General features: G+C 45.3%; 1 protein-coding gene across 2 annotated transcripts; it reads left to right on the top strand.

Annotated features, from left to right (window-relative positions):
* Positions 1 to 40,373: 40,373 nt before the first annotated feature.
* LOC100274385 (uncharacterized) lies at positions 40,374 to 42,434 on the top strand. 2 transcript variants are annotated; one of them, XM_008670331.4, is made up of 2 exons: positions 40,374 to 40,785; positions 40,920 to 42,434. In XM_008670331.4, the coding sequence occupies exons 1-2, from the start codon at positions 40,507 to 40,509 to the stop codon at positions 42,192 to 42,194; spliced, it is 1,554 nt and encodes a 517-aa protein (XP_008668553.1). In that variant the 5' UTR covers positions 40,374 to 40,506; the 3' UTR covers positions 42,195 to 42,434. The 2 variants fall into 2 exon arrangements, with proteins under 2 accessions (XP_008668553.1, NP_001142217.1); NM_001148745.1 differs by having other exon boundaries at positions 40,478 to 40,792; positions 40,920 to 42,428.
* The last annotated feature ends 29,655 nt before the right edge of the window (positions 42,435 to 72,089 follow it).

The raw sequence follows: 72,089 nt of genomic DNA, 5'->3' as shown, positions 1-72,089 counted from the left end.
ACCGTGTAGTATAATTTGTATCAGTATACATCATAAACTAGTTCTAATGCGTTCAGCTGCATGGCTGTTGGAGGGATCATATATTTATGAAGGAAATAAAACAATAAATACGATTTTTTGTTTCTATGCATGCAATTCATTTCCTTTCATTGCATATTCTTTCCATCATAAATTCGTGCGCATGCAGCCGCCAACAGATTTTTACGCAGTATACCGAATTGCATAATTATCTACACAGTGTAGCATATTTAGTATCCGTATATGTCGGTACCCTGAAACAGGGGTACCCCTTACTACATTATGAAGACACGGTGCCCACGCGACTATCTCTAGTCGCATGGTAAACAGCGCCCGACCTCACCACGTGGACGGCTCCGGGGCCGCCACGTGACCGGAGAAGATGATATACTCCAAGGTATCAGCAGCGAGTCCGGACCCCCATGGGAAAGTACTGGACCCCTGTACGTACAGACTGGACCTCCAGGTAAGGTCTAGGACCTCCACGGGCGCGAACCGGACCCCTAGGACGGGTTCCGGACCCCTCTGTGTGGGGTCCGGGCCACTCGCAGCAGGGTCCCGGGATTCTGCGACAGAGAGTACCCAGGCCTTAATCAAGACCAGGCGGGGGTCCAGAGCCGACACGTGTCCGGACCATACCGTGTATGCTTGTGCTCCCCGCTCAGGCGGAGACCCGATGCTGCCACGTGGCCTACTGCCCGTGACGTAAGCCAGCGGGCGGAGCCTAACGTAAGGCCTCTGGGCCGCGCGACCGTTGCATTTATTGCGGATAAAGTGTGCCGCTTGCCTATTCCACTGGCAGGTGATGTGCCGCCTCGACATTTAATGTGCCCTGTCCATTCTACTGGCAGACGATGTGCCGCCTTGGCATTTAATGAGCCCTGTCCATTCCGCTGGCGGATGGCGACCAGACCATCCCACAGGCGGCGTGCATGTCCATTCCACTAGCAGGCAGTACGCCCATGTTGCCGCGTACACTGTGCTCATCATGACTCGCGCGTTACCGAGGAAACAGTCGCGAGATATCAATACTATATGGACTACAGACATTATGGCGCTCGGAGATCTTCTGGGCGATACTGGCATTGGATACTTCTATAACGTATTCCATCTGTTTTGCTCCTGGGCCCACATGTTGGGGCTCAGCATCCTTGTACGTGCCCCCCTTGAGCTATAAAAGGGAGGGCACACGACGTTACAAGGCAGACTCACTTAGACCCAACTTAGACGCTCTCAAGCTCACAAGTTCACTCAGACTCTCAAGCTCAATACAACACACAATGGAGTAGGGTATTACGCTCCGGCGGCCCAAACCACTCTAAGTCCTCGTGTCTCTCCATGTTCATCTAGCAGGCAAAACGCTTAGGCCCCTTCCTCATCTAAGGATTTAGGGCGGGTGCGTTCCACCACCCGGCCGAACAATTTCCTCTCCGACAGTATATATCATAAAATGGTCATTACTAGTCTAGTTGCATGGCTGTTGCAGCGATCCTAAATTTATGGAGGAAATAAAGCATTTAAAAATAGAAACTGCCACACATATCTTTCCTAAATTTACGCGCATGTAAGGGAACATGTTTGACCAATGCATGCATTTTGCCATAATTTTTGATATGTATAAAAATAGAAACCACATGCATGCGGCTGCCATGTTTTTCGGATCTGCCATAAAAATAGAATCGTAATAACCTACTAGAGCTATCAACCTCTCACATTGGCTCGGTATTTACGCTTATAATTGAGAGATTTTATGCTCAAAACTTAAGGTTATTACGCTCCAACCCCAAGATGCGTCCACCAGTGAACAACATGCCAGATTTTTTACGCAGTGTAACGAATTGCATAAATACCTACAGCGTGTAGTATAATTTGTATCAGTTATATCATAAACTAGATCTATGTGTTTAGCTGCATGACTGTTGGAGGGATCCTATATTTATGAAGGATATAAAACATTAAATACAATTTTTTGTTTCTATGCGTGCAATTCATTTCCTTTCATTCCACATTCTTTCCATCATAAATTCATGCGCATGCAGCTGGTAACATATTTTTACGCAGTATACCGAATTGCATAATTATCTACATAGTGTAGCATATTTAGTAGCAGTATATAACATAAAATGATCCTTATGAGTCTAGCTGTATGGCTGTTGCAGCGATCTTAAATTTATGGAGGAAATAAAGCATTTAAAAATAGAAACCGCCACACATATCTTTCCTAAATTTACGCGCATGAAGGGAACATGTTTGACTCATGCATGCATTTCTTTTTTGCGCGCACAGACGTGGGGCGGGTGACGCAACCGACAGCCGGGTTCAGTCGGCGCGCTGGGTTGAACCAGGTTGCAGGGGTGATCGGCCTGTGCTTCCTTTAACTATTGGAAGCCCAGAGCTCCCATTATACCTGCCCTATATATATATATATATATATATATATATATATATATATATATATATATATATATATATATATATATATATATATATATAGAGGTGTGTGCCCGTGCGTTGCCACAGAAGTTAAAAAATACTATAAAACATATATAATGGAACAAAAAATATCACTATGTTATACAAAATCTGTGTGATAAAATATCACTGTAACACTAATATTATATTGACAATATAAATATGTAATATTGTTATAAATATACCGACTCATAGAATGAACTGGTATTGAACAAACATTATAAAAAGTTGAACAACTATGTCAAAACATTTATTCATGATTACCGTCAAGTACAATTCAATACAATTCAAGGAACGAAAAACAATCCCTTCTCATGAAATGAAATAAGAGGTAACATATCAAGACACATGACCAGACTTAAACCAACAATGGAACTCCACCCTCATCATCAGCAATTGCCCTATCAAACACACGTCATTGAACCCTTTTGCTACGACCCTAGAAATTGAACTTGTACACTATATATTAGCCAATTGCCTCTACCTACAGTCTTCATATAGATAGCGCCACTCCTAGAGTAAGGTCGTGTTGAAATAATCATTTATGGTCACAGGCGCTGCAGCAGCATAAAAAGGTCTCATTCAGAATTACACAAATTAATGAACTTGATAGAATCTATGTAGAAAGAGCTATGCATATTACATTACAATTGCATATTAGGAAAAAAATGAAGCAACTGAGAAATAGGTAATATCCATGTGGCAGACAGGTGATGTCATATGAATCCATGCTAGGGTGATTTCATGAAATGTACTAAGTGATGGAGCATATGATTTTCAGTTAAAAGATATGGTGCCTACTTTGACAATAATGTCCTCATATATTGATAGCAAGGATTGGATATTTTCATAATAAGTCTCCAGTTTTAAACTATAAAACAACAAAAACAAGATGTGTCAGAAGTGGATTCTCATAAAACCATACTCACTGATTTTCCTGGTCTGCATAAACAACAAGCAATTGATGAAAATACATGATCGAGTAGAGCTATGCAAACCATCATAATCCACAGTTGAAGAAGCATCATCCTATATCAGTTACGGCTCATATGAATGTGTTTCCTCTTATGCATCACCATACCAAGACAATCTCTATTTGCAAACAACAAAAAAGGGGAACCCCCATCCATTAGTAAGAATGGCAGCACAACAATGGAGTTGAGTAAAACCTAGAACGACATAACACACATCATGCATATTTGTTCACGTTGGTGTGAAACTGCACCTCGTCGACGTCGTGTCACTGGATAGTGTCGGTGGCCAGCGTCGCCACGTTGACGACGATAGAGCGTAGGTTGACTTTGATCAAATAATATCGATCGAAGATCCTAGTTCTAAAAAGTGCACACCAAATTAAAGTTTTGAAGAAACCATAGCCTTCCTTCACATGTAACTTGATTGACGCTACCGTAGTATTTTCTAAGTACCGATAGTTAGAGTTGGGCAGCAGGATGAAGATTTTCCTAGTTTAATATCTAGATTTGTTATAGAACAACATTACATGACATAAGTTAGAAAGAAAGGAACAAGAAACATTACCTGATCAGGATCTCTCCAAGGTTTCCAGAGAATTGCTCATCAATGTACTCCTCAGTGTAGGCAAGCTACACAGTAGAAAAAGAAGGCATTGATGAATTTTGTATGTCATTTAGTACCAATTGATGATTATCTATTCATCTAAAATGCATTCAATAGACGATCACTCTATTAGTACCACATGCAAACTGTCAAATTAGTACCTAGAGATTCATATAGGACTTCGCCGAAGCAAGATAACCTAGTAATGTACTTGTTAGAGTTTCAGTTTGATTAAGAGCAATAGTAGTTCTAGCAAATAAAATGTTCCAATTCAAACTGGATACAAAAAGAAACCATAAATTATAAAAAAAATTGGAACCATGAGGACAATATATATTGTCTACAGCTGCCTAATGTTCTATTGTTAATTAAAAAATCTTGCCAAAAGAAGTAGTGCCTGTTGGGGACCTTCGGCATCCGAAGGTCCTCAAAAACAGGATTTAACAGTATTTCTGGAGTATAATGTGTGAACAGGTATCTTCGGACTCAAGTCGGCACCACAGTAGACCAGAATAATACGAAGGTTGATACAGCGCCGAAGGTGTGAGCAGGAAAGCTTCGGCGTGACAGCAGAAAGTGAAACCGACTTAAAGATGAAAAGGCTATTTAGACCTCGACAGATTACTATAGAATTATTATCAACTGTAAAGGGCATGAATGTAATTTTGTATGGGTTGTGTCCCGCGCCTATAAGTAGGTGAACAGTACTCCCGTACTGTTCACGCTGACTTGGCATTCGCTTTTTGCGTCACGCTTGTACTATCATCTCCTTCCAGTTGAAGGTACACTTGTAATTCAATGATATTCCTGTTTATACCTAATAATAATAGATAATTGTTTATGCTGTCTTTTATATTCCTTACATTTCATCCTTCGTCACTGTATGATGAATTTATGGAAATACGTCATTTATAACCTTCGTCCAGGAACCATTATATCCTAAAGGAAATAATGCTTCGAAGGACGAAGGGCTTTAACGATTAACATTTTCTATGTTGCCTTGTTCTTAACTCATAGCATTTGAGAGCAAGTCTCCAACATTGGCGCCCACCTCCGGTGAACCCACTTCCACTTCGGCGATCATAAACCTTCGTTATGGCGCCGAAGAAAGCTTCAGCGACTGGGGCTGCAGCTTTGCAACCACTGGATCACAATCAGGAGACAATCTCCCTTCGGGAGGCCAGAAGCCAGAAAAGGAAGGCTGTCAGCCCGACACCACCAGAGGACGAGATAGATCAAGAAATCAGAGATATGGAAATGCTTCATCAACAAGTACAGAGGAAGAAAGAAAAGATGGCCAGGCTAGCTGAACTGCAGAGGCAGATAGATGAAGCCTCCGAAGAAGTTCGTCATCTTGCTCAGGATGAACAACACCGAAGGCCTCGGCACCAAGACCTTCATCAGGAGGGTTTTCCCAATGAAGATGACTGGTATGGCAATTTCCATCATGGGAATTTTGTTTTTGATGATGCTTCTCCTCTGTCCGCTGAGCTGCAGGCTACACCTTGGCCTCCGTCCTACAAGCCGCCTCAGCTTCCCGTATTTGATGGCCACTCAGACCCGAAGCAGTTTTTGATGAGCTATGAAGCAACAGTATCTTCGTATGGTGGCAATGCTGCAGTCATGGCCAAATCTTTCGTTATGGCTGTCAGGAGTGTGGCTCAAACCTGGTATTCCTCCCTTCGACCAGGAACGATCACTTCATGGCAGAAGCTGAAGGATTTGTTGTTAACTAGCTTCCAAGGATTTCAGACGAAGCCGGTCACTGCTCAGGCTCTGTTCCAGTGCACCCAAGATCACGAAGAATACCTTCAGGCGTATGTCCGAAGGTTCTTGCGTTTGAGGGCACAGGCACCAACGGTGCCCAATGAAATTGTCATTGAGGCCATGATCAAGGGGCTTCGGCCAGGACCGGCAGCTCAGTACTTCGCTCGGAAGCCTCCTCAAACTTTGGAGAATCTACTCCAGAAGATGGACGAGTACATTCGGGCCGATAATGATTTTCGCCAAAGAAGGGAGGAGGCTTTCAGGTTCTCTGAAATAACCAGGGGCTTCGGAGGGAGGTTCTACCCGAGGCACGTGAGATCAATTCATAACTCTACACAAAATGATGATAGAGGAAGCCAACAGCAAAGGCCACAATGTTCCTCACAGGCTTCGGGGCAACAGCAAAGCTCCTTCAGACCACCAGCTCCAAGAGGCAGAGGCGCCAGGGGCTTTGGAGGAAGATTTGGCGATCAACCGAGAAGAATCTTTTGCTTATTCTGCGGTGAGAACAAAGGCCATACTACCAGGATGTGCCATGTTACTATTCAGAAGCAAAAGGAAATAGCTGAAGCAGCAGCACAACAAGCTCAGCCGAAGCAGGTCATGCATACAGCTTCGTATCATTCGCCCTACATTCCAGAATATGTGGGTAATCATCCTGCAGTTTCTGTTGCTTCGGCGAGCCAGCCTCAAGCTTCTTGGCAACAGCCTCCGCCTCCACCTCCGTTGCAACAAGGCCAGCAGCCAGAAGGGAGCCAGTATGCTCCACACCAAAGGGACTTCAGGGAGCAGTCCGAAGCTCGTACAGTCAATAGCACTGTGCCAGAGTCAAAGCACATCTATTGACAAATATCCTACCTTAATAGCAATCTTTTTCATTTAGTTTTATTTTCTGTAATAAAGGACATTGTTTAGGTTTCATGTAATTAGTTTCGTTGATTTCTACAAGGAAAATATATTTTCTTCACAGGCTTATATTGATTAAAGATTAAAGACTTGTGATAACAAAGAGGACCTTCGAACTATCGCAAATTCTTCGAAGCAACAAAAGTCGTTCTAAGGAACGCAGAGTAAGTTTGCCGAAGTCACAAAAAAAGTCGTTCCAAAGGGAGCGCAGTGTAAGTTTTCTGCTCCAAAGTCGTTCCAAAGGGAATGCAGAGCATACAGCGAAAAGTCAACGCTGATACCGCCTAAGTAAAAGGCGAAGCGCGAAAAGTCAACGCGAATACCGCTGAAAGTAAAAGGCGAAGAAGCTCCTAAGGGAGGCTTACAGCGAAAAATAAACGCTGATTCCGCTGAAGTAAAAGGCGAAGAAGCTCCTAAGGGAGGCTTATAAAAGATTGTGTTTTATTGCAGGGATGCGTATGTATCTTCGGAATAAACATCATCGCTCATAACATAACATCATCGCATCATTTCGCATAGCATAAGCATCATACATCATTTCGCACATGGCACAAGAGGTGGACACATCATCAATCTACAGAAGAACGCTTCCAAAAAAGGGAGAAATCATAGTCACAAAAAGATACATTATTGATCTTCGGAAGTGTAGCTTCGGAAAAAAATTTCACGAAGCCTGGATATTATTCATCAGAACATTGGATATTGTTGTGACAAAGATAAATTTTTCTTCACGAAGCATGAAAAGAAGGGAAGGTGTTTTTTCGTCAAAGACTCAAAAGCGGTACGTGTAAAGTTTCATGCATCGTAAAGAATTGACTAACAAAAATAGGTATATTACATTTGGGGTTACAAAATGTTACAGTATATTACATTTCAGAAGTTTTCACAAAAATATTTAATCTTCTCTCAAAACGACTTCTGCAGCCTCGTTCAGGAGCCGATTGACGACTTCGTCCATAATATCTTCAGCCATCTTTTTAATTTCGTCGTCTCCTTTCGGCTGAGGGCCCGAAGATGTTTTAGCAGGATCTGAAGTAAGACAGGATACGGCTACATTGCTATTACAAATCGCAAACAAATCTTAAAGCCTAAAGATTACAACACAATAAAAACTATTAGTTAATACCTAATTGACCTTCGGCCTCTGCGCTCTTTTCAGCAGCCTCAGCTACTTCTCTAGCATCGTGAATGCCCTTTTCACTTCTTCGAATAATTTCTCCGGCCATTTCTCGGCCACCATTATCCCAGACATCGGTAAAAAACTTTCCACCAATTATACTAGCTTCGGCCGAAGGATCTCTTGCATCTTCAAAGGACAAAGCAGCTTCGGACTGTGCTAAAATTTTTACATGTTCGCAGCCCTTCTTCTCTAAGATGGTGGCAATCCCTCTGGCACCAGAGAAAGCACATATATCTCCTCGGCTATTTAAAATTTCTTCGAAGGCCTCAGCTTCGTGGTCGATCCATTCGATGGGACCTTCGGGATTGCCTCTCGTAAAGTTTTCTTCGCTTGAGAAGGCGCCAACCCTGGCGAAGCTAGCTTTTAACTTCTTAACACACTCTATAGATTTGTTATAGCATCTCTTTCTGGACGAACGAAGCTCTTCAACAGTTATTTCTAGGTGATCGGCCCATTGGTCGCTGAGTTCTCGCTTTGTTTCTTCAAGTATGCGTTCTTCCTTGGCTCTGGCCAGTTGTTTCCGAAGATCTTCAATTTCCCGCTTCTGAGTTTCAGCTTGACCTTTGAAAGCAGCTTCGTCCTCCTTTATTTTATTTATCAATGAGTGCAAAATTTTATCTTTTTCGAGACCTTCGTTCCTCAGTTCAATAACTTCGGAACGAAGGTTGCTCAGGGCTATAGAACACCCTTCGTCTTCATCATCTTTCTGTGCCCTGAGGGCATTGCTAAGTATCAGGCCCTGCAAAGAGAAATATGTCTACGTCAATAGGTTTAAACAAACGAAAAATTTTGGAATCAACAAAAAATACAAGGATTTCATTTGTCGCACCTTTAAGCTATTGTAAGCTAGGCTGTCGGCCAGATCATTCTTCGACAGCACCGAAAGCCCATCTTCTAAAGTTGGGAATCCGAAGCTCCTGCTCATCTCCCGACAGACAGAAATTTCCTTGCTGTCAGGGAGACAATACAAGAAGTCTTCTTCTCCACTGCCATTGAATATTAACGCCCCCTTTGGATATTTCAGTTTCTGGGCGTAGTGCTGCGCCTCTTGCTCTTCTTTTTCTGATAATTTTTTCCCCGAAGCATGACGAACAATATAATCACGAACTTTGGGGGATGCTTCGGGGGCAATGACACCGGTTTCTTCAACAAAGGTTGGCTTTGTTATTTTTTCTGCCTCACTTTCCAAGGATTTTATCTTTGCAGGCTCTGAGGGCCCAGCTTCGGTTTCAGTCTCTTGCCCTGGAGTTTTAGAATCAGAAATTTCAGTTGTTGTTTCAGGAATGACAGCAGCCCTCTTCGGAGGTGTGCTTGAAGATTTGATCGTTTCCAGTACATCTAGCACATTAGCCATTCTCTTTCTTTTTGGAGTCACTGTTGGCACTTTTTGATTTTTTATTGTCTCAATGTTTGCTGCAGGGCTCGAAACTTCTGATGTTTTGGATCCCTCAGTTGCTTCTTTTACCTCTTCCATTTTTTCTGTGGACGGCGCTTCGGCCTTCTCTTTCGTTTCTGATAATAAAATCTTTGATTGATCCAATTCTATCTTTGTTGGCACTTCGGCCGTTTCTGCGACTTCTGGCAGCAAGGTTGGCTCGGCTGGTTTTTCAGCTTCGGTGGCCGAAGAAGTTTCTCCGGTAAACTCAGGCACCGAAGCTGGTTCAATATAGCGCGGCCGATGTGTAAGGACCTTTATCTTCTTTCTTTTCGGTTCTGGCTCGCTAGGAGCAGTTGCAGCTTCTTCTTTTGCAGAGGTTGTGTTTTTTCTTTTCTGCCTTCGAATGGGATAGCAATAGTCAGGGTAGACAAACCCGATTGCATCAAATACCCGATTCAGCCTCTTCTTCTTTCGGCCTCCGAAGGCTGCTGACATTGCAGTGTCTTCGGCCTTCGAATAAGCCCCAAGCAGTTCGTCACTTAAATTTTCAATACTTTTTAACCAGTCATCATCTGGCTCAACGAATTTATCTCCAAATTTAAAAGTGTACTTCAACCTGATAAGTCCACCTTCGTCGGCCTCTTTTACGGTTTCTTGTGGCATTTCCCATTTCTCCGCGAGCGGCCATACCCTGAAGGCAATATGCTCTTGTACTAAGTCTCTCGTTCCAATGAAAGAGCAGACTGCGCCGAAGGCCCTCTGGCATTCTTCGGCAGCTTCATTCATTTCAACCTTCGGCCTCCGAAGGCCGAAGCTTTGCCAGATAGGGCGCATAATTATACCTTTGATATCTTCTCGTATTGTCAGATCATTCTTCACATAAAACCATTCTGTCATCCAGTCGCCGGGCCATCTCTTCCGAAAGGTTGGCACGGGGCAGCTTGACCCGGACCGAGAAACGAAACTATAGCAGCCAAAATTATTGTGATACTGTTCCTTACCCCAAGGTTTTGTTTCGTATGATAATTCGTGTATATTGCAGAAGCTTTTTGCATCAGGCTTCAGACCTTGGCTTCTCGCGGCCCACACAAAGATATTCAGCCTTATGATTGCTTCGGGGGTAAGTTGGTGAAGATAAACTTCGAAGATTTTCAGCACCTCCACGACGAAGCTGCTCAAGGGAAATCGCAGTCCAGCTTTCAAAAAGCTTCGGTACACTACGACTTCATTCTCTTCAGGGTGTGGGCACGTTTTTTCCCCTTCGTCGGCCCTCACAATAGATAAATCCCGGAAATACCTTCCTCTCATGTTGACAAGATGATTCTCTTTGATAGTTGATTTACCATAAACTGAATGGCTTGGTCGCCAGGGGCGATCTTCGGAGTCTTCACCACCACTGTCCACATCATAGCTGTCACTGTCACCAGTATCTTCAGACAAACCTTCCAGAATCTCCTTGGTGATTTTTTCTGTATTGGTCTTTGACATCGCTATAAGAAACCCCAAGTTTTTCTCTTCGTCCAGGCTCAGCTTCATCTCAGCAGCAGTCTTCTTATCCTCAGACATCTTCGGAGACACTAAAAACTATTTTCAAAGCTGAAGCTCCAAAACTAAAGGCTTAACAAATCTTAGTGCACAAGAGCTAAAAATTGAGTAAGCGGGAGCAGTTGGCCAGAGAGCGTGTCAAATGAGTTTGCGGTATGACCGTATTTATACGCCAAGTGCGTTGAAAATTGAAAGACCCCGCTTGTCAGTGAATGTTGCTATTCTAGCAAAGGGAAGGTGTTTTTTCGGACCTTCGGCGTAAAGCCTTCGTCCATGTCGCAATCTAAATTTATTATTTTTAACAAATTAATATTGCGAGGGGCTACTGTTGGGGACCTTCGGCATCCGAAGGTCCTCAAAAACAGGATTTAACAGTATTTCTGGAGTATAATGTGTGAACAGGTATCTTCGGACTCAAGTCGGCACCACAGTAGACCAGAATAATACGAAGGTTGATACAGCGCCGAAGGTGTGAGCAGGAAAGCTTCGGCGTGACAGCAGAAAGTGAAACCGACTTAAAGATGAAAAGGCTATTTAGACCTCGACAGATTACTATAGAATTATTATCAACTGTAAAGGGCATGAATGTAATTTTGTATGGGTTGTGTCCCGCGCCTATAAGTAGGTGAACAGTACTCCCGTACTGTTCACGCTGACTTGGCATTCGCTTTTTGCGTCACGCTTGTACTATCATCTCCTTCCAGTTGAAGGTACACTTGTAATTCAATGATATTCCTGTTTATACCTAATAATAATAGATAATTGTTTATGCTGTCTTTTATATTCCTTACATTTCATCCTTCGTCACTGTATGATGAATTTATGGAAATACGTCATTTATAACCTTCGTCCAGGAACCATTATATCCTAAAGGAAATAATGCTTCGAAGGACGAAGGGCTTTAACGATTAACATTTTCTATGTTGCCTTGTTCTTAACTCATAGCATTTGAGAGCAAGTCTCCAACAGTGCCATATAAAACTTGTGATGAAAGCTCAATGTACCTTTTCAATTCTTCATTAGTTGCAGATCAAGATCATTTACTCTGCTAGAAATCTTGCGCACTTCAGCATTCTTCTCATCCAAAATTATCTACGGAAGAAATAGTTAATACGACCATCGAGACTGGATTTACACATAATAAGGATAAATGTTAAATTGTGCAGATTCAGAGTTAAAAGAGATATGACCAATGATGACTTGAAGGATTTAGAAACTAAAAGAAACATTACCAGCTCGTGCACGGAAAACTTGTCAATGTGTCCAAAATCAATTATCTTGCAGACAATGGTACAGAGCATAAAGAATTTGATATGATTCAACACATATAGTTGGAAAGCTCGGAAAGTGCACTCATCTGTGTCATCGACTAAATTATCTACAGACAGATCAAAGCAGAACCTAGATCGATCTTTGTGGCAAGCAGTTAGTTCAGGCACGAAAACACCTCAGACACAGCCGACTGTAACCTGCCTTGAGCTAGAGAGGCGTCCTCTTGATGCTGCCGCCTTGGCCTCGCCTCCATCTATTTCCAACTTCCTTATGTGTAAGGTTAACTGATTGGAATTTTCCTTCATTTGAAACTCGATAGCTGAAACAGAGCAAAAAACATTGTGAACCAGATTAGCAATTTTCAATTCTCCTTTTTGCCTGTAGGAATAGAGATCAGTCTTCCTATTTAAAAAAGTACATATGGAATATGAAAGTATTCCAGCTGGACGAAAAGGTTATCTTTATTTTAATAACAATGTAAAAATTCACACTATAATTTCAAAAAATGAACAAAGCTTTACTTATCACAAGGATGAAATGAACTGTCAAAAGCCAGTGCAAATTCATCATCAAAGATGTGTGGTTCATTTGTTCTCGAAATAAGCTTGATAAGAAGGTTTAGAAGTAGTACAGTCAGGATTCACCTTGAGAAAAAACATGAAAGTTCATTCACAAACAAATAGTGATTTTCCGGTTCATAAAAATGAGCAGTTTTCATAAGGTAAACTTGACAATATGAAATTCAGCATGATAATACTTTAAAATATACTACCACTCCAAGTATCAAGGTGTACCCACCCCACCCCTGTAAAAAGTTTCAATGGCATGTAGGCTAAAGGTCCTTATTAAATAAAATGTGGGGTCAAGGTATGTTGTATGCCTCATAATTAGGATGTCAACCTTAAAAATTTGTAGACTGGTTCTATATCAATTACTGAACAGATAAGTAGACAGAAGCCTGATATTCACGTAGAACACAGTTCAGTACTACATTGAAAAAATGATTACTACTTGTTTAACCGGAATGTTCATATATTTTAGTTAATAAAAAGTTGTGTAAACAAAACTTCATCTGGATATGCATCAGGGCAAATGTTGAAATCTTCCATACCTCATATCGATGAATTGGTAAGGATCAACACTCACAAGAATAATTGTTGACAGCGGAAGCTCCAATTAAGCTACAATAATCATATTTTAGGCATAATAAACTGGGTAGACCTAAATATAAATCGGTTCAGAATCAATGCTACAAAGATGTGAAGTGTCCCTTTTCTTTTTCTTCAGTCATACAAATGAATGATTCCAGTAAGTAATAAAATTTGTTCAGGTTGGGCGCAAGGTATATTTTGTTCCCTTAAAAAATGTAGCATTCCGTTATCTCGAAAACAAGTACAAATTTGATTATTAGTAGACATAAAAAATCTAAAAAGTACTCATATTTGAACCATGTTTGCTACTCTACCCGCAAAGAAGAAAATAGACGCATCAACAGAGCAAGAAAAGTAATCCACTCACCATAGTCACCCCTAGATATGGTTGTCGGTAACATAAAATAATTAGGCATAATATAGTACTTTCACCAAAAATAAGAAGCATCCATATTGTATTGCAGACTGGTATCAAATAAGATCAAAAAATGGCACAAGAAAAGATTTGTATATGGCAGTGCCTTTAGCAAGTAATAACACTCTGCAAAAGATAAGAAAGAGTTAACAACATAACATTGTTCAAATTCGAATCCACATAGTTATGCTGTAACAGTGTATTTGTTTTTCAATCCCAAGTGTTCCCTGAAAATCCTAAAAAGGTTAGGAAGAAAATGGACTTCAAAGTGTATGTGTTCTTCCACCTTCTTTTGAAATAAATGCCCAACATCATGCTAGGGAATGGCTGCATGTATGTGGTATCTCCTCTCACCCAACCCCACCTTTCTTCCCCAATGCTCCAGCGGCAAGCACACAGGGGCATCCCACTCGCCACCAGGTGATGCCAAACACCGGCCAAGTCCACCAGATTCCATCCTAATGTACATCAGGCACCACCAACCCTTCCCAAACACATTCCCCACCCAAATTTAGACATCGGAGCCCCCACAACGCCATCCATAGGAGCCAGCCGATGATAAGAAACCTGAGCGCGAGTAGGGTGGTGGCTTGTATACCTGAAACTATGGCGAGGTCGTAGCCGAGATGAGGATGGAGAAGGGTGAAACCGCAGAGCTCTGATGCACAAAAACCTGTATGGGGCTTGACGACCACAAGCCGGGAAGCGACCACGTGGGGAGAGAACGCGAAGCGCGTGACACACGATTAAAAGGAGAGTAGAGGGCGGCAACCGTCTCATCTCATAGATCGCGAGCGGGGCAGGGGGAGGATGGCGGCAGCGCAGATTTGGGCAGCAGGAGGACGACAACACGAGCTCATGTTCAGGGGAGGGAGGGGCGCCTCGCGAGCGGGGCGGTTGCGCGATGGCTTCGGGGCTGGTGGGCAGGATCGGGGAGTGGGACTGTTGTGTGGGATCGTACGGCTTAGATCACAGAAGGATAGAACGGGCGGCTGAGATTGTCTAACGACAGAACGTAAGGGAGGCAGGCTACCTTTGCAGCCTTAATAAGTAGTATAGATTATTTTCTGTATTCTAGCAACCTATGAATAAAAGTGAGCAAAATGTAACAATCAATGGCATAGCTCATGAACTAAAGAAAGTAGGCATGCTGACAAAAATTTTAACTACATCACTGTATAGAAAGGCATACATACCATATTTTATTAGACAGTGGGCATGATATCTCCTTAACACAAGAAAGACAGTTGAATTCAAATTGAGGGTCATCATCCTTCCACTTATAAAAAGTTAGCTCATCTAGTAATTTTATGGCTGCACAATGCATATGAAGCCCTTGGTTTCTCCTCTCACAAAAAATTATAAAATCACTACTCGATATAGGAAATAATCAAACAAAACTCCCACCACATACTCTGAGAATCTGTAATGATAGCAGCAGAGTTTCAATGATTATAATTGTTTGTCTAAATGCAAGAACTACTAAAAGGGATAGGTATAAAACTAACTATGTGTGACATACCTTGCAAGCACTTCTTTGTGACAATGACCACAAAACATGGTGGATCTTTTTTTGCTTTGGAATAACCTATTCTACATATGAAATACGAAATACCTTTCATAAATAGTCTTTTCTAAGTCTACAAAAGCACCACCACATATAAAAAGAATATTTGTCATGTCTATCTGCAGTATGATGATTCATGACATTCTGCTACAGGTTTGTCACCCTGAACAGTGAAAGACCATGCAACATTTACAATGAACCAATGCCTATAATATATAAGCAAGTACAGAGTTGCAAACATACTCTATGCCCGGAAACACAAGGTATCCAAGCAATTTAGACAAAATAAGGAGCCTGGTTAAATACCACCTTGCCCCTACTTATTAGGACAGATGGAGTAGTTCAGATGTTATTTTCCTAAGTTATTGGCTGGCTGTTTTGGGTGACACCAAGTTCAAAAGGAATCTCAATATTTGCTACCAGAAAAAAGACAGAGGAAAGAGAGGGTTGAGTGAGGATCCAGAATACCTTGTATTTTGGTACAAATTTTGAACACTAAATAGAAAAGAGCATAGGTATTATATATGCCACTATGCCAATAACAAACAAGTTCCTCGAAGTCTAGAAGCAGTTGATCTGGTTTTGCCCTTTTTTGTTTCGGCAGTTGGTGCAGAGCACTCTTAAGATATTGTGAGAAAATTGACATGTGTATGGGAAGGAAATGCATAAAAGAATAGAAATGAACAAAAAAATATAATAATTAGAAAAGGAATCAACTTGCGTACCAGTGAGCTATAGAATTATTTAGTCATAAATATGAGAGCTTATAAAACAACACCATACTTTCGTTTTGAAGGATACCAGTGAGCTATAGAGACACCATCAGCTAGAAACCCAGCATCCTGTTTGAAGGATGATGCTACTCTCAAGCCCACTGATCTCACCCTAGTGCTGTTTGAATTTGTAGCGAAGAGTTGGCGGGTCGATGCCTTTGTCTTCTTGGACACATTCCCACCCTTTCAAGAACTGGACTCTGCATTATCACAAACAGGCGATCAGAAAGCAAAAATCATTCTAAAACACTAAAATGAGCATGGTCTTATGAATGAATATTAGAATTATTGCGAAAAAAACTCTAGTTCAGTTCATGGAGCCATAAGAAACTAAAACTCATAGCTGACAAGTCACATATTTTTTATTTGACTAAACAGATTTATGGATGAAGTAGTGGTTACCAAAGTTTTGGATCCTAACCTTTTTTTATCTCCTTCCAACAAAAATAATCCATTGATTATTTCATCCATGCACCTGCAGGCGCCTGGAGATATGTCCCGGATCCTCCTTAACTTGAAACCCAACACTCTTTAGCGAGCTGGTAACACCATGCTGAATAGTGAGCAGATGGCAGGCACCTCTAGCTGCAGGCCAAGAAAGCTTAAATGAGAAACTCGCCAATCACAACAACACAATATGTAGCAACCATCAATTTGGTGTAACATATTTGTTTCTTCTTCTCCTCCAATCCAGAATGAGATCCCCATCCTCATCCACGACGACTGCGTCAGGCGAATCACCTCCTCAACAGAGTAAATCATGTTACCCCAACGAGCAACTCAACACATACGCACCAAACTAACCTCTACATCATCAACACGAGATGAGAAGGCTAGAGACTTTGTCATCCCAGTTGTTACAGCCCTCCCTGCAAGATTTGGGTATTTGTATAAGAGGTATGAAACCATATTGACATTGCACTCCCACACCCTCAATGACTCTCCGAGAAGAGAATGCAAACACAATATGTAATGTATACTAAGTTACTAACTGCTTCCAGCAAATATAAAGCGCCCATAATAATTAAACTAAATTGATGAGTTGAAAGACACAAACGTACACGAACTTCCACTTTTGAGACCAGTGCCTAGGGGCAGGTACTATATTTCTGTATGCCTTGAGATATACAGGCAATTTTGGCTCTGTAGCAGTTGCATCCCAGACATAGAATTGAAAAAAAACATGAAACAGTTACCCCGAGAAACATTAGGCACTCATCAGCTCCTTCTTCATGTGCATCACAGTTAGTTGTCTCGTCCACATTTACCTCTTCAAGCTTTGATCAAAGTTTTAATGTCAATAATTAACTCTACTTTCTGCGGGTGATACCAGATATAAACAAGCATCAATTAATAATTAATAAAAAAGAATAAGGATGAAATGGTTCATTTGACAAAACTGATTTACTGTAACATAAAATTGTTATTGTGCCATGATACACAGGGTTGCTTTCAAGGAAAAAAAGGAAGATTTCTAGTACTACTTTGTTCCAGTGACTTCTAAATGATAGTTTCCTCATAATACCCAAGGTCATGTAGGAACCTGACTAAACTAAGCACCTTATGTTAACACAGTGAAAACAAAGCACTACTTCAAAAAATCCAGCGCTTACAAAATGCCTGAATTCATAGGGATATATAGCATAATACAATGTCTATCAAAACGTAGCACAACAACAAATGGTGAAATACTAAAATGCATCCTAGACAGGTACTGTAGTTATAGGTTTATTTCACAAAGTGGTGCAAACAATTGTGATAAATGCCCCAACCAGGCGCTCCTGCTGTGAGAGATGACTAAGGAGGTCATCGGACCTAGAGATATGCATCGTGTACTTCTTGATCTGCAACAGCCACGCCAGCAGGGCGATCAGATTGCCGCAACTGTCGTTTCTTTTTTGGGTCGCTAATTTTGGTTCAATCTAGAAAGGGTGGCACAAGAACAAACACATGGTGGGTTGTGAAATCCTACTAACCTTCTCCAGGAGGAGGTAGGAGCGGAGGAGGAAGAGCGTGCGATCGAGGTCCATCTGGTAGAGCGAGACCACCAGGTCGTCAATGCCGTCGTCGACGAAGTCATCGAGCGCCTCCTCCTGGGTGACACGACACCAGGAGAGGGAGCCACGGTCAGATCCAGAGCTGTGGGGGGAGTGGATGAACTCGCGATGTATGGGGCCCACCTGTCGTAGATGTTGTCGGCGTAGATCCGAATCGGCCCGTCTGTGGGCACACCCCCTCGCTGCCGGTGGGGAGATCTCGGCGGTGGCTCGCGCGCCGCGCATGGTAGACGGGGATGTGGAAGGTGGAGAGCTGTTGCACCGCGCTTTATGGATCCACGGAAGGAGGGTGGCGGCGGGCGGGCGACGTACGAACCGTCGAGGTCGTCGTGCACGAGGAAGATGATGACTTCACCAAAAGCGAAATGCCCTAAGTTTCAGGGTGGAGGACGATAAAACTGAGATGGGCGACGGATGGCTTGCTTTTGACCTGTGGTCGTGGGCAACGAGGAGGAGGTGTGCTCGTGCGATGTTGATGTCGGCACAAGCGGCGAGGTCCATAGCATGACACTCGCGTCGATCTGGGGGCGGAGGTGGAGGTGAAAGAGGCACAAAAGATTTAGGCGTCTCCTTGAGTACCGGCCGGTCGATCCACATTTAGGCGTGCGCTTCGCCGGTAACATCGCGGGGTGAGAGATGAGAGGAGCGTCGGGGTCAGGGGGCATCACTTGGGTGGGTGGGGCGATGGCGACGACGACGGTGGCGTGGGCACATGCGAGCTAGGGTTTTTGGGTGAGAGAGGGTCGGAGGGAGGAAGGGGAAGTAGACGAGGGAGCAGGGCTGGTGGGCGGGATCGGGGAGCGAGGCTGATGGATGGGATCGACGGTTGAGATCGCAAAATGGTAGAATGGACGGCTGAGATCGTAGAATGGCAGAACACAAAAAGGCAGGCTACTATTGCTAACTTAATAAGTAGTAGATATATATATATATATATATATATATATATATATATATATATAGGGACGAGCTAATTAGTATGCTCTGCGCAGGTATGCCTCTGCACAGGTATACCTCTGCGCAGGTATGCGTGCATCCGATCGTGCACGGTTCTGGCTCAGGCATATTTTAGAGTAAAACGTGAACTAAACCAGCGTAAATGATAACGAATTTTAGCGTAAATCATAGATCTGTTTCATAAAGACGAATGGGCCCCAAAAAATACGGCGTAAAAATCGCGCGCGTCCGACCGTGTGCGGGTTCTGGCTCGGACGGATTTTAGCGTAAAACGTGAACCAAACTTGCGTAAATGAGTACGAATTTTAGCGTAAATCGTAGATCTATTTCATAACGACGAATGTGGCCCAAAAAATACGGCGTAAAAATCGCGCGCGTCCGATCGTGTGCGGGTTCTGGCACGACTGCACAAGCCTTTTTTCAATGAGAACATGATTACCTTTACAAACTGGACAAAATTGGAGGAGGTTGTTGAGGTTCCGCCTGCGTTTCCTATGCTTACCTACTCACTCACATTGATAGACCAGCTCCATTTATGTGTCAACCACAGAGAGTACTACACAGGTAGCATTTCTTACTTATATACTACAAAATTTAAGAGGTTCTATGATTTGTTGTATTCATTACTTGATTCCAATACAGATGCCATTGGAATTGTCACTTCCATCTCGACCGTAGTGCCGCATCGATTCAGAGGGCAACATACAACCAGCTCTAAGAAGACTATTTCCTTGTGCAGTGCAAAGTTCGTTATACATAGCTATTACAATTTTTTTGTTTAGCCGTGTAGGGGTTTGTTTCCTCTGCCTTCATCTACATATGCTTTGTTATATGACTCTTCCTACATACTTAAACTAAAAACAACAACAACAGTTCAATAAATGTCGTTCTCTGGGGTGGGCAAGCCAGCTTGTTCCCTAGAGAACAAATCTACACCGATGGTCAGTCCTCTCCACAGATCCTGATGTTTGTTGGCACACTTGTCAAGAAATACATGGGTATACTAACTTTGAACTTATGCATTTAGTCCTTTTGGATAGTGGGACCTAATGCCCTTTGTTTTAGATGGAATGTGCTTGTCTGCAGGCTCACCTTGTAAGTGGTACATTAATCCTGATGTTCCTGAAGCAAGTGCCCTCATGGCTAGGTAATAGTCTACTATGCCTGCTACACGAATACGACTGTTGTTTGTCTTCACTCTGTTCTAACTTGATCTTGACTCATTGTATGTACAAACCAGTGTGAGGAAAGCACACAGTCCCACTAAGTGGAACGAGGTTCTATCTTTGAATCAGCCTATGCCCCATGTTCTCGAGGAACAGAAGATCACTTATATCAGAGATCTGCATCCATTTGAGAATAAGGTATATTCATGATTCGTTCACTTAGGCAGTGTTGCCTTACCAACTATCATGGTTTTTTATTACCGTTTTCGTGCAGTCGTGCCATAGTTGGTTGGATCTGGGATCTTATTGGTAGCAAGTCATTTGTTTGTCGATATCTATAACAACAACACTAAATGTTAATTCCTTATGAATTGCTTGTTTCACTCTAACTTCTTTACGTGAAATCGTCGAACTAAGGCTGATACATATTTGATGGGATATAGCATGAGCGTATGTTTACATGTTTGAAACAAGGGGCATACAATGACAGTTTCAAATCCTATATTGTTATGCAGAGTCACTAAATTATTAGCAAAAATAATAACAATCAATACACAAATATAGATCCCCACCATATCTAAACACCTACAGACCACCATTAACAAACGCAGGGGCAATACCTAAACATGTTAACCAAAGGCACAACAAAACTTCGCAACAACGCAACTTAAATTTATCAAGTTTTCCCTCCCATGTCATGTAGGATAGGGAATTCTTGGTTATAGTCACTATAAAAAGATTGGTTATAGGTGGTGTTACAATGCATGCAAGAAATGCACCCACACAACTGTGGCTCATGGGGATTCCTACAAGTGCAGTGATCGAGTTTGCGCTACCATTGGCACGCCGAAACAAAGGTTAGGTGACATCTCTTCACTTCAATTGCATCCATCCTACCTTTGCCTCCCAACAAGCCTCGCTGTTTTGACTCCCACTCACATCTAATATGTAGCAACTACTTTTCTGCGCAACACCCTAATTGATTGTTTCCATTTACTATACACACAACCTACCCATTTTCACCATGTTGACTCGGTGTTGCCATGTGTTCCAGGTACAAACTGCTTTTCACTGCAGGGGATGAGATGGGTGACACAGACTTCATCCTCTTTGGTCGAATGGCGCAAGCATCATCAAGAAGTCGTACGATATGCTCATAGCCAACATTCTGACTGACTTTATTCCTGATCCAATCACAAATCTACTCGAGAAGATGTATATATGGAATGTGAGTTTCTCTGACCACACAATCAACACTAGAAATATTTGTTTCCAGGTCAACGTAGTCGTGGCAGAGATAGGTACTACAAAGGACCCCATCCAAACATCTTCGTTAGGGTCAAAACAGCCACAACCGGTGCTATTGCAAGGCGCACCTAGTGGCATTGAAGACACTCCTGACAAAGCCTCTAACTTGGTCATGCCTTCGACCCCGCTCACACCACAAAGTACCGCACCCAGTGTGCAAGATAAGGTGTGCATCCCAAAATTTTTCATATTTATGTTGTAAACAGTACCAGTAGGCAATCTATGTCTGACCCCTTATATGCAGACTATTGCTATTGGCGGCAACACTGTGGTTCTAGGTGCTACTCCCGCCATAACAAAGGAACTAACATCCATGCCTAGGAAGAGGTAAATTCCGCTGATGGATTATGTGCCCTTCTTGCGAGTACTGTGTACTATTCAATCCCTACATAGGCGGAATGTGCCTTACAAAGCCTTGCAATTGTAGCTTAATACATTAGCACATTAACAAAGTTTTGTGTGCTTCCCTTGCTTCTGTACTTAAGATCACAATTTGAGTCAAGCCTGGTTTTGGTGTGTTTCCTAGATACAAATTTTGTTCGTTCATGTTGCGTTTTGTTCAGGTTCCGCTTCATCGTACTCCAACACAACTTTATTATAGGCCTTCATGCTTCCTAAAAACAAAAAATGTAACCGATAATGATTAGTGTAATCAACTGTGACCAGTTCAATCATACAAAAAAGAGCAGAACTTTTGTTGAGGACTACATATTACCCTTTCGTTGAGCAACTCTTCGGTTGTTACCCTTTTGTTGAGCGTACTGAATCCTTTCTAAAATAAAGCCTCATATGTCAGATTAGTACTTTGGATAGAAGACAAATTAAAACTGAACATGCGCTTTTGAAATTGTTGCTAACCAAGCTTTTCATTCTAGGACAAGGTCTTTGCCTGTAAAGACAGTTGCAAAGAGGTTGTTCACCGATGTAGATGGAGGAGTCACTGTCTCCAAGGACACTGCAGATAACGTTGCTGCCCCTAGGTACTTTTTCCCTCATACCTCTAGGTTGTCCATGAATGCCTAGACAAGAAAATATTTTTGCTTCGATTCCTATCCTAGACTGATCTAGCATACCAGATCTACACACAAACTGTTGACTGTCTAATTGTAACTCCGTCCCCTTTTCAGCCCTGCCAAAGATGCTTAGTCACAGAGGGCACATGTCTTTTGGGCTCACAGTTGTAGCTATTCACTCTTTTGGATGATTGTTGTCTATTACTTTAGTGTCCAAACTGCTATGTACAGTTGCTTTCGTAAGGATATATGATCCATGTTCATGTCCACACGCTCGATACAAATTGGCCCAAAGCAGACTTAACAAGGTATGTTGGTTTGATCTTATGCTACATACTTCGTCTAGATCTGCACAATTTATGTGCCACACAATCGCAGTTCCACACCTTAGACTTTACATGATGAATCAACTGTGTCTGTACACTTTGTTACATGTAGTAAGTGTTAGACATTTCTACTGAGGCGCCATGGATTGGTGTGCAAGCTCTACTAAAATATTATTGATTCCTTTTAGATCTATGCTATGAGCACCTATCTTGTCTCTACCGTACCCTTCTATTCTCAGTTCATCTTATCTTGTCGGCGTTCTAATGTTTACAACATACATCATTTTCTCTTGATGTTTTCATTTAGAAAACATTCTACTATGTTTCCAATTAGGAATGAAATATGAATGAAACCTCGTTGTGTTATGGTGCCATAGAATTAAATATAATGTATTTCGCTTTTATCTATAAGTCAATTACATTAGGTCAACATGGTATTTTAAAGTCCATGCCACACTCTACATTGCTTTGTCAATTGCTACAATTTGTTTGTATTCATGGTTTACTCCAAAAATATTAACTGTTGTGAATGTTTCTCATAACTGTGTTTCAGGTTACTACTGGATCATGTTTCGCCATCGATGCTATGCACAGACCACGCTAGAGTTCTCTGCTTCTTGACGTGAATGTGCTTCTCTCCCTTCATGTTTAAGCCTAAGCAGCTTGATGTGCTTGTGCCAAAGACTTTTTGAGCACTAGCACAACAAACCAACGCCTACAACGAGCTTTTGTGTATAACGATCATCTGCTTGTTGCACCATACATGTATAGACTACGGAGCTGCAAATCGTTAGAGTTACATATTGTTATACTGAACACCCTGTTGAGCTCTAAAAAGAGCAGTGCGGACGGTCCAGCCCCGAGGCCGGACGGTCCGCGGTCCGGACTGTCTGCGGTGGTGGCGCGGACGGTCCGCGCGCGCAGAGTCAGTTAGGGTTCCTAGTTTCTCGCGGGATTTGTTACCTAAAACCGCGGGATTAACTCGGGAAACAGTTGGAAACGGATCCAGACCTCCCCCTTTATATAGATGAAGGGCTACGGCCGATTGAACCCCCAACAATCGAACAAATCAAGTCTATTACTCGTTTTTACCTTATACATTAGGAGTAGTTCTAGTCTAGTTCTACTTTAGCCCTAGTTTAGTATTCCAATCCCCAAATTCTCCGCCTCTCCTCGACTCTACGTCATTTAGAGGAGTCTAGGTCGGCCTGCCCGAGCCTAGACAACTCCTAGGATCTCTCCTCCTCGACGGAGTCCCTCCCGGGAGCGAGATCCAGGCGCCGTCGGTGATCTTCCGCCGCCCCTGCGCACGCGCGGACCGTCCGGCCCTAGGGCGCGGACCGTCCGGCCCTAGGGCGCGGACCGTCCGGCCGTCAGGTAGGGAATTCTAGCTCCTGCACCAGGTCGCGGACCGTCCAGCCTGTGCCGCGGACCGTCCGCGTCTGACCAAAGAGCACCGCCGCCTCGCACCAGGCCGCGGACCGTCCGGCCCCTGCGCGCGGACCGTCCGCCCCTGTGCAGAGGGCACCGCCGCCGGTTCTTCTTGAGTGATTGGCGCTCCGAAAAAGCGTCAACATACTTTTTAGCGACTCCGCTGGGGAATAGGTGTCTAGATCTGCTAAAAATCGGCCCATAAATGGCCGGTTCTAAGGATCACACCAAGATCTCCACTACCAACATCATCAAGCCGGCCATGGAGGCGCTCCCGGCTGATGACCAAAGGCCCTTTGAAGACCTCGTAATGCACGATGAGAAGGAGGTGATGCGGCAATGGAACGAACAACGAGACAAGGAAGAGGCGGAACTGCTGCATAAACTCTCCGAACGGCGCAAGGAGGCGGCAGACAAGTACTTGTCACACTTCACGGTGGATCGCCACCAGAAGATCGTCCGTCAAGGGGAGATCGATATGGAATCTCTCCTACCTCCACTGCAGGGTCCCGCTGTAAGTACTCCAGATTTATCTCTTACAACTTTCATGGATCAACGAGGAGATCAGTTAAAGCGATATGTAGATGAATCTATTAAAATGCATTTACGTGCATACGAGAAATCAGCTGCTCCTAATTTTCCATCGCGAGAGTCTAATACAGCGCCACCCACGTCAAACACATCGGCTATAAACGGGTCACCTTTGACCCAGCCATCATATGGTATGCCGATGCACGCTTTCGTGTCACCATCACAGCCGCAACCACTAGGCACGCGGTAGGTACTGGACGCGACCGGACCGTCCGAGCATCATCTCAGACAGTCCGGTTATACCGTGGATCGTCCGGCGTATTTCGCCGGACCGTCCGACCAGATGCAGGCCCGCACACAAAACACTCAGGTCGCACCGTACATGGCCGGACCATCAGGGTACAACCCTGAACACTTCGGCCCCATCACGGACCGTCCGGTGCATCACGCCGGACCGTCCGGATATGTTGCGGACCGTCCGCCATCTTATGCCGGACCGTCCGGATATGGCATGAACCGGCCGGCGTATTACGCTGGACCATCCGACTCTACACGAGTCCATGCGCAGACTGCCCAAGTCACGCCATATATGGCCGATCCATCCGGGCACAGCCCTGGACCATTCGGCCCGATCGCGGACCGTCCAGTTCTTTACGACAGACGGTCTGGGTACGAGACTACCCACGTAGCACCATATACGACTAGACAATCCGGATATACCTTCAGACCATTTGGCCAGGTCGCGGACCATTCGGCCTCTTACGCCAGACCGTCCGGATATGCATACGCAGAGCCGAGAGATGCGCAATACGCACAGTTCCCACATTCATCGCAGCAACATTATGGTGCCCCACCAGCAACACATTATAATCATGCCATACCACCTCATGGACATAGGGCTGAATACTATTCGGCCACAAGAGAGCCTGAGGGGTATAGGGCAGGAGCTGGTGACATTAATAGGACACCTAACACACACCTCAAACATACCTGGGAGGAAAGCCGACAGAGTAATGTCAGACAACCTGAGATCTCCACCCACAAACTTAATGGATGGTCGCCAGACATGGCAGAGAGGGTCAGAGACGAGGTAGCTGGGATGTTCAGGGACAAACTCGGTGTTAGTGTGTCAGGTACAGGGCAATCGTATCGGAAGCCTTATAGCCACCGATTCGACACCGTGCCATACCCACAGGGAACTAGAATACCAGACTTCTCTAAGTTTTCTGGTGAAAGTGGGAAAAGCACACACGAACATATAAGCCAATTCATAGCACACTTGGGAGAATTGGCTGATGGGGAAGCCTACCACGTTCGTTTATTCTCGTTGTCCCTTACTGATACTGCATTTGCATGGTACGTGAAAGGGAATTAGGTTTACACCTAGTTCCTAAATAATTTTGGTGGTTGAATTGCCCAACACAAATAATTGGACTAACTAGTTTGCCCAAGTGTATAGATTATACAGGTGTAAAAGGTTCACACTCAGCCAATAAAAAGACCAAGTTTTGGATTCAATAAAGGAGTAAAGGGGCAACCGAAGGCACCCCTGGTCTGGCGCACCGAACTGTCCGGTGTGCCACCGGACAGTGAACAGTACCTGTCCGGTGCACCAGGGGACTCAGACTCAAACTCTTCGCCTTCGGGAATTCTCGGAAGCCGGCGCGCTATAATTCACCGGACTGTCCGGTGCTCCAAGGAAGCGCGGTCTCCAGAACTCGCCAGCCTCGGGTTCGCGCGGCAGCCGCTCCGCTATAATTCACCGGACTGTCCGGTGTGCACCGGACTGTCCGGTGTACCAGCGGAGCAACGGTTCTTTTCGGCGCCAACGGCTCCCTGCGGAGCATTTAATGCGCGCACAGCGCGCGCAGAAGTCAGAATCGCCCATGCCGGTGCACCGGACATCAAACAGTACATGTCCGGTGTGCACCGGACACCCAGGCGGGCCCACAAGTCAGAAGCTCCAACGGTCAGAATCCAACGGCAGTGATGACGTGGCAGGGGCACCGGACTGTCCGGTGTGCACCGGACTGTCCGGTGCGCCATCGAGCAGACGCCTCCAGCCAACGGTCAAGTTTGGTGGTTGGGGCTATAAATACCCCAACCACCCCACCATTCATTGCATCCAAGTTTTCCACTTCTCAACTACTACAAGAGCTCTAGCATTCAATTCTAGACACACTAAAGAGATCAAATCCTCTCCAATTCCACACAAAGCCCTAGTGACTAGTGAGAGTGATTTGCCGTGTTCATTTGAGCTCTTGCGCTTGGATTGCTTCTTTTCTTTCTCACTTGTTCTTGAGATCACAACTCCATTGTAATCAAGGCAAGAGGCACCAATTGTGTGGTGGCCCTTGCGGGGAAGTTTTGTTCCCGGCTTTGATTAGAGAAGCTCACTCGGTCCGTGGGACCGTTTGAGAGAGGGAAGGGTTGAAAGAGACCCGGCCTTTGTGGCCTCCTCAACGGGGAGTAGGTTTGCAAGAACCGAACCTCGGTAAAACAAATCTCCGTGTCTCACTTGCTTATTCGCTTGGGATTTGTTTTGCGCCCTCTCTCTCGGACTCATTTATATTTCTAACGCTAACCTGGCTTGTAGTTGTGTTTATATTTGTAAATTTCAGTTTCGCCCTATTCACCCCCCCCCCTCTAGGCGACTATCAATTGGTATCAGAGCCCGGTGCTTCATTAGAGCCTAACCGCTCGAAGTGATGTCGGGAGATCACGCCAAGAAGGAGATGGAGACCGGCGAAAAGCCCACTACAAGCCACGGGAGCACTTCATCGGAAGAGTCCCGCACCAAAAGGAGGGAGAAGAAGAAGAGCTCCTCCAACAAAGGGAAGGAGAAGAAATCTTCTTCTCATCACAAAGAGAAGAAGGAAAAATCTTCTTCCCACAAGCCGCATCGGAAAGGCGACAAGCACAAGAGGATGAGGAAGGTGGTCTACTACGAGACCGACACTTCATCAACATCGACCTCCGACTCCGATGCGCCCTCCGTCACTTCTAAGCGCCAAGAGCGCAAGAAGTATAGTAAGATCCCCCTACGCTACCCTCGCATTTCCAAACATACACCTTTACTTTCCGTCCCACTAGGCAAACCACCAACTTTTGATGGTGAAGATTACGCTAGGTGGAGCGATTTAATGCGATTTCATCTAATCTCGCTCCACAAAAGCATATGGGATGTTGTTGAGTTTGGTGCGCAGGTACCATCCGTAGGGGATGAGAACTATGATGAGGATGAGGTAGCCCAAATCGAGCACTTCAACTCACAAGCCACAACAATTCTCCTCGCCTCACTAAGTAAAGAGGAATATAACAAAGTACAAGGGTTGAAGAACGCCAAGGAGGTTTGGGATGTACTCAAAACCGCGCACGAGGGAGATGAGCTCACCAAGATCACCAAGCGGGAAACGATCGAGGGGGAGCTCGGTCGGTTCCGGCTTCACAAAGGGGAGGAGCCACAACACATGTACAACCGGCTCAAGACTTTGGTAAACCAAGTGCGCAACCTCGGGAGCAAGAAGTGGGACGACCACGAAGTGGTAAATGTTATTTTAAGATCTCTTATTTTTCTTAATCCCACTCAAGTTCAATTAATTCGTGGCAATCCTAGATATACTAAAATGACCCCCGAGGAAGTCATCGGGCATTTTGTAAGTTTTGAGTGCATGATAGAAGGCTCGAGGAAAATCAACGAGCTTGGCGACACATCCGAAGCTCAACCCGTTGCTTTCAAGGCGACGGAAGAAAAGAAGGAGGAGTCTACACCAAGTCGACAACCAATAGACGCCTCCAAGCTTGACAATGAGGAGATGGCGCTCGTCATCAAGAGCTTCCGCCAAATCCTCAAACAAAGGAGGGGGAAAGACTACAAGTCCCGCTCCAAGAAGGTTTGCTACAAATGTGGTAAGCCCGGTCATTTTATTGCTAAATGTCCTATGTCTAGTGACAGTGACCGAGGCGACGACAAGAAGGGGAGAAGAAAGGAGAAGAAGAGGTACTACAGGAAGAAGGGCGGCGATGCCCATGTTTGTCGCGAGTGGGACTCCGACGAGAGCTCAAGCGACTCCTCCGACGACGAGGACGCCGCCAACATCGCCGTCACCAAGGGACTTCTCTTCCCCAACGTCGGCCACAAGTGCCTCATGGTAAAGGACGGCAAAAAGAAGAAGGTTAAATCCAACTCCTCCACTAAATATGAATCGTCTAGTGATGATAATGCTAGTGATGAGGAAGATAATTTGCGTATTCTCTTTGCCAATCTTAACATGGAGCAAAAAGAAAAACTAAATGAATTGATTAGTGCTATTCATGAAAAGGATGACCTTTTGGACTCCCAAGAGGATTGTCTAATTAAAGAAAACAAGAAACATGTTAAGGTTAAAAAGGCTTATGCTCTAGAAGTAGAAAAATGTGAAAAATTGTCTAGTGAGCTAAGCACATGCCGTGAGATGATTGACAACCTTAGAAATGAAAATGCTATCTTAAATGCTAAGGTTGATTCACATGCTTGTAATGTTTCAATTTCCAATCTTAGAGATGATAATGTTGACTTGCTTGCTAAGATTGATGAATTGAATGTATCTCTTGCTAGCCTTAGATTAGAGAATGAAAATTTAATTGCTAAGGCTAAAGATCTTGATGTTTGCAATGCTACTATTTCCGACCTTAGAACTAAAAATGACATATTACAAGCTAAGGTTGTAGAATTAAAATCTTGCAAACCCTCTACATCTATTGTTGAGCATGTATCTATTTGTACTAGATGTAGAAATGTTGATATTGATGCTATTCATGATCATATGGCTTTAATTAAACAACAAAATGATCATATAGCAAAACTAGATGCTAAAATTGCCGAGCACAACCTAGAGAATGAGAAATTTAAATTTGCTCGTAGCATGCTTTATAATGGGAGACGCCCTGGCATTAAGGATGGCATTGGCTTCCAAAGGGGAGACAATGTCAAAATTAATGCCCCTCCTAAGAACTTGTCTAACTTTGTTAAGGGCAAGGCTCCCATGCCTCAGGATAACGAAGGCTACATTTTGTACCCTGCCGGCTATCCTGAGAGCAAAATTAAGAGAATTCATTCTAGGAAGTCTCACTCTGGCCCTAATCATGCTTTTATGTATAAGGGTGAGACATCTAGCTCTAGGCAACCAACCCGTGCCAAGTTGCCTAGAAAGAAAACTTCTAATGCATCAAGTGATCATGCCATTTCATTTAAAACTTTTGATGCTTCTTATGTGCTTACTAACAAATCCGGCAAGGTAGTTGCCAAGTTTGTTGGGGGCAAACACAAGGGTTCCAAGACTTGTGTTTGGGTACCCAAAGTTCTTGTATCTAATGCCAAAGGACCCAAAACCGTTTGGGTACCTAAAGTCAAGAACTAAAATTATTTTGTAGGTTTATGCATCCGGGGGCTCAAGCTGGATACTCGACAGCGGGTGCACAAACCACATGACCGGGGAGAAAAGGATGTTCTCCTCATATGAGAAAAACAAAGATCCCCAACGAGCTATCACATTCGGGGATGGAAATCAAGGGTTGGTCAAAGGTTTGGGTAAAATTGCTATTTCACCTGACCATTCCATTTCCAATGTTTTTCTTGTTGATTCATTAGATTACAACTTGCTTTCTGTTTCCCAATTATGTCAAATGGGCTACAACTGTCTATTCACTGATGTAGGTGTCACTGTCTTTAGAAGAAGTGATGATTCAATAGCATTTAAGGGAGTGTTAGAGGGTCAGCTATACTTGGTAGATTTTGATAGAGCTGAACTCGACACTTGCTTAATTGCTAAGACTAACATGGGTTGGCTCTGGCACCGCCGACTAGCCCATGTTGGGATGAAGAATCTTCATAAGCTTCTAAAGGGAGAGCACATTTTAGGATTAACAAATGTTCATTTTGAGAAAGACAGGATTTGTAGCGCATGCCAGGCGGGAAAGCAAGTTGGAGTCCATCATCCACACAAGAACATCATGACGACCGACAGGCCGCTTGAGCTACTCCACATGGATCTATTCGGCCCGATTGCTTACATAAGCATCGGCGGGAGTAAGTATTGTCTTGTAATAGTGGATGATTATTCTCGCTTCACTTGGGTATTCTTTTTACAGGAAAAATCTCAAACCCAAGAGACCTTAAAGGGATTCTTGAGACGGGCTCAAAATGAGTTCGCCATAAGGATCAAGAAAATAAGAAGCGACAACGGGACGGAGTTCAAGAACTCTCAAATTGAAAGCTTCCTTGAGGAGGAGGGCATCAAGCATGAGTTCTCTTCTCCCTACACGCCACAACAAAATGGTGTAGTGGAGAGGAAGAATCGAACTCTTTTGGACATGGCAAGAACCATGCTTGATGAGTACAAGACACCGGACCGGTTTTGGGCCGAAGCGGTCAACACCGCCTGCTACGCCATCAACCGGTTATATCTTCACCGAATCCTCAAGAAGACATCATATGAACTCCTAACCGGTAAAAAGCCCAACATTTCATACTTTAGAGTTTTTGGTAGCAAATGCTTTATTCTTGTTAAAAGAGGTAGAAAATCTAAATTTGCTCCTAAAACTGTAGAAGGCTTTTTACTTGGTTATGACTCAAACACAAGGGCATATAGGGTCTTTAACAAGTCCACTGGACTAGTTGAAGTCTCATGTGACGTTGTGTTTGATGAAACTAACGGCTCTCAAGTAGAGCAAGTTGATCTTGATGAGATAGGTGAAGAACAGGCTCCATGCATAGCGCTAAGGAACATGTCCATTGGGGATGTGTGTCCTAGGGAATCCGAAGAGCCTCCAAATGCACAAGATCAACCGTCCTCCTCCATGCAAGCATCTCCACCAACTCAAAATGAGGATGAGGCTCAAGTTGATGAAGGGCAAAATCAAGAAGATGAGCCACCTCAAGATAATGGCAATGATCAAGGGGGAGATGCAAATGATCAAGAAAAGGAGGATGAGGAAGAACCAAGGCCGCCACACCCAAGAGTCCACCAAGCAATCCAACGAGATCACCCCGTCGACACCATCCTCGGAGACATTCATAAGGGGGTAACCACTCGATCTCGTGTTGCACATTTTTGTGAACATTACTCTTTTGTCTCCTCTATTGAGCCACATAGGGTAGAGGAAGCACTTCAAGATTCGGATTGGGTGGTGGCAATGCAAGAGGAGCTCAACAATTTCACAAGGAATGAGGTATGGCATTTAGTTCCACGTCCTAACCAAAATGTTGTAGGAACCAAATGGGTCTTCCGCAACAAGCAAGATGAGCATGGTGTGGTGACAAGGAACAAAGCTCGACTCGTGGCCAAAGGATATTCACAAGTCGAAGGTTTGGATTTTGGTGAAACCTATGCACCCGTAGCTAGGCTTGAGTCAATTCGCATATTATTGGCCTATGCTACTTACCATGGCTTTAAGCTCTATCAAATGGACGTGAAAAGTGCCTTCCTCAACGGACCAATCAAGGAAGAGGTCTATGTTGAGCAACCTCCCGGCTTTGAAGACAGTGAGTATCCTAACCATGTCTATAGGCTCTCTAAGGCGCTTTATGGGCTCAAGCAAGCCCCAAGAGCATGGTATGAATGCCTAAGAGATTTCCTTATTGCTAATGGCTTCAAAGTTGGCAAGGCCGATCCTACACTCTTTACTAAAACTCTTGAAAATGACTTGTTTGTATGCCAAATTTATGTTGATGATATTATATTTGGGTCTACTAACGAGTCTACATGTGAAGAGTTTAGTAGGATCATGACACAGAAATTCGAGATGTCGATGATGGGGGAGTTGAAGTATTTTCTAGGATTCCAAGTCAAGCAACTCCAAGAGGGCACCTTCATTAGCCAAACGAAGTACACTCAAGACATTCTAACCAAGTTTGGAATGAAGGATGCCAAGCCCATCAACACTACCATGGGAACTAATGGGCATCTCGACCTCGACACGGGAGGTAAGTCCGTGGATCAAAAGGTATACCGGTCGATGATTGGTTCATTGCTTTATTTATGTGCATCTCGACCGGACATTATGCTTTCCGTTTGCATGTGTGCAAGATTCCAATCCGACCCTAAGGAATCCCACCTTACGGCCGTAAAACGAATCTTGAGATATTTGGCTTACACACCTAAGTTTGGGCTTTGGTACCCTCGGGGATCCACATTTGCTTTGATTGGTTATTCGGATGCCGATTGGGCGGGGTGCAAAATTAATAGGAAAAGCACATCGGGGACTTGCCAGTTCTTGGGAAGATCCTTGGTGTCTTGGGCTTCAAAGAAGCAAAATTCGGTCGCTCTTTCCACCGCCGAAGCCGAGTACATTGCCGCAGGTCATTGTTGCGCGCAATTGCTTTGGATGAGGCAAACCCTGCGGGACTATGGTTACAAATTAACCAAAGTCCCTTTGCTATGTGATAATGAGAGTGCAATCAAAATGGCCGACAATCCCGTCGAGCATAGCCGCACTAAGCACATAGCCATTCGGTATCATTTTCTTAGGGATCACCAACAAAAGGGGGATATCGAGATTTCTTACATTAATACTAAAGATCAATTAGCCGATATCTTTACCAAGCCACTTGATGAACAATCTTTTACCAGACTTAGGCATGAGCTCAATATTCTTGATTCTAGAAATTTCTTTTGCTAGCTTGCACACATAGCTCACTTGAATACCTTTGATCATATCTCTTGTATATACTATGACTAATATGTTTTCAAGTCTATTTCAAACCAAGTCATAGGTATATTGAAAGGGAATTGGAGTCTTCGGCGAAGACAAAGGCTTCCACTCCGTAACTCATGCTTCGCCATCACTCCGAGCAACTCTCTATTCCTTGGGGAGAAATGAGCATCAAAGAAAAGGACTTCATCCTTGGGGGAGAGAGTAAAAGCTCAAAAGCAAAAGGACCGGACTTCGTCTTTGGTATAATCTTAACTCATTCATTTATGACCAAAGAGGAAGAAATTACTACGAGGGCTCTAATGATCCCGTTTTTGGCGATTCATGCCAAAAAGGGGGAGAAATGAGCCCAAAGCAAAAGGACCGCACCACCACCACCAAACTTCAAAAACTTAGTGCTTTCCAAAAGTATTTATCATTTGGTATCCTATTGTGTTCAAAAGGGGGAGAAAGTAGTATTTCAAAAATGGTATATCAAAACCCTCTTGAACACTAAGAGGTGGATCTCTTTTAGGGGGAGTTTTGTTAAGTCAAAAGAAAAGCATTTGAAACAGGGGGAGAATATTTCAAATCTTGAAAATGCTTTACAAACTCTTATTCATTTACCTTTGACTATTTGCAAAAGATCTTTGAAATAGATTTACAAAAAGAATTTGCAAAAACAAAACATGTGGTGCAAACGTGGTCCAAAATACTAAATAAGAAAGAAACATTCCATGCATATCTTGTAAGTAGTTTTATTGGCTAAATTCCAAGCAACCTTTACACTTACATTATGCAAACTAGTTCAATTATGCACTTCTCTATTTGCTTTGGTTTGTGTTGGCATCAATCACCAAAAAGGGGGAGATTGAAAGGGAATTAGGTTTACACCTAGTTCCTAAATAATTTTGGTGGTTGAATTGCCCAACACAAATAATTGGACTAACTAGTTTGCCCAAGTGTATAGATTATACAGGTGTAAAAGGTTCACACTCAGCCAATAAAAAGACCAAGTTTTGGATTCAATAAAGGAGTAAAGGGGCAACCGAAGGCACCCCTGGTCTGGCGCACCGGACTGTCCGGTGTGCCACCGGACAGTGAACAGTACCTGTCCGGTGCACCAGGGGACTCAGACTCAAACTCTTCGCCTTCGGGAATTCTCGGAAGCCGGCGCGCTATAATTCACCGGACTGTCCGGTGTGCACCGGACATGTCCGGTGCTCCAAGGAAGCGCGGTCTCCAGAACTCGCCAGCCTCGGGTTCGCGCGGCAGCCGCTCCGCTATAATTCACCGGACTGTCCGGTGTGCACCGGACTGTCCGGTGTACCAGCGGAGCAACGGTTCTTTTCGGCGCCAACGGCTCCCTGCGGAGCATTTAATGCGCGCACAGCGCGCGCAGAAGTCAGAATCGCCCATGCCGGTGCACCGGACATCAAACAGTACATGTCCGGTGTGCACCGGACACCCAGGCGGGCCCACAAGTCAGAAGCTCCAACGGTCAGAATCCAACGGCAGTGATGACGTGGCAGGGGCACCGGACTGTCCGGTGTGCACCGGACTGTCCGGTGCGCCATCGAGCAGACGCCTCCAGCCAACGGTCAAGTTTGGTGGTTGGGGCTATAAATACCCCAACCACCCCACCATTCATTGCATCCAAGTTTTCCACTTCTCAACTACTACAAGAGCTCTAGCATTCAATTCTAGACACACTAAAGAGATCAAATCCTCTCCAATTCCACACAAAGCCCTAGTGACTAGTGAGAGTGATTTGCCGTGTTCATTTGAGCTCTTGCGCTTGGATTGCTTCTTTTCTTTCTCACTTGTTCTTGAGATCACAACTCCATTGTAATCAAGGCAAGAGGCACCAATTGTGTGGTGGCCCTTGCGGGGAAGTTTTGTTCCCGGCTTTGATTAGAGAAGCTCACTCGGTCCGTGGGACCGTTTGAGAGAGGGAAGGGTTGAAAGAGACCCGGCCTTTGTGGCCTCCTCAACGGGGAGTAGGTTTGCAAGAACCGAACCTCGGCAAAACAAATCTCCGTGTCTCACTTGCTTATTCGCTTGGGATTTGTTTTGCGCCCTCTCTCTCGGACTCATTTATATTTCTAACGCTAACCCGGCTTGTAGTTGTGTTTATATTTGTAAATTTCAGTTTCGCCCTATTCACCCCCCCTCTAGGCGACTATCAGTACGCAGCTTTGCCACCAAACTCTATTAACTCTTGGGAAGAATTAGAGCAGAAATTTCATGAACACTTCTTCTCAGGAGAACATGAGTTAGAGTTGGCTGACTTAGCTTCAGTCCGACAGGGGACTGAAGAATCGGTTAATGACTATATCCGGAGATTCCGGGACACTAGAAACCGATGCTTTCAGATTCATGTCGCAGAAAAACAACTGACAGGGCTAGCTTTCAATGGGTTGCGACCCTACTTAAAAGAAAAATTAGATGGCACCCAGTTCTTTTCACTAGTGCACTTACACCAGCGGGCTATGACCTGTGAAAGCCGAAGTAAGGAAACTTCAAAATCGGCTAGCCATAAGATGCATCTAGTGGGATACGATAATTCGGACGATGAATCCACGGATGTATACACCGCCGAATTGGTTTGGCCAGGACAGGCTAAACCTTCAGCGTGTTCTGCTTTACAGTCGATTTGAAAGAATCGACAAGAGGAAGTTAAGCTTACTTTTAATGTTGCCAAATGCGATAAAATATTTGACGAGTTACTGAAAAACGACAACATTAAATTAACTCATACTATTCCTCCTCCTGATGAATTAAAGAGGTGTGCTTATTGTAAGTGGCATAATTCCTTTTCTCATGCGACCAATGATTGTAATGTTTTTCGTCGACAGATACAATCGGCCATAAATGAGGGTCGATTGGCTTTTCAGGAGATGCAAGTAGACACACAACCCTTTCCTGTTAATACAATAGAATTCACATGCAAAAAGGTCTTGGTTCGGCCCGAAATGACCGATAAAGGCAAAGGCAAGGGCATCGTCATCAGCAATCCTCGCATGTCAGATATATCACAAAAGAAGATTGCTCGAAAGGCTTCGGACGAGAAGGCTAAAAGGTCCGAAGACGCCGGGGGCAGGCACAGTTAATAAACCAAACACATCAGCCTAGCCCCAGCATCGTAAATGGTCCGGCACCTACGTGCGGACAATCCGATGCTCAGACAAACGGTCCGGCTAACTCAGCCGGACAGTCCACGTATGACCAAAGGCGTCAACCTCTACACAAAGCAAGGAAAAAGACGCAAGGTCAAAGCACATATAATCGGCTGATCAAAGCCGATCCTACTTTTGATCAGTTGCTCTCCAAAAATACTAGCAAAAAGACTGTTCCACGTGATCGGTCAACAAAGAAACCCCGGTCACCTGCTAAAACAAAACGGTCAAACAAAACGACCCGAAAGGCGACACAACAAGCATCGCCTATTCATTCTATGAGACCAGGGTACTTTCCACCTATTTACTCATCGTCGGTATATTATCCTGTTCAAACATGGAATGGCACGATGATGAATCCATGGTACATGTATAGTCCCTTCGTCTATCCAGACTGGGGGGCACCTCCATTCTATTCATTTTGATCCATTGATCAAATGGTCATGGCCGAGAAAGATACAATCCGAAACGACCTTTATATTGGTGCTTTATTGAATAAACTCCATATCGAAAAGCCGGTGACCTACATCAGGTTTAGTTCATATACTTTTGGTTCGTCAACCTTCACCAAAAGGCAGGGGGCATATGTTGAGCTCTAAAAAGAGCAGTGCGGACGGTCCGGCCCCGAGGCCGGACGGTCCGCGGTGGTGGCGCGGACTGTCCGCGCGCGCGCAGAGTCAGTTAGGGTTCCTAGTTTCTCGCGGGATTTGTTACCTAAAACCGCGGGATTAACTCGGGAAACAGTTGGAAACAGATCCAGACCTCCCCTTTATATAGATGAAGGGCTACGGCCGATTGAACCCCCAACAATCGAACAAATCAAGTCTATTACTCGTTTTTACCTTATGCATTAGGAGTAGTTCTAGTCTAGTTCTAGTTTAGCCCTAGTTTAGTATTCCAATCCCCAAATTCTCCGCCTCTCCTCGACTCTACGTCATTTAGAGGAGTCTAGGTCGGCCTGCCCGAGCCTACACAACTCCTAGGATCTCTCCTCCTCGACGGGGTCCCTCCCGGGAGCGAGATCCAGGCGCCGTCGGCGATCTTCCGCCGCCCCTGCGCACGCGCGGACCGTCCGGCCCTAGGGCGCGGACCGTCCGGCCGTCAGGCAGGGAATTCTAGCTCCTGCACCAGGTCGCGGACCGTCCGGCCTGTGCCACGGACCGTCCGCGTCTGACCAGAGAGCACCGCCGCCTCGCACCAGGCCGCGGACCGTCCGGCCCCTGCGCGCGGACCGTTCGCCCCTGTGCAGAGGACACCGCCGCCGGTTCTTATTGAGTGATTGGCGCTCCGAAAAAGCGTCAACACACCCTTTAGTAACTGGTTGTACACTGTCTTTTAGAACCGTTGTGAAACCTGCATCAGCGTCATATGTATTATATTGTCGTATTGTATATTACAATGTGGTTGTATTCCTACAATATGTTTATGTTACTAAAATATGTTTATATATAATGCATTCACATTAGCCCTGTATACATACAAAATTAGCATGTATCTCTTTTGCGCATTAGCCAGCATTGAGGATACATACAGATTGGTCAACGTATGACTGAAGAGCAGGCCGAAATCTCCTACACTCCTGAATTCCTAATGACAACTCAAGTTGGCCACTTTGTATGAGTCCTATCCATGTTGCTCACAGAAGAAAAAGAAGTATCCACAAAAAAAAATATTTTGCGTTGGAGCTCAACGGCTCGAAGGCGGTTTCTGGGCCACGCCACCCAGAGTTCGATCTCCGACACAAGGAGTGTGCCCGGGTGGCCCAGCGGCCACAGCCTGGACTGCAGGCTCCGCGGTCGCTCCTCCGTAGGGATGGCAGTGGGTAAGGTACCCAGTGGGCACACGAAGCCATACCCATACCCACTAGGAAAAAATTGATCTATACACATACCCACTACCTATCATGGGTACAAAATTACGCCATACCCATACCCACCATGGGTAGCGGGTACCCATCGGGTACCCATACCCATTAACATTACGATAGACATGATCATTTGAATCGCAATAATAAGTACCAGCATAACAAATGTATTGAACCCAACATAATTTTATCACAGGTTCAACAATATTCAACATTAAATGGCAACATCATGCCTTCAAATCACACAAAACATAGCATTGATTCTTAGGGTTAGCAAATAGCGAGAGCAAATTCATTTTATATGAGACATATAAATCCGGACCCACGTGTCATATATTAGAGGGTTCCCCATCGGGTAGCGGGTATGGGGCAACAGAGAACATACCCACGCCCACTGTACCCGATGGGCATAACAAATGACCCAATAAAATACCCATGGGTATCAAAATCCGTCATACCCGTACCCTAATAGGGTTTTTACCCATCGAGTTTCGGGTTTCGGGTACCCATTGCCATCCCTACTCCTCCGCGCTATTCCTGCGAGACGAGGTAGCAACAGCGCAAGAGGGGGCACGGGAGTGAGCTCCGCGGCGGCCAAGGCTGGGCAGGCGACGCGCCGCGGCGAAGAGCCGAAGAGAGGCCACGACGAACGAATGCCGTGGCGGCGACTAGTGCTGGGAATTGGGTCGGGCCCTGACAGCCCGGCCCAAGACCCTCGTGTTTCGTGCCAAACGAGTTCGGGCCAGTAAAGTCCAAAAGATTTTTAGGCCGTGCCGTGCTAGCCCGAAGTGTAAAAACAGTGGCCCAGCCCGGCCCTAAACCACGTCGTGCCTTCTTTGGGCCGTGCCGGCCCAAGCCCGGCCCGTATATTTGACCACATAAAATCAAAATATTACAACCATATAAAGTTCATAGCTTACTAAATTAAAGATATTAAACAATTCTAGCATCATTTGACCACGTAAACTCCAAATACAATAACAATATAAGGTCGATATCTTACTAAATTAAAGAAATTAAATAATTTGGGCTTAATTGGGCCGTGCCGGCCCAAGCTCGGTCCATCTATGCGTGCCGTGCCGGGGGCCCGACGGATCGGAAATTGAGGCCCGACCCAAGCCTGCCTTCGGGCCGTGCTAGCCCGGCCCATATTATTTCGTGCCGGGCCGTGCTTTAGGCTCTTATTTTCGGGCCGTGCTCGTGCTGGCCCGAAAAGCCCGGCCCATATTCCCAGCACTAGCGGCGACATGGCGCTGGCTAAAGCCGGACGAAATGGTCGTGTCTCGTTGGCTCGCTCGGTTTATGGTTAGCTTATTGGTTTGGATCAGCTCGTTTTAATTTTTTCACTAGCTGAGTTGACATTTTGTCTCGGTTCGTTAACGAGCCAGCTCTCGAGCTAAATGAGCTACCACGTTCCAGCAAAACGAAATTATATACATATTATTTACGAAATAATTGATAAACATGTTATATATATATATATATATATATATATATATATATGCGGTGTCTATGACTTATGAACTAAACTAATTATTAATGAACTATGTCTATGTATTAAATTAGTCTATGTAAATATAATTATGGGTTAAACTGATGAATATGTATGTGAATTAATGAGTGGTGAATTGTACTAATTTGGTGTTACATTGACGTGGTTTGTAAAACTATGAGTGTAATTACTAGTTTCTATTGTTAATTTAGCTTAAAATTAACTAAAAATTAATTATTATAAATATATTATTTTTTTTTCTCTGACTCGCGAACTAAACGAACCCAAGAACGAGCTAAAAGAAGATGACTATGTGGCTCGTTAACACGAGCCGCACCCTAGCGCTGGCTTTGCCGTAGCCCGTGGTTCCTTTGCGCTTTTTGGCCATTTCGGCCCAATTCTCGACGGCTTCCCTTCTTAGTTCTTCCCCTTCATCCGAAACCCTCGCACTCTAGCGGCCCGCACAAAGCCGCCGGAGCGCCGCGCCACCATGTACCGGCTTTTCCGCCGCAGCTTCTCCATGGCTGCCGAGGGTTCCGCCGCCGCCGCCTCTTCCTCTCCACCCCCCTCCACCTCCATGTCCTCGACCCCGCGGCAACATCTGCCGGACGAGCTGTACCGCCGCATCATGAATGTCGGGCGCCCAAGCATCCCGTTATCCCCCGTCCTGGAGCAATGGAATCAAGAAGGCCATACCGCCAAGAAGTTCGTCATCCAGGCCATCGTCAAGAAGCTCGTCGGCCTCCGCCGCTTCGCCCACGCACTCGAGGTCCCAGGCAAACCCTCCTTCCCTACCCCCCCTAAACTTGAGAACCCCTCGAATTGCTTTTTTTTTTAAGATTCTCGCTCATTTCCCATGCACATTCCGCTCGCTGACTCAGGCGATTCGTTGCGTTCTTGCAGCTGTCGTTCTGGATGACCGACCGCAGGCACCTCCACCTTTCGGTCGGTGACGTCGCGTACCGGCTGGACCTAATCAGCAAGGTGCACGGCCTTGAGAAAGCCGTCGAGTACTTCGGCATGGTACCGAAGCAGCTGAGGAAGCCGCAGTGCTACGGCTCCCTCCTGAAATGCTATGTGGAGGCGAAGGCCGTCGACAAGGCTGAGGAGCACTTCGCGAAGATGCAGGAGATGGGGATGACGAGTTCTTACGCATACACTTGGATGATGAAGCTTTACCTACAGACTGGGCAGCTTGAAAGAGTGCACGCCATGTTCCAGGACATGGAAGAGAAAGGTGTGAAGCCTGATACTTTCAGTGTGGAGGCTATGTTAGCTGCGTACATTGCTGCTGAAGATGTCCAGGGGGTTGGTAAGGTGCTCGACAAGGCCAATCCACACGAGAAGCTTGTGACTTGGCATGGGCATGCTTCGGCAGCGAGCTTGTTCATGAAATCTGGGATGCAGGTGGGGGCTGTCATGGCTCTCGTGGAAGCCGAGAGGCGGATATCTCCAAAGAGCAGTAGAATCGCATACGCTTTCTTACTCAAGACATATACTGAACTGGGGATGCATGCTGAGGCCGGACGCATTTGGAGTGTCTACAAATCCAAAGTGCCGCCGTGCAACACGATGTACATGTCGAGGCTAAGCGCGTTACTCAGGACGAACGACATTGATGGGGCGGAAGCGACACTGAAAGAGTGGGAAACGGTGCCTCTTCGCTATCATGATTTCAGATTAATCAACGTAATGGTCGATGCCTACTGCAGAGAAGGTCTCGTGGAGAAGGCAGTAGCTCTCGTGGATGGCGCCATCAAGAAAGGGAGGACACCTTACGCTAATACCTGGTATAAGTTGGCTGGTGGGTTTTTCAAAACTGGTCAGGTACCAGAAGCAGTGGACATGACAAGGAAGGCTCTTGATTCCGCGACTCCTCCATGGAGACCTGACCTCGCGAATGTGCTGATGAGCCTGAACCACTTTGTGGACCAGAAGGATGTAGGAGCAGCTGAGGAGATGGTGAGTACGCTACAGAAGCTGGTTCCTTTGACTAGGGATGTTTACCATTGCTTGCTGAAGACCTATGTCCGTGCGGGAAAGCCGCCGTCCGATCTGCTGGAGCGTATGAAGGAAGACGGCCTTGAGGCTGATGAGGAAACAGAGAGAATCCTCGCGGGAGAATGCGAGCGAGTAGACATGCACCCGTTGTCAATCACTAACCATCTGATTGGTTAGTCGCACCGTCTCATCCTGTATCAGTGCATGCATTGATTTTATTTAAGTCTTTGTTTGGTTGCCTGTATACTTAAAGCGTGAGCTGCATGAGTGGATGCAAACTAATTTATTTTGAGACCGTTTGACTGCATCTGCTCATACGTCAAAATCTTCGGTTTCTAGCCGGCCTGGATGGCACGAGCCTGGTTTGTGAGGCCCAGGCAACCAAACAGGCAGTAAGTAATCACTTTTCTCTGTTCATCTGTTCCTTTGTTCTTGAATTCTTCTCATTAGTTGAAGCCATGGCCACTGCTTACATAAATAAGACAGCACGGTCCTTTCTTGTGGGCTGCGTGCGTAGTTCCTCCACTGTGAGTAGGGATGGCAATGGGTACCCGAAATCTGATGGGTAAAAACCCTATTAGGGCACGGGTATGACGGATTTTGATACCCATGGGTATTTTATTGGGTCATTTGTAATGCCCATCGGGTACGGTGGGCGTGGGTATGTTCTCTATTGCCTCATACCCGCTACCCGATGGGGAACCCGCTAATATATGACACGTGGGTCTAGATTCAAATATTAAGTATTGTGTATTGAACAATTAGATTTGAAGGCATGATTTTGTCCATAGTTTTGTAGAATCAATGCTATGTTTTGTGTGATTTGAAGGCATGATGTTGACATTTAATGTTGAATATTGTTGAACCTGTGATAAAATTATGTTGGGTTCGATACATTTATCATGCTGATACTTATTTTTGCGATTCAAATGATCATGTCTATCATAATGTTAGTGAGTATGGGTACCCGATGGGTACCCGCTACCCATGGTGGGTATGAGTATGGCGTAATTTTGTACCCATGATGGGTAGTGGGTATGGGTATGTGTCAATTTTTTCCTAGAGGGTATGGGTATGACTTCGTGTGCCCACTGGTACCTTACCCACTGCCATCCCTAACTGTGAGGCTGTGTGTCCAGCATGTTATGGATGTCGTCGCGTAAAATATACGGTCGGCCGCGCGGTCGCACATTTTCATGGCTTCTCTCTCCTCTACGGGAGAAGTTCTACATGAGGGGATCACTTTTTCTGCTGCGCAATTAGCCAACCTGAATCAGGCCAGCTTCACCGATCCCATCATTGGAACTGAATACTAGCTGACATGCTGCTCTATACATTTGAGCCCCGCGACCGTTTTGCATTCCAAGTGGAATCACGCTGATATGAGTAGTATAGTATATCAGTTCGTCGTCACGAGTCACACACACCACCTACTTGTGCTCCAGTTCGTGGTTGGATTGGATGGACGGAGGCGAAAAGAGGAGTGTACATGTCTGGCTGTGGTGCCACTAGAATAATCGGACATGGTGCGGCCGCCCGATGAACACAATCCACACCTTGCCTAGTATTTTACTCGCTCGGCCATGGCCGGATGGCCGGCCGGGCCGGCCACGAGTCACCACACTACAGCCTGCTCTGCTGCAATAATACATGCCGCCTGCCAGTGGCCGTCATCTGGTCTGGAGTCGGCTATTCTACTCGCACCAAAAGAGGTGGGTTTTTTTTAGCGAAATTCGCCAAACTCGAGCGGTTTGAAGTTTCAAATTTGAAAACCGAAAAGCGTTTTTTTCCTCGGTGGATTTCGGCACAAACCGAGCGGTTTTCGCTGTGTGTTTACCGAGAAATGTTGTTCATTTAGGAAAAAAAATCAAAATTTTAACATGGTATATTTGTAAAATGTTCAAATCACAGTCGCACAATGAATAATAAAATATTCGCACTGAATTTGATGCCCAAACTCGCATAAAGCATACTTATGCAAATAGAAAGTCGCAATTCGAATGCAACACATAGCAATAGAAGGTTACAATAGTGTCATTCAAGTACATATAAAGTTTTTCAGAATATAATTCTTCACACTAGTCGAATGATAATGCATCCATATATTCAGCTCGAGTCATAATATTCAGTCATGTTCGAAACATCCGGGTATCAGCCCATTCCATATACATAATTGTAAAGCCCTAAAATTGGTAGAAGAAAAAATATAATAATAAAATAAAGAAATAAGTATATTGGTGATAGAGTTTCTAAAATTTTCGAAACCTTTGTAACCCATTAGGATTCTTCCTCTTCATTCAATTGAGAAGTACTAAATTAGTCAAGTGACCAATAAATAGATAAAGAAAAGATTGACGTCTTGACGATATTTTTTTTGGTAATGCATTCTATGGAAGACATAAATTAGATCTCCAATTTTAAATGAAAACATAAAATAGGAATGAGAAAGGAAATTTAAATGAAACCCTTTATCTCTACCCTAAATGAATGACAAGAAATAGATGTTATATATTCATTAGGGATATGTTTTATATTTGGAAATTGGAAGTTGAATTTAAATTGGATTTGAATTGAGAAATTAGAAATAAGGAAAGAAAAGAAAGAAAAAGAATACACCCTATAATAAATATATATATATACACGAAAAATTATATCTATTTATGTTGGCATTTATATTTTTACACTTGGTTTTTGTGTAGAATTCACCAACAAATTTGAATTTAATTACTAGAGTTAAAATTTGGAAAGAATTGCAAATCAAGAAATATAAATGAAAAAGAATAGGGAAAAAGAGACTGATGGGCTGGAATACACAAATTCGGCCCACTCGACCCTCACGTGCGCCTACCCACCTACAACACTGTGCCACTTCCATGCGGGGCCCACGGGCAGCCACTCCACGCGCGCGCATACATCACTGACTGACACAGTGGGTCCCACGTTGCCAGTCACTGCCTCAGTCCATCCTTTTTCTCCGCTCACGCATAGCCCGGCTTGCCAGTGCCCCACCCCGCACGCCTGGGCCCGGATGTCTCTAGGGTGTGGGCCCCTATCGTCGGCTCTATCCCCACCAACGGAGCGTCGTCGAGTCCATCGCCGTGGAGACTGGATTTTCCCCCTCCTCCTCTCTTTTCGCTTGGCCAACGCTCGCTTTGGTACCGTGGGCCTAGTCTCACTCACCGACCGGTGGGCCCCTGTGTCATCCCCAACAACACCGAACCCAGTCACCCAACTCCGTTGAATCACAACCGAAGTGGTCGTAATCCTTGCCACGGTTCTCGCTAGCCGAGCAACAAACGCCCGGGCTCAGCCTTGAGGATATTTAGGGCATGCCAGTGATCGTGTCCGCATCCTCCTCGTAGCTCCGTAGGTATTACAGAAAGACCTTTAGGCCAAGGACTCCTCGTCGTCGCCCGTCGTGTATTGGGGTGCCATCGTCGCCGCTCTGCTAATTCGCCACAACCTCCGCCGCTCGCCTCAATTGGTGTTCATGGGGGTTCACCATTGGTTCGGGAAGATAGCCGCAACTCAGGCATGAAGAGGGGATCCCTAGGGCGACCTTAATTCGTTGTCGGAGTGCGTGGACTGCGCGGCGCCGTGGGCGGGGTCTTCTTCGCCTCTGAAATTGGTGAGTAGCCTTTCATGATTCTCGCCTAGATCCAGGTCTCATTTTGCACAAAAGTTGGCGGGGAACCGGGCCTTGTGGTGCCAGGCCGGTTGTCTCCAGCGAGCTCACCGTATTGGTGATTGCTCCGCTGCCACGTTGGGATAGCTGAGGAAGACGACGGTGTTGTGGCCATCGATCTACAAAGGGACGATATGGATATGATCTTTGTAACTCTGAGTTTTGGGCAAATCCGCGCCGTTGATCAAGCAATGGGCGATCTAGGAGGGATCTATAGGATTTCGATCTCAGCCATCCACTCTAGATCACGAGGGTGGGAAGCAAACGGAGTAAATAGAATCTGGGCGGTCGATCTGTAATCCGATGGCCACCTGTGAATATAGACGCGCAGTTTGGGTACTTCTATCCTGGCAGTGGGATTTGATCTGGATGGCCAGAGTTACTAGATACCCCTTCGCCGAGTCACTTTGCTAAAGAGTCCCTGAAATTTATCTAAACCAACCCACAGTCCAGTGTTACTATTGATAGTGTCTGTGGATTTTTACGTAGCCGCCCTTGTATTTTACAGAAATTGATGCCCTGTATTTTACAGAAATTGATGCCCAGTCCAGAGAATTATAAAATCCAGTAAAAGTAATTAGAAAATTATTTTTAATGAGAAAATAAATACTAGAACTTGTTTAATTCATATAAAATTCATATGAAGTCCAAATTAATCTATTCTAGTTTCTATAATTTTGTACTAATATTGTTTATCAACTAGTGTCTCTGTTTTGACATGAAAAACATATTAATATGTATCTCTTAATTAATCTTGTATCAAATACATAAAACCTTTAGAAATTCATAACATAAAATCCATAACTCCAAATTGATTCATTCCAGTGGCATTAATTTTGTTTAAGTATTGTTTATCACCTAGTACCTTTATCTAACCATGACACTTGATTTAAAATTATTCACATGAATTACTCTATTCTAGGTACGTAATAACTTCATAAATTCATAACTTGATAACCGTAACTTTGATTTTAGTAGTCCTCGATCCCACGATCTCGTAGCTTCGCGTAGATCATTATTATTCAGTTTGTTCTTATGTTTGGTGTGATGTTAATCTTGTCTATACCATGTTTGTTTGTATTGCTATGACTAGCAGTGAGGTCACGTGTCACCTGAGGATCATCCTGGTACCTAGAATCTCAAGTCCTAGGCAAGTTGTGCCCTTGACCACATTTATTACCCAATCATGTTCTTTAATATCACTTATTCATGCATAGGTTTAATTTTTATGCGACCCAATAGGTCACCCTAGTCTGATTATCTTTATACCTTGTTTACCCCTGAATCATTTGGGTAGTTATTGAAAGTTCCCTAAGCCTGGGAACAGGATCTGAATGTTGCCTAGAGGGGGGTGAATAGGCGAATAATAATTATCACTTTAAAACTTAAATTCTTACTCTACACGACGGCTGGATCGTAGTGGAATAAAGGATCCTTCGAGTAGGTTACAGCGGAATAGAAGATCCTATCTTAAAATGCCCTGCACTTCAAATATAACTTGTACCACAAATAAGTATTGAAGTGCAGATATAAAGAGTAAGTAAGACAGAAAATCATCACATAGCACAGAGCAGAGCAACGCAGACGCAGAGATTTATCCCGAGGTTTGGCCAAGCCTGAAATGCTTGCCTAGTCCTCGTTGGAGTTAGCCACACCTAAGCTTGGAGTCTATTTCAACTCCTTCCTCTATTTGCTCAGATCTATCAGTATGACAGATAGAGCCTTCCACTACGTTAATATTGGTTACAACAACGCCGTGGCTGCTTACAGTCTCCTAGACAACACTCCGGCAGAGTAACAATGCGCTCAAGACTTTGCTCTAGCTCTTAGCAGCACTTCTCCACTCTCTAAAGGCTTATAGCTTTGCCTTCACACAAACTAGAGAGATATACACAAGAGGGAGAGAGAGAGAATTGATCCAAATGATGTATACAATTGTTGGCTGCTCTTTTTTTATGTTGGAGGCGCCTAGGGGTCCCTTTTATAGACCCAAGGGGCCTAGGAGCCATTGGAATTCCTTTTGGAAGGCAATACTTGCTTTCTGTCAGGTGGTGCACCGGACAGTCCGGTGCACCACCGGACAGGTCCTGTACCTTGTTCGGTGCGCGATCTCCTTCCATATCAGGTTCAACAGACCGTTGGAGCAACGGTCCTCTTGGCTCACTGGACACTGTCTGGTGCACACCGGACAGTCCGATGCGCTAACTAATCGTTGGCTCAGGCCACGCGTTGCCCGCTGATTGCGCTGCCGACCGTTGGCGCGGGCGCCGTTGGCTCACCGGACAGTCCGATGCACCACCGGACAGTCCGGTGAATTATAGCCACGTCGCCCACCTCTTTTCACGAGTGCGCCTACTTGACGCCGAGCCAGCCTGGGGCACCGGACACTGTCCGGTGCATCACCGGACAGTCCGGTGTGCCAGGCCCGCGCTGGTGTTGGCTAAACTTTGCCAACTCTTCTCCAATTCCAATCTTCTTTTCTTGGTACTGTTTCTAGCACTTAGATAAATATGTTAGTACCAAAAACAATTCACTAAGGCTAGAGCCATACCTTGATTCTTTAATTTGCATCTTTCAAGTGTTAAGCACAATAACATGTGTTGGACTCTTAACTATCAAGTCAACTTGACTTGATCTAGATTGACATATCTGAGCTCCAACATCCTACAAAGGTCACATAGAATATCTCCAAACATAGGAACAACCCAAACTAAAGATCAAGATGCACTTAGCTCTTTTGGGCTGCTTCCAGTTCTGGTTTTGACACTGCTTCTCCTTCCAGTGACCTTGTTCACTTTTTGAGCTTGATCTTGAGCATTATGACTTACACCACATAATTGTAGATGTTACCTCATGGGTTGTAAGTCATGTCCTTATGTAGTGTTCCTTGATGCACCATAACTCTTCTTAACTTGATCAACCTTGACTTTGCAAGTCTTCTTCTTCACCCCTGACTTTGGGTTCCTGGTCTCCTTGACCTTCTCCCGTGCACTCGGTACCTCAAAGCTCTTCTTGCCTCCATCCTTGGCTTGATCGGTTGTCTTTGAGTTACACACACCGAGTATCACTTAAGCAATGTCCATCTTACTTGTGATGTCCATTATCTATAGATAATCCAGTCTTTAGACCATCACATTGTTCACTCATGTTGAACCCTGTTAGCTTTGCATTAAGCACCTGTTCAACACTTAGCACACTTGTTAGTCCTTTAATTGGGTTGTCATCCAAACCACCAAAACCCACAAGAGAGTTTTCAATCTCCCCCTTTTTGGTGATTGATGGCAACACAATTAAAGCTTACACAATAATAAGATTTAAAGCACAAATTTTGAATTCTAAGTTTATAGAATGCTCCCTCTTAATATGTGCTTACATTAAAATCTTAACTTTGGCCTTAAATACCAAAATGCACATACTTAGACTAATTCGAAGCATTGCTACACCTTAGAACCTGTGGGATGCATTTAATCAATAATAAACCCGTGATGCGTATAACACACAAATGCACAGAATCAGAGTTAAACACCAATAGATATTCCATAGGAATATCAACCTACCACTATTCACCATTAAGATTCCAATTTAAAGCACCAGAACCTCATGAATATCTATTACAGGACAAACACAATAGATACAATTGATTCATATCAACGGAAGCACTAATTATGCATTATCACTATATAATACAACAAGAAGCATATGATAAGTAGCATATAATAAGTATTATCAACAAAACTAACACATTCTTCCTTTAGACCTTAAGTGTGAAGAGGGTTAAGATTAATTTTTGTGTGTGCCAAAGGAACTCAAGGAAACCCTAGCACACAAAAAATTACTTAAGATAAGCTTTCCTCTCAAAGCTTTAATGCACAAATTCTCCCCCTTTGACATCAAACACCAAAACCATATTCAAGCAAGAACATAGGAGGATGTCAAGGGACAGCAGGGTATTAAGTAGGTAAAATGCAACACACTAACATTACTCCCCCTTACACATTAAACATATGCAACACAAGCATCGGAAGGAAATTAAGATACGAATACGTAAAAGGTCAATACCTCCTTTTGTACCTTTACCATGTTATGGTGTACTTTCCATCTAAGTAGGCGGAGTTCCTTTTTCCATCAATTTAAGATTTCCATCTTGAGAGTTTACCAATTGTAAGTTTAATCTCTAGGGAGCTCCTTCACACTTGTGCCTGATCCTTTATCCTTACCTTTTCTTGTTGCTAAGACACCAAACTTAGAACAAGTTATAGTATTGTGGCACAAGATGAAGCTTCTATTCTAGTGATTACCAAAAGATACCAATTGAAGCACACTACCAAGGCTACTAATTGAAAGATCATCACTGTCATAGCTCCATGATATTCAAAGATAAGCATCTAGGATCATCAACTATTATAGAGCATGATCAATCTTTAAATATGCAATTACTCATAATATTAGATACCAATTACTCGACTTGTGGAGGTACCCAAGTCCTGATTGCTCTATTTCTTGCTCATCTCCCTTTTCCACCTTGAGACTATATAGGATCACTCAATAAACAGTTAGTCTCAAACGACACAAGTTATGTGTGCTCCCCCTAAAGTTGTGCATCAAGTATTTGAATGACTTGCACCTTGCACATTCTAGCGTCCTCAGAACTAGAGGGGATCACAACATATCTTGGTCTAGGCATAATATATCAATTACATCACAACAAGATACCAATAGAATAGATGACATAATACAACTTATGACTAGTGGAAACAATGCATGCCTCAAGATATATAATATTTTAAAAGCAACCTAGGCACGCTTCACACATGATGATCATTTCAACACATATACCAATTGAAAAAATGACAAGATCATGCATATAAAGCACAATGTCTAAGCACACCATGATTAAGAAGTATTTTCTTAGGTACACTAAGGAAACAACATTTTAAAGCTTAAAGCACCTAAGCCAAGATACTACCAATTGAAAGGCAAGAACATAGCTATGATCACAATCAACGGAACTTCAAGATATTCAATGAAATTGCATAGTTCCATTCTCCATACCTTTGCCTTTTACCTGAGTGCCATGAGATTCATTATTTTAGGTAGTGTGGAGTGAGAGCACATGTTGTCACCAATTTAGGGCTCCTTTTGCTCATGCACCTCATAGCTCGAGAGGGTGCATTAGAGACACAACATGGATTTCTTGTTTTGGTATACACAGAGTACCAAGACAAAGTAATCATGTGTATGGACTAAACAAAACTATCATGCTTGCACATACGTTAATACATAATCATTAAAAACCACACAACATGATTTACAAAAAGATGCATGTTTAGCCACATACACCGAGAGAGTTAATCATGGTAGATATATCTAATGAAAAGCTACCCATTGAATGATTCAAAATATATAACCTATAAAGCACACAATCATGATTGAGTAAGCATCATTATGATCTTGGAAATCATGAATCATTAATTGAAAGTATTCAACACAAGCACTCTAAAAAGCATAACTACTCCAAGGATAGGTATAGCACGACAGTCCAACTTAAGAGCAATACTGATTGAAAATAATGCACTTAAGATACACGGGTACCATCCTTTGGAGAGGGAGTTGCATATTCTCATCAAAGTCCTTTGCTTGATTCACCAATAATGATTAAGGACTTCTACAACTTATTTAACTCGAGATGAATATGTGATTAGTATTGCACAATAATTCAACCTTGGCACAATAAATAGACAATAAAATTGACAACTTAAGCAGAGAGTTTGAATAAACCATTTTAAGCTCTTCCAAGATCTCCAGTCCATCTCGAGGCACCTGCATGGTCTAGTTGGCACAGTTTGGTACCCATCTCGAAATGGGTCCATAACGCTCATCTAAAAGATCCTTTGGTACCCACATAGCAGTTGTGCTAGTTCTAGGTGATCTCATTGCTGATCTAGCACAAGTGTATGATTTGGGTCTCCTAAGCGAATAGATTTGAGATAAATTTGCTTTCTTAGGAACCTTACCCTTCTTACATAACTTAGGTAGATGACCATGCTCACCACTCATGTAGCCAAAGCGTCGCTTAACCTGACATGACACTTGCTGTTTGTTTTCTTTCTTAGTGAGGGTCATCCTGAAGAGTGCACGTGTTTGATTTTTCATGAGCGGACAAGAAGTGATCATATGGTCCTTGTCATTGCATCTGAAACATCTCCTGATCCCTTCATCCTTGTCGTTGTATGGACATGACACAATGAGGTGGCCTAACTCATTGCACTTAAAGCACCTCCTTTTTCCTCTTCTCTTTTTGTTCTTGGATAACATAGAGAGATGATCAGTGCAAACAACATGACTAATTAAATTTTTACCTTTTTCTTTGTTCATGTTGATTGCTTCACTTATTGCCTTAGGAGCTTCTTTCCCGCGGAGTTTGTCCCTTGCTGCGGTTCCTCCTTCCTCAAGCTTATTCACCACATGTTTGTAAATATCTTGAGGAGGTCGAGCATGGCGTCTTCTCCTCAATTGTCTTTATTTCTTGTTCCCAAGCAATTTTCTTTTTGACCCTATAACTTGTTTCTCAATCAAGGATTGGCCTTTCTTGGGGCAGTGGAGGTCAACACATGATAATACTTTAACTAATTGATCACTTGTGCAAGAATGAGATTCACATGAGGTTAAACTAGTAATTACTACCTCATGAGCAATATCGAGCATGATATGGTCATCAACTAATTTACTATGAGAATATGACAACATATCATACTTTTCACCTAGAGCAAGCTTTTCTAAATTCATCATTTCTACTTGACTCCTAAGCATAGAATTCTCAGTTTTAAGTTGAGCAACATCAGATAGTACATCATGATTATTTCTTTGCTCAAATAAAACACATTCATACCGTTGGACCAAATTATCATGAGAGCACTTTAGCTCATCATGTTCTTTGGTCATCTTCTCCAGGCTGTCGTTGGTTTTGATGAGAGTTTCCTCTAGCCTAAAAAGCGTCTCGCCTTGTTCCTTGTTCCTTCTCAACAGCTTAACCAAGAGCACTTTGTCTTCTTTGTTGAGATGGGTGTAGAACCGGCAAATCTCCTCTTCTTCCACATCATCGGTCTCATTTTCCTTGTCATTATTATCAGTGGAAGCAAAACAAGAAAATGTACCTTGTGGTGATGTAGACTCATCCTTGCTATCATCCTCATATTCCTCCTCATCGCTTTCATCTCCACTCTCATCGTTAGCAACAAGACATGTATAACTAGTGGAAGATGAACCTGTCGGTGAGGTGTATCCATCGCTTGGTGTCCATCGTTCTTGTTCTTCTCCCTTGGACAAGTTAGTACCACCAGCAATAGAGGGAGCAGAAGCAGTGCATATGGACTTAAAAAAATTCAACTTAATTTTAGTCCATAGATCATGAGCATCAACAAATAAATCAATATCACTACTCATGATGGCAAAATAGGCGCCTCTAGAAAGAGAGTCAGCTAAGATGTTGCAAGCATGGTGATTGAGAGATAGACATCTTAGTTCAGCATTAAAGGATTTTTACTAATATCAGAGGGAAAAATACTTCTACTAAAGATCAATCTCAAATTAGGATCAATATGCATGAAAGCATTATTAATAGAGACAGACCAAGATTTATAGTTAGAACCATCGCCTAGAAGTAGTTCTAGAGTTACCTCTTGTGACGACATTCTCATCTCTGGACGGCTAAGCCCACACTGGAGAGGCCTAGCTTTGATACCAATTGAAAGTTCCCTATGCTCGGGAACAGGATCTGGATGTCGCCTAGAGGAGGGGTGAATAGGCGAATAATAATTATCACTTTAAAACTTAAATTCTTACTCTACTCGACGGCTGGATCGTAGTGGAATAAAGGATCCTTCGAGTAGGTTGCAGCGGAATAGAAGATCCTATCTTAAAATGCCCTGCACTTCAAATATAACTTGTACCACAAATAAGTATTGAAGTGCAGATATAAAGAGTAAGACAGAAAATCAGCACACATCACAGAGCAGAGCACGCAGACGCAGAGATTTATCCCGAGGTTCGGCAAAGCCTGAAATGCTTGCCTAGTCCTCGTTGGAGTTAGCCACACCCGGGCTTAGAGTCTATTTCAATTCCTTCCTCCATTTGCTCAGATCTGTCAGTATGACAGATAGAGCCTTCCACTACATTAATATTGGTTACAACAACGCCGTGGTTGCTTACAGTCTCCTGGATAGCACTCCGGCAGAGTAACAATGCGCTCAAGACTTTGCTCTAGCTCTTAGCAGCACTTCTCCACTCTCTAAAGGCTTATAGCTTTGCCTTCACACAAACTAGAGAGATATACACGAGAGGGAGAGAGAGAATTGATCCAAATGATGTATACAATTGTTGGCTGCTCTTTTTTATGTTGGAGGCGCCTAGGGGTCCCTTTTATAGACCCAAGGGGCCTAGGAGCCATTGGAATTCCTTTTGAAAGGCAATACTTGCTTTCTGTCGGGTGGCGCACCGGACAGTCCGGTGCACCACCGGACAGGTCCTGTACCTTGTCCGATGCGCGATCTCCTTCCATATCGGGCTCAGCTGACCGTTGGAGCAACGGTCCTCTTGGCACACCGGACACTGTCCGGCGCACACCGGATAGTCCGGTGCGCCAACTAACCGTTGGCTCACGCCACGCGTCGCCCGCTGATTGCGCTGTCGACCGTTGGCGCAGGCGCCGTTGGCTCACCGGACAGTCCGGTGAATTATAGCCACGTCGCCCACCTCTTTTCCCGAGATCGCCTAGTTGACGTCGAGCCAGCCTGGTGTCTGGTGCACCACCGGACAGTCCGGTGTGCCAGGCCCGAGCTGGTGTTGGCTAAACTTTGCCAACTCTTCTCCAATTCCAATCTTCTTTTCCTGGTACTGTTTCTGAAATCTGTATAGAATTTGGGCAGATTCAGTTACTGAATTTGTGAAATGCACAACTTCTAAACGATCAGACGTATGACTGTCAAATTTTAACACAAGTAAGATAATAATGTTATCTATAACTTTCTTGTGACCACCAATAACTGATTTCAAAATTAACTTAAGCAACCATTGCAATCTCTGAAATCTGTTCAGAAATTTGTGAAAAGTATAGCTTTAAACCATCAATTCTTAGCTCATGTATTTTTAGGACAAACTAGATACACAAGTGAACTATAACTTTTATATAGCACATATCTACAGAAAACATACTTTACTTAACTAGATTAATCGCACAACTAAACTGAACACGTAGGAAATTCAGCTTGCGGTCATAATAGCACTTAACTCAAGCACCAAACAAAATCATGGAAGGATAGTGCCACAAATTCTCAAGTTTAAATCATTGTGACTTAGTTATCAAGTTTCACTTTATATCAAGACACTTAATCATTTCAAGAAACATGCGCGCTTTTGTTTACTTCTAATTTGTCTCTAATTCTCCTTGTAATTATAAAATGTGTGTCATTTTAGCACCATATGAAACTATCTAATTTGGGGCTAGAATTTTTATGAGGCATAGGTAATAACAAATCATGATCAATGTATAAATTTTACATGCCCAGGTTTTATATTTTATTTAATACAAAAATAACAAATTGTTAATGCAATGAAGCATGTGAGACCAAGTTAAATCTAAAACTAATTATTTTCTATGGATGCATGACCATATTAAGTTTTCTTAGGCAACTATAATATCATGTAAGGACAGTGGAACACCATTTTACATTTTTGCATCTATACATTAATTTTAAATCATTTAAAACTACTTAAGGTGCATTAAACAAGTTAAATCACTAACTTAATCATACATGCACAACAATTCATGAAATTTTTACCAGTTACCAAGAATCACACCAAGAGTCTACTGTAAAAATTTGAATCCATTTGGAGCAATAGAGCTACAGATCAAAAAAATAACAAGCAAATCAATCTTCTTTTCTCTATTTAACATGTTTTAATTAACATACCAATAAAACAGTGAACACCATATGTGTTTTATATTTTTCTTAGCTAGAGTATGACAACATCTAACCAACAAAATAAGTTTCATCATTTTTAGATTTTTATAATTAAAACTATGGAGAGAAGCAAGTTCATTTGTTCTCTAAACCAGTTTTTAAATACGAATTTCTACAGAAAATGTTTTCAACTAAAACATACAAACATATAGATCCAATAGTTAGAGAATTTCATAAGGAAGCCAACAAAACAAATTTCGTGATTTTTGGAGCTCTAAACCTCAAGATATGAATTTTAGAATGGAATGCAAAAATCTGTGATTTTGTGCACTTACATTAGCAACTAGGGCCCACGTGTCATAGACTCGAGATGGCTTCTTCTTCTACCTCCAGCATTCACGTACAGCCGCAGATATGGGAGGCTCCTCGGCTCCGGCCATGGGAGGGGCATCGTGCTCCCTTGAGCTCAGAGCAGAGGCCGAGCAGCCCTGGGCACGCAGCTACGGAGGTCGGTTCCATGGACAAGAGAAGTGCTGCTGCATCTCGTAATAGAGAGGAGGCGTGTGGGAGAAGATGGAGAAAATGGCCGGTGGCGTGTGGGAGAGAAGCCATGGTGGCTGGCTTGAAGAAGTGGAGGAGAGGAAACCGAGTTCCTGCACCAAGGAAGAAGACCGGCGTTGGTGAGCTGCTGCTGCCAGGAATGGGAAGGGGCGTGGAGGAGAAGGGAGAGCATGTGCTGCCATTTATAGAGCCAAGCTCTGGACATGGCAGACTGCACCAGCAGGTGGCAGGTGTGACAGGATCAACATTGGGCGGTCGTTTTTGTCCTTTTCTGTTTGGATTCAGATCTTGGTTGCTGCACAAAATATCTTCCTTGATGTATAATCTACAAATCGTGTATAGAGGTTGAGGTGATTCGGGCACTAGTTAGAAAGTTATAGACCCACGAAAATTGGTTTGTCAGTGGGTTAGAAAACAGTGGAAACTCGTGAAAACTGAATGTCAAAGCATGTCAAACGGAGTCGGATGAATGCCACCTTTTAATATGATGTGCCCCTATTAGTTATTAACAACTTTTATATTTGGGGAAACTTGAGTTGTGCAATAAAAATTTGTGAACACGAGACGTCGACTCGAACGATGCTGATTTCAGACTTAGAAGAATTCGAATCCTGAAATTAGATTTTTATTCTGTCTTGATGCCACTGTTTGAGATACTTAGAGGTTGAATCAAGGCTTAGTTTAAATATAAAATTTGTTTTGTAACACATGTTCTACAATGTTTATTAAAGGTCAAACCTCATATCTTAAATATAAATTAAAGTTTCACTTTGATCAACGTAGCATCATTATAAGGCTTCAAATTATATTTTTAATGCAATCGGGGTATTTTCTTGACATTTTCTTGGCATGGACCCTCAATAACTTTTGTTGTAAAGTTGATTTAGAGTTTTTTGGGAAAGTTGCCATAACTTGGTTGAATTTCTAAGTTTGCTTTTATTTAATCGAGCAGTTTCAAGCAAGCGTATGATTTATAATTTCATACAAATATTTGGTCCAAACTTTAAGAAATCTTTAGAATACACTTGATAGATAGATATGAATGATGACATAAAGATAACAAGCTAATTTGCATAAAAATTAATTAGAGGTTGACACAAAGAGATTCTGTGGGAGATTGCGGATTTGGATTAAGTATTTGGACGTAGACCGACTATCGAGAAAGCGGATTCAGATACCGATTGGATAACATAACAACTATCGAGAGTCCGAATAAATGAGTCTGGACGGGAGTCGCGAGACGAGATTGACTTTCGAATTTGCATTCGTTTCAACAAATAAAAGTTTTAACAGGCTCCAAATTTGGCTGTTCTTGAGATCGAATGATTCCAAATTTGGTGAAACATTCATGAGTAACTTGATAATGGAGATAGATGTGATAAAGAGATAGAAATGTTCACTGAGCATCCGAGATTAGGATAAATCTCCCGACATAACGCGAAATAGACACCTGGGGTGTCACATCTTTCATCTTGATTTGGTGATAGCCTGATTAGGCATCGAGGAATGATAGGGTTTCGCACCCAGCTGTGGAGTCCACGATTTGATCGCTGCGAGGTAGAGGGTAGGGAACTTTCGGACATGCTTTGTTTAGACCAGTGTAGTCTACACACATCCTCCATTTCCCATCCTTCTTCCTTACAAGAACAGGGTTAGCTAACCATTCGGGATGGAATACCTCTTTGATGAACCCTGCCACGAGTAGCTTGTGGATCTCCTCGCCTATGGCCCTGCGCTTTTCCTCGTCGAAACGGCGCAGGGTTTGCTTCACGGGTCGAGCTTTAGCTCTGATATCCAGTGAGTGCTCGGCGACATCCCTAGGTATGCCTGGCATGTCTGAGGGACTCCACGCAAAGACTTCGGCGTTTGCGCGGAGAAAGTCGACGAGCACTGCTTCCTATTTGGGGTCAAGCTCGGAGCCGATCCGAACTTGCTTGCTGGCGTCGTTGCTGGGGTCGAGAGAGACGGATTTGACCGCCTCAACCGGTTCGAAGTTGCCGGCGTGCCGCTTCGCATCGGGCGCCTCCTTGGAGAGGCGTTCAAGGTCGGCAATGAGGGCCTCAGACTCGGCAAGAGCCTCAGCGTACTCCACACACTCCACGTCGCATTCGTACGCGTGGCGGTACATGGACCCGACAGTGATGATCCCATTCGGGCCCGACATCTTGAGCTTGAGGTAGGTGTAGTTGGGGATGGCCATGAACTTGGCGTAGCACAGGCTTCCCAACACCGCATGGTAGGTTCCTCGGAACCCGATGACCTCAAAGGTGAGAGCTTCCTTTCGGAAGTTTGAGGGAGTTCCAAAGCAGACGGGTAAGTCGATACGTCCGAGGGGTTGGATTCGCTTCCCGGGCGCGATCCCGTGGAAGGGTGCCGCACCGGCCCGGACTTCGGATCGATCAACCCCTAGGAGTTCCAGGGTCTCGGCGTAGATGATGTTAAGGCTGCTGCCTTCGTCCATGAGGACCTTGGAGAGCCTAACATTGCCGATGATCGGATCGATGACGAGCGGGTACCTTCCCGGGCTCGGCACGAAGTCGGGGTGGTCGCCTTGGTCGAAGGTGATGGGCTTGTCGGACCAGTCTAGGTAGACTGGCGCCGCCACCTTCACCAAGCAGACTTCCCGGCGCTCCTGCCTGCGGTGTTGAGCCGAGGCATTTGCCGCCTGCCCGCCGTAGATCATGAAGCAGTTATGGACTTCCGGGAATCCCTCTTCCTTGCCGCCCTCCTTCTTGTCGTTGTCATGGCCCTTGCCATCCTCCTCCGGGGGCCCGGTCTTATGGAAGTGGCGTCGGAGCATGATACATTCTTCGAGGGTGTGCTTGACGGGCCCCTGGTGATAGGGGCATGGTTCTTTGAGCATCTTGTCGAACGCGCTGGCCCCTCCAGGAGGTTTCCAAGGGTTCCTGTGCTCGGTCGCAGCGACGAGATTGGCGTCTACGGCGTCGCGCTTCGCTCGCGACTTGTTTTTGGCCTTCTTCTTCGTGCCCCACTGGGCGAACACCTCAGGGGCATATATCTTCGGCTCGACCTGAGGCTGCTTGTCCTTCCGGAAGATGGCTTCGACCGCCTCTTGACCCGAGGCGAACTTGGTGGCGACGTCCATCAGTTTGCTCGCGTGGGTGGGAGTCTTGCGCCCCAGTTTGCTCACCAGGTCCTGGCAAGTGGTGCAGGCAAGGAAAGCCCCGATGACATGCGAGTCGGTGACGTTGGGCAGCTCAGTGCGCTGCTTCGAAAACCGCCGGATGTACCCTCGGAGGGACTCCCCTGGCTACTAGCAGCAGCTTCGGAGGTCCCACGAGTTCCCAGGGCGCACATACGTGCCTTGGAAGTTCCTCGCGAAAGCTTTGACCAGATCATCCCAGTCGGAGATCTGCGCAGGAGGCAGATGCTCCAGCTAGGCTCGGGCGGCGTCGGAGAGGAAAAGGGGTAGATTACGGATGATAAGGTTGTCATCATCCGCCCCTCCCAACTGGCAGGCCAGTCGGTAGTCCGCAAGCCACAGCTCCGGCCTCGTCTCCCCCAAGTACTTGGTGATAGTAGTCGGGGCTCGGAAACGGGCAGGGAACGGTGCTCGTCGTATAGCCCGGCTGAAGACTCGCGGGCCGGGTGGTTCGGGTGAAGGACTGTGGTCCTCCTCACTGTTGCAGCGTCCCCCGCGCCTGGGATGGTAGCCTCGGCGCACCTTCTCGTCGAGGCGGGCTCGATGGTCGAGATGGTGGTGCTCGTTGCCGAGGCGTTCCTGGGCGGTGGGCGCCTCGTCCCGTGTACGCTCGAGGCGGACCGAGGCTTCCCGAATGCGCCGAGAGGACACCGCGTGATGCTCCGAGGGGTCAGCTCGCCTACGGGAGGCGGAGCTTTCGGCTCGTCGAACTGCGACGCCCTCTAGAAGATTCTTGAGTTCACCCTGAATGCGTCGTCCCTCGGTGGTGGATGGCTCCGGCATGGCCCGAAGCAGCATCGTCGCTGCAGCTAGGTCTTGGCCGGACCCGCTGACGGCCGGAGGCAGCGCTGCCCTGGCATTGTCGACGATGCCGTGCCGGATGTCTTGGGCCCGATGATAGGCTTCTCCGGCGAGTGATCGGCCTCCCCACTCCTGTTCGATGTTCTGTCGGAGTTGTACAAGCCGGCCTGCTTCCTCGTCGACCCGGGCCTCCATCTTACGGATTTGCTCGAGCTGTATGTCCTGACCCCCCGCAGGGACTGGGACGACAGCTAGCTCCCGCAGGATGTCAACGCGAGATGAGGGCCCAGGGGGATCGTCAACCTCCGGCATACCGAGGTGGTTGCCTTCATTGTGATCTCCTAGATCGACGTGGAAGCATTCGCGACTTGGGCCGTAACCCTCGCCGTCAAGGTCATGGCCATCGTCAGAACAACCGGAGAGGCAGTGGTCACATGCTGACATGAAGCCCCGCATGGCACCGGGGTCATTGAGGGCAGAGAAATCCCAACCGGAGTCGGAGATGTCCTCCTCCTCAGAACCCGCCGGTCCGAAGGTCGAGACGGCTGTCAGTCGGTCCCAGGTCGACCACATGTGGTACCCCAGAAGGTTTGGATACGCCTTTACGAAGGCGCTCACCATTGCGGGGTCGCTAGGTGGATCGAAGCTGAACCGAAAAGGTATGGGATGGAAAACGGACGATACCTCTTGGTCGTTGGACGGTGGTGAAGTCGCGTCAGGGGCGGTGCACACCGTCATCTCAGGTACAAGGGTAACGCCCAGCAGGTCCTTCGCGAGGGTGCTGGCATCATCAGTCCGCTTGGGGCTGACACGTCGCGAGGAAGTGACACCCGCCGTCGCCTCATATGCGAGGGCAATGTCCGACATGTCCCGCGGGGGAATGCCGACATCGTCGACTCGCTCTGGTGTGACAGCCGACAAGGTGCCGCCTCCTGCGTGGCCATGGTTGCCTCGTCTCTGCCTCCTCTGACGAGGAGGGTGGCGGGGACGACCGGAGTGCTCCACTTGTGCCGCGGGGAGATGCTGTCGTAGAGCTCGTCGTCGCCGTGCGAGTCGGAGACCGTCGTTGTCGTCGCGCCGCGGGGGGAGGAGTACCATGTCGTAGCTGCCGTCGAGGGACATGAACTCAAGACTCCCGAAGCGGAGCACCGTCCCGGGCTGGAGAGGTTGCTGAAGACTCCCCATCTGGATCTCAACGGGAAGGTGTTCGTTAACACGCAGCAGCCCCTACCTGGCGCGCCAACTGTCGGCGTTTCGACCCCGGGGGGTCCCTGGACCGACGAGTAAATTGTCGCTGCGTGTCCCTGCCCAGATGGGTTGGCGCGGGATGGAACACAAGATGTGGGACAAGCCTTGTATTATCCTGCACCAGGGGTGCCACTCGCAGTAGGGGTTACAAGCGCGTCGCGTGAGGGAGAGAGAGAGAGAGGGCTCGTACGCCGCTTCCCTCGCGCGAACCCTGAAAGGGAAATGTGCCCTTGGGCCATTTCTAAGTATTTTGGTGATTGAGTGCCAACACAAGTGCTTAAATGTGAATTTATGCTCATGGATGGACAAAGTGCAAATCAAGAGTAAAGGTATGTTTCTAAGCCTTAGTACATTGGTTTTGTGTACTAATATACTTGTCTAAGTGTTAGAAACAGAAAGAAGAAGAAAAGAAAAGAGGTGAAAAAGGCTTGGCTGTGTACAGCCAAGACTCAGCTCAGTCTGGCACACCGGACTGTCCGGTGGTGCACCGGACAGTGTCCGGTGCGCCAGGCTGACTCGGCGTGAAGTGGCCGCTCTCGGGAATTCGCCGACGGCGTACGGCTAAAATTCACCGGACTGTCCGGAGTGCACCGGACTGTCCGGTGAGCCAACGGTCGCTCGGGCCAACGGTCGGCCGCGGAATCTGCGCGCGACACGTGGCCGGGCCAACGGTCGGAAGGGGGCACCGGACTGTCCGGTGTGCACCGGACATGTCCGGTGCGCCAACGGCTCCCAGATCTGCAACGGTCGGCCGCGCCATTTTAGGAAGGAAATCGGGCACCGGACAGTGTCCGGTGTGCACCGGACTGTCCGGTGCACCCGACGACAGAAGGCAAGATTGGCCTTCCAGATTTGCTCTCAACGGCTCCTAGCTGCCTTGGGGCTATAAAAGGGACCCCTAGGCGCATGGAGGAGAACACCAAGCAACCTGAGAGCATTCTTGATCATCCACACCCAGTCTTTGCGCATTCGTTTGTCATTCTCAGTGTTTCGAGCTCCGTTCTAGTGAGAACTTTGAGATAGTCTTTTGAGCTCGATTCTTGGCCGTGTGTGTGCGCATTTTGCTGTGGATTTGTGTGTGTTGCTTCCCTCCCTTACTCCGTGCTTCTTTGTGAACTTCAAGTGTAAGGGCGAGAGACTCCAAGTTGTGGAGATTCCTCGCGAACGCGATAAGAAAAGAAAAGCATAACACTGTGGTATTCAAGTTGATCATTGGATCACTTGAGAGGAGTTGAGTGCAACTCTCGTCTGTTGGGACGCCACAACGTGGAGTAGGCAAGTTTTGTACTTGGCTGAACCACGGGATAAACCACTGTGTCTTCTCTGTGTTGAACTCCTTGTGGTTATCGTATTGTGCAAGATCTTCTCTCTAGCCACTTGGCATTAACTGTGCTAACGCTTAATCAAAGTTTTGTGGCTTAAGTTTTTAAGTTTTACAGGATCACCTATTCACCCCCCCTCTAGGTGCTCTCAATTGGTATCGGAGCCGTTCTCTTCAAGAAGAGGGACTAACCGCCCGAAGAGATGGATCCTAAGGGCAAGGGGATAGTGATCAACGATAAGGAGAAGGAGTCCTTCGTCAACGAGCCCAAAGATGACAAGCCTACCGACTCTGGCTCGGGTCATAGACGAAAGGAAGGGAAGAAGAAGAAGACAAGGCGCATCAAGGAGATCGTCTACTACGACGACAGCGATGAGTCTACTTCTTCCCAAAAGGACGACGACCACAACAACTACGAGAGAAGGAAACCGGTTAATTCGAACTTTTCCTTTGACTACTCTCGTATTCCGCAAAGTTCAAATTCACATTTGCTCTCCATTCCACTCGGCAAGCCCCCACACTTTGATGGGGAGGACTACGGATTTTGGAGCCACAAAATGCGTAGTCACCTATTCTCTCTCCATCCTAGTATATGGGAGATTGTAGATAGTGGAATGCACTTTGATAGTTCGGATAGTCCTATATTCATTAATGAGCAAATCCATAAGAATGCACAAGCTACTACTGTTCTTCTAGCTTCATTGTGCAGGGATGAATATAACAAAGTGAGCGGCTTGGATAACGCCAAGCAGATCTGGGACACCCTCAAGATTTCTCATGAGGGAAATGACGTTACCCTGCTCACCAAAATGGAGTTGGTGGAGGGCGAGCTTGGACGGTTCGCGATGATAAGGGGCGAGGAGCCAACTCAAACATACAACCGGCTCAAGACCCTTATCAACAAAATAAGGAGCTACGGAAGCACGCGATGGACGGACCACGACGTCGTCCGACTACTGCTAAGGTCCTTTACCGTTCTTGATCCTCATTTGGTGAATAATATTCGTGAGAATCCCAGGTACACCAAAATGTCGCCCGAAGAAGTCCTAGGAAAATTCGTCAGCGGGCGAATGATGATCAAGGAGGCGAGGTACGTGGACGACGCCTTGAATGGACCGATCAACGAGCCGCAACCTCTTGCTCTCAAAGCCACAAGAAGCAAGGAGGCGCTACCTAGCAAGGTGGCACAAATTGAAGCGGCCGGACTTAATGATGAAGAGATGGCCCTCATCATCAAAAGATTCAAGACGGCGCTTAAGGGTCGCAAGGGACAGCCAAGCAAGACCAAAGCCAAGGGGAAGCGCTCATGCTTCAAATGCGGTAAGCTTGGTCATTTTATTGCTAACTGTCCCGACAATGATAGTGATCAGGACCAAGGGAACAAGAGGGAGAAGAAGAAGAATTATAAGAAGGCAAAGGGCGAGGCTCATCTTGGCAAGGAGTGGGATTCGAACTGCTCTTCGTCCGACTCCGACAATGAAGGACTCGCCGCCACTGCCTTCAACAAGTCATCCCTCTTCCCCAACGAGCGTCACACATGCCTTATGGCAAGGGAAAAGAAGGTATGTACTCGAGACTCTACTTATGCTTCTTCAAGTGAGGACGAATCTAGTGATGAAGATGAAATAGATTACTCATGCCTATTCAAAGGATTAGATAGGTCTAAAATTGATAAGATTAATGAGTTGATTGATGCTTTGAATGACAAGAATAGACTAGTAGAAAAACAAGAGGATCTTTTATATGAGGAGCATGATAAATTTGTTAGTGCACAAAAATCTCTTGCTCTAGAAATCAAAAGGAATGAAGTGCTCTCTAGTGAATTATCTTCTTGTCATGAAACCATTGCTACTTTAAAAAGTGTTAATGATGATTTAAATGCTAAACTAGAAGTAGCTAGTAAATCTAGTTCTTGTGTAGAACATGTTACAATCTGTAAGAGGTGTAAAGATTTCGATGTTGATGCTTGTAGTGATCATTTAGTTTCAATTTCCAAATTAAATGAGGAATTGGCTAGTCTTAATGCCCAACTTAAGACTAGCAAGAATGAATTTGATAAGCTGAAATTTGCAAGGGATGCCTACACGATTGGTAGACACCCCTCAATTAAGGATGGACTTGGCTACAAGAGGGAAGCCAAGGACTTGACAAGCCATAAGGCTCCTATCTCCGCCAAGGAGAAAGGGAAGGCTCCTATGGCTAGTAGTACTAAAAGGAACCATGCTTTTATGTATCATGATAGGAGACAAACTAGAAATGCTTATAGGAGTTATAATGCTTATGACGATTTGGACTCTCATGCCATGTTTGCTTCTAGTTCTTCCTATATGCATGGTAGAAATATGTCTAGGAGAAATGCTATTCATCATGTGCCTAGAAAGAATATTATTCATGCTCCTAGGAAAGTAGTGAATGAACCTTCTACAAATTATTGTGCTTTAAATGCTTCCTTTGCTATTTGTAGAAAGGATAGGAAAATAGTTGCTAGGAAGTTAGGGGCAAAATGCAAGGGAGACAAAACTTGCATTTGGGTCCCTAAGGATATTTGCACTAACCTTGTAGGACCCAACATGAGTTGGGTACCTAAGACCCAAGCCTAAATTTGCCTTGCAGGTTTATGCATCCGGGGGTTCAAGCTGGATTATCGACAGCGGATGCACAAACCATATGACGGGGGAGAAGAAGATGTTCACCTCCTACGTCAAGAATAAAGATTCCCAAGATTCAATTATATTCGGTGATGGGAATCAAGGCAAGGTAAAAGGGTTAGGTAAAATTGCAATTTCTAATGAGCACTCCATCTCCAATGTGTTTTTAGTTGAGTCTCTTGGTTACAATTTGCTATCTGTTAGTCAACTATGCAATATGGGATATAATTGTCTTTTTACAAATGTAGATGTGTCTGTCTTTAGAAGAAGTGATGGTTCACTAGCATTTAAGGGTGTATTAGACGACAAACTTTACTTAGTTGATTTTGCAAAAGAGGAGGCCGGTCTAGATGCATGCTTAATAGCTAAGACTAGCATGGGCTGGATGTGGCATCGCCGCTTGGCACATGTGGGGATGAAGAACCTTCACAAGCTTCTAAAGGGAGAACACGTGATAGGTTTGACTAACGTGCAATTCGAAAAAGATAGACCTTGTGCAGCTTGTCAAGCAGGTAAACAAGTGGGGGGAGCGCATCACAGCAAGAATGTGATGACCACTTCAAGACCCCTGGAGCTGCTGCATATGGACCTCTTCGGACCCGTCGCCTATCTGAGCATAGGAGGAAGTAAGTATGGTCTAGTTATTGTTGATGACTTTTCCCGCTTCACTTGGGTATTCTTTTTGCAGGATAAATCTGAAACCCAAGGGACCCTCAAGCGCTTCCTCAGGAGAGCTCAAAATGAGTTTGAGCTCAAGGTGAAGAAGATAAGGAGCGACAACGGGTCCGAGTTCAAGAACCTTCAAGTGGAGGAGTTCCTTGAGGAGGAAGGGATCAAGCACGAGTTCTCCGCTCCCTACACACCACAGCAAAATGGTGTGGTAGAGAGGAAGAACAGGACGCTAATCGATATGGCGAGGACGATGCTTGGAGAATTCAAGACCCCCGAGCGTTTTTGGTCGGAAGCCGTGAACACGGCTTGCCACGCCATCAACCGGGTCTACCTTCATCGTCTCCTCAAGAAGACCTCATATGAGCTACTAACCGGTAACAAACCCAATGTATCTTACTTTCGTGTATTTGGGAGCAAGTGCTACATTCTAGTGAAGAAGGGTAGAAATTCTAAGTTTGCTCCCAAAGCTGTAGAAGGGTTTTTGTTAGGTTATGACTCAAATACAAAGGCGTATAGAGTCTTCAACAAATCATCGGGTTTGGTTGAAGTCTCTAGCGACGTTGTATTTGATGAGACTAATGGCTCTCCAAGAGAGCAAGTTGTTGATCTTGATGATGTAGATGACGAAGACGTTCCAACGGCCGCGATACGCACCATGACGATTGGAGATGTACGGCCTCGGGAACAATTGGAGCAAGATCAACCGTCTTCCTCAACTATGGTGCATCCCCCAACCCAAGATGACGAACATGAACCTCAAGTGGAGGCGCATGATCAAGGGGGAGCACAGGATGTTCAAGTTGAAGAGGAAGAAGCGCAACCGGCACCTCCAACCCAAGTTCGAGCGGTGATTCAAAGGGATCATCCCGTCGACCAAATTTTGGGTGACATTAGCAAGGGAGTAACTACTCGATCTCGATTAGTTAATTTTTGTGAGCATTACTCCTTTGTCTCTTCTATTGAGCCTTTCAAGGTAGAGGAGGCCTTGCTAGATCCGGACTGGGTGTTGGCCATGCAGGAGGAACTCAACAACTTCAAGCGCAATGAAGTTTGGACACTGGTGCCTCGTCCCAAGCAAAATGTTGTGGGAACCAAGTGGGTGTTCCGCAACAAACAGGACGAGCACGGGGTGGTGACGAGGAACAAGGCTCGACTTGTGGCAAAAGGTTATGCCCAAGTCGCAGGTTTGGACTTTGAGGAGACTTTTGCTCCTGTGGCTAGGCTAGAATCAATTCGTATCTTGCTATCATATGCCGCTCACCATTCTTTCAGGTTGTTCCAAATGGATGTGAAGAGCGCTTTCCTCAACGGGCCAATCAAGGAGGAGGTGTACGTGGAGCAACCCCCTGGCTTCGAGGATGAACGGTACTCCGACCACGTGTGTAAGCTCTCTAAGGCGCTCTATGGACTTAAGCAAGCCCCAAGAGCATGGTATGAATGCCTTAGAGACTTTTTAATTGCTAATGCTTTCAAGGTTGGGAAAGCCGATCCAACTCTTTTTACAAAGACATGTGATGGTGATTTGTTTGTGTGCCAAATTTATGTCGATGACATAATATTTGGTTCTACTAACCAAAAGTCTTGTGAAGAGTTTAGCAGGGTAATGACACAGAAATTCGAGATGTCGATGATGGGCGAGTTGAACTACTTCCTTGGGTTCCAGGTGAAGCAACTCAAGGACGGCACCTTCATCTCCCAAACGAAGTACACGCAAGATCTGCTAAAGCGGTTTGGGATGAAGGACGCCAAGCCCGCAAAGACTCCGATGGGAACCGACGGACACACCGATCTCAACAAAGGAAGTAAGTCCGTTGATCAAAAAGCATACCGGTCAATGATAGGGTCTTTACTTTATTTATGTGCTAGTAGACCGGATATTATGCTTAGCGTATGCATGTGTGCTAGATTTCAATCCGATCCTAAGGAGTGTCACTTAGTGGCGGTGAAGCGAATTCTTAGATATTTGGTTGCTACGCCTTGCTTCGGGCTCTGGTATCCAAAGGGGTCTACCTTTGACTTGGTTGGATACTCAGACTCCGACTATGCTGGATGTAAGGTAGATAGGAAAAGTACATCGGGGACGTGCCAATTCTTAGGAAGGTCCCTGGTGTCGTGGAACTCTAAGAAACAAACTTCCGTTGCCCTATCCACCGCTGAGGCCGAGTATGTTGCCGCAGGACAGTGTTGCGCGCAACTACTTTGGATGAGGCAAACCCTCCGGGACTTTGGCTACAATCTGAGCAAAGTCCCACTCCTATGTGACAATGAGAGTGCTATCCGCATGGCGGAAAATCCTGTTGAACACAACCGCACAAAGCACATTGACATCCGGCATCACTTTCTGCGAGACCACCAGCAAAAGGGAGATATCGAAGTGTTTCATGTTAGCACCGAGAACCAGCTAGCCGATATCTTTACCAAGCCTCTAGATGAGAAGACCTTTTGCAGGCTGCGTAGTGAGCTAAATGTCTTAGATTCGCGGAACTTGGATTGAATTGTAGCATACATGTGTTTATGCCTTTGATCATGTTCATTCTGCATTTTGTTGCTTATTGTGGTGCTCAAGTTGTACAAACATTCCCTGGACCTCACAAGTCCTTGTGTAAGTGATGCATATATTTAGGGGGAGTTGTGTTACAACTTGACCCTTTGAAACTAACCATATGCTTGAGTTTGCTTGATTTAGTCTCGAAGGAGAATTGAAAGGGAAAAGGTGGACTTGGACCATGAAAGACTTCCACTGCACTCCGATGAGAGGGTAAATTATTCCAAGTTCATCTCATGAACTCTTATTGCCATTTGCTCTTAATTGAAGATTTTGGTGAGGCAATGGGGTTATCGGGCCAAGATTGATCCCGTTTTGTTGCTTGATGCCAAAGGGGGAGAAAATAAAGGCCAAAGCAATAAATGGATCAGCTACCACTTGAGAAATTTTGAAAATAGTAAAATAGAGCTTTTTGTTTTGTCAAAACTCTTGCATTGTCTCTTTTGTCAAAAGTTGGCCTCTTGTGGGGAGAAGTGTTGATTATGGGAAATAGGGGGAGTTTTTGAAATCTTTGATCAATCTCTTTTGGAATGACTCTCTTTATGCTTCAACATGTGTGTTTGACTTAGAGATAGAGATTTGAGTTTGATTTGCAAAAACAAACCAAGTGGTGGCAAAGGATGATCCATATATGCCAAAATTGAATCAAAATAAATTTGAGTTTTATTTGAAGTGATATTGCACTTGTTCTAGTTGCTTTATGTTGTGTTGGCATAAATCACCAAAAAGGGGGAGATTGAAAGGGAAATGTGCCCTTGGGCCATTTCTAAGTATTTTGGTGACTGAGTGCCAACACAAGTGCTTAAATATGAATTTATGCTCATGGATGGACAAAGTGCAAATCAAGAGTAAAGGTATGTTTCTAAGCCTTAGTACATTGGTTTTGTGTACTAATATACTTGTCTAAGTGTTAGAAACAGAAAGAAGAAGAAAAGAAAAGAGGTGAAAAAGGCTTGGCTGTGTACAGCCAAGACTCAGCTCAGTCTGGCACACCGGACTGTCCGGTGGTGCACCGGACAGTGTCCGGTGCGCCAGACTGACTCGGCGTGAAGTGGCCGCTCTCGGGAATTCGCCGACGGCGTACGGCTAAAATTCACCGGACTGTCCGGAGTGCACCAGACTGTCCGGTGAGCCAACGGTCGGTCGGGCCAACGGTCGGCCGCGGAATCTGCGCGCGACACGTGGCCGGGCCAACGGTCGGAAGGGGGCACCGGACTGTCCGGTGTGCACCGGACATGTCCGGTGTGCACCGGACATGTCCGGTGCGCCAACGTCTCCCAGATCTGCAACGGTCGGCCGCGCCATTTTAGGAAGGAAATCGGGCACCGGACAGTGTCCGGTGTGCACCGGACTGTCCGGTGCACCCGACGACAGAAGGCAAGATTGGCCTTCCAGATTTGCTCTCAACGGCTCCTAGCTGCCTTGGGGCTATAAAAGGGACCCCTAGGCGCATGGAGGAGAACACCAAGCAACCTGAGAGCATTCTTGATCATCCACACCCAGTCTTTGCGCATTCGTTTGTCATTCTCAGTGATTCGAGCTCCGTTCTAGTGAGAACTTTGAGATAGTCTTTTGAGCTCGATTCTTGGCCGTGTGTGTGCGCATTTTGCTGTGGATTTGTGTGTGTTGCTTCCCTCCCTTACTCCGTGCTTCTTTGTGAACTTCAAGTGTAAGGGCGAGAGACTCCAAGTTGTGGAGATTCCTCGCGAACGCGATAAGAAAAGAAAAGCATAACACTGTGGTATTCAAGTTGATCATTGGATCACTTGAGAGGAGTTGAGTGCAACTCTCGTCCGTTGGGACGCCACAACGTGGAGTAGGCAAGTTTTGTACTTGGCCGAACCACGGGATAAACCACTGTGTCTTCTCTGTGTTGAACTCCTTGTGGTTATCGTATTGTGCAAGATCTTCTCTCTAGCCACTTGGCATTAACTGTGCTAACGCTTAATCAAAGTTTTGTGGCTTAAGTTTTTAAGTTTTACAGGATCACCTATTCACCCCCCCTCTAGGTGCTCTCAAACCCCCCCGAACCTCCTTCAGGGTGGCCCTGGACTCCCCTTTTATAGAGGCAAGGAGAGAGTCCAGGTGTACAACGGGGTCATAGCTATGCGCTAACGTGTCTGGCAGTGGGGTGCCTAAGCCCTGTGTACATGCCAACATGACTGACGGGGGAGAGCTTGGGCGCTGTACATGTGATGGCGTGGCCGCCGGAGGAGCGCCTGAGTCCTATAGGAGCACAGCTGGCAGCGCGGCGAGGACCCTGCTGACGTCTCCTTGCTGTCGTAAGGGGCGGAGAGCCACCGGCGTCATGGCGCACGCGGGGAACCATCATTACCCATCGCCGGGGTAAGTCAGATGGGACACCGGTCTTGTTCCTTGTAGCCTGAGCAGGCTAGGAGTAGGGGAATGATGCATCCCCTATCATCACGATCAGTCCAAGCCCGGGGTCGGTCGAGGCGGAGACTTCTCTTGTGGTCGAGGCCAGGGTCGGGCGAGGACGCGATTCCTCCCGAGACCGGAGTCGAGGCCGAGCCTGGGGGTTGGGCGAGGCGGAGACCTCCTCCCGAGGCTGGAGCCTGAGGTCGGGCGAGGCGGAGCTTCCTGTTGCGCCCGAGGCTTGAGCTCGGTAGTCGATCGTGACCTGTTGTCAGTCGTTGTCGGGGTGGCTAACACGTCAGTCGAAGCGGAGCGAGCGGCGCTGTTTTCCTGTCATATCGGACAGTAAAGAGGAGGGGCGAAGTGACTGCGTTCACTTCGGCCTGGCCGACTGAGGCGCGTGTGTGAGGATACGGCGTCAGGCATCCCCCGCATTTAATGCGCCTGCGAAGTGGTCGGTTGGTGAGGCGGTATGGCCAAGGTTGCTTCACAATGAAGCCTGCCCGAGCCAGGCCTCGGGAGAGCCGAGGGGGCGCCTGTCGTCTGAGGAGGCCCTCGGGCGAGGCGTGAATTCGTCTGGGACCACTGTTCCGACCTGAGGCTGGGCTCGGGTAAGATCGCGTCCTTCGGGTAGACGAAGTCTTGGCTTGAACCGCACCCGTCAGTTAGTCTGAGGGTGTTAACCAGCCGTGATTAGGAGCGTTGGGGTACCCCTAATTATGGTACCCGATAATTAGGAAACTTGACCCTTTTTCCTTTGTGTTCTGAAGGACCAAGTTTTATTTTCCTCTTTCCAAGGTGGGTGTCACAAAGTATTGTATCAGTCCATTCATGTACATCCTCTATATCTCCATGTTCATGGGAAATTGATGCAAACAACCTGTTATGAACAGGTGTATCACTGTGAGATGAGTCCTTATCCAATGTTGGAGGTGCATTGGATCTCCCTCTCTTCATCCACTCTCGGATGGCTTCATTATTCCTATGTAATGAGATACCCATGAGGTCTAAGGCAGGATCAAACTCACTAGGCTTAGGCGTAGTAGATGCACGTTGAATGCATAGCGTAAGTTGTAGTTCACAAACACCTACT

This window comes from Zea mays, chromosome 1 (genome assembly GCF_902167145.1).
Source record: "Zea mays cultivar B73 chromosome 1, Zm-B73-REFERENCE-NAM-5.0, whole genome shotgun sequence".
Lineage (NCBI taxonomy): Eukaryota > Viridiplantae > Streptophyta > Magnoliopsida > Poales > Poaceae > Zea > Zea mays.
The sequence above is the reverse complement of the archived record's forward strand: the minus strand, read 5'-3'. Positions and strand labels throughout refer to the sequence as shown.

Bases quoted from the DNA above. Each gene is read 5' to 3' on its own strand.
- LOC100274385 (XM_008670331.4), top strand. From the start codon at position 40,507: ATGTACCGGCTTTTCCGCCGCAGCTTCTCCATGGCTGCCGAGGGTTCC. The intron at 40,786-40,919 runs GTCCCAGGCAAA...GCGTTCTTGCAG, and splicing joins GCTTCGCCCACGCACTCGAG to CTGTCGTTCTGGATGACCGA.